This window comes from Hoplias malabaricus, chromosome 10 (assembly GCF_029633855.1).
Source record: "Hoplias malabaricus isolate fHopMal1 chromosome 10, fHopMal1.hap1, whole genome shotgun sequence".
Taxonomy (NCBI): domain Eukaryota; kingdom Metazoa; phylum Chordata; class Actinopteri; order Characiformes; family Erythrinidae; genus Hoplias; species Hoplias malabaricus.
This window is the reverse complement of record NC_089809.1, coordinates 25504156-25576054: the sequence shown is the minus strand read 5'-3', so window position 1 is coordinate 25576054 and position 71899 is coordinate 25504156. Positions and strand designations below refer to the sequence as shown.

Here is a 71899-nt window from a genome sequence, read left to right as displayed (position 1 = left end):
TCAGAACAAATGAATGCCTCATTTTTTGTGATTTTTATTTATTCATTTATTTATTTATTATTATTATTATAAATGTGTTTGTATTTGTAATAAACAGTAATTTTCTGTAACAGGTGCTGAAGGAATACCTGGATAACGTGCAATTGGGACATATTCTGGATAGGGAGGGTTCTTGGGATGCTGTACAGGACTGGATGGATGTTCTTAGTGGTGGAGAAAAGCAGAGGATGGCGGTAAGGGTACAAAGAATAGGCAGAAGTATTTGACTAATCAAACACATGTGACTTAACTAAAACTACAGTTACAATTGGACCGTATCATGGTTAGTATCTAAAAATATAGTAAATAAGTAGGTTCCCTGTTGCATGAGTGTCAGGTAGATTTCATCACTCAGTGTGAACAAGAAAAACATAGTTTGAAAGGAAAATGGACTGTGTTGCAAAATGGCCTACAACTGTAGTTTTTGCATGCCCTTTACGGGCAAGCCGTTGTGAAACTGGTACAATAACAAAAACCTACCCAGGTTGTCTGACTTGATGCATTTTATGTTCTCAATGAATATATATTTGTTTTTGTGGCAGATGGCTCGTTTGTTTTACCACAAGCCTCAGTTTGCCATTCTGGATGAGTGCACCAGTGCTGTGAGTGTGGATGTAGAGGATTACATCTACAGTCACTGCAGGAAGGTAACAAAGGCTTTTTAAGAAATTGTGAACTGCTCTTGATCAAAGGATTCAAATGTATTGATTCATACATTTATTTAGTGGCAACGTATTCTGTCTTATCTAATCTAATCTAATTTAATCTACTCTTGGCAGGTGGGCATCACTCTCTTCACAGTATCCCACAGAAAGTCCCTTTGGAAACACCATGAGGTGAGATTAATTTTCCTGTTAGGATCTTTGGGGAGGGAAAAAAGCCACTTTATTATTTATTCTTCAGAGTTGTCATTGTGAAAATATTTGATTGTTTTATGTTTTCTACAGTATTATCTACACATGGATGGAAGAGGGAACTATGAGTTCAAACCTATCACAGCTGAAACAGTGGAGTTTGGGTCATAGAAATGCATTTACCCACAATGCATTTACCACACATGCACACCCCTCTAGCTGGGAGGCATAGTAATACTGCACTTCAAGAGTCAGTCGGCAGTTGAAAATAGAATTGTTTTTAATCACTTGTAACCTTTCCGTTTGTTTAAAAAGATGCTATGTTTAAATAACTGTTAACACTACAATTTTGTCTTCCATGATTGTATAATTGTATAATTTGTACTTTAAAGTGTGGTCCAATTTACTGGACAGCCACTAATAAGAATAGTGAATGGGCTAATCCCAGTGAAATATGTTCACATCTTATAGTGAACTAAATCGTGTTAATAGGTGAAATCACAGAACAGGAATTAGGCTTTAGGGTTCTATACATGAAATCAACGCCAGTGGACTGAACTGTGGTGTTTAGTCCTGAATTCTGGGGATATTTAGTGGTAGAGTACTAACAATGCCTTTGACCCCAGGTACACTATTCTTTGTGATAATGTTAAGCTACTAAGTGGCCTTAGTACTTACTGTAGTGGTTGATGGCGGGTCAATTGTATGGCCCTGTGCTTTGATGCAGTTTTTGTAGTAGTATATTTGTCTTTGGTGGTACAATTAGGGGTGAGGACCTTTATGGGGGTTGGAGTCCATAATGGTTTTCTGGTTTAAAAGCTCACACGCACCATATAGGAGTGTCTGAGCAGAAATATCACAGAACTGAATGGATATTTGATTCCCTAGTTTCCCAGTTTTGATTGTAAATAGATGTGGAGCGGATTGCACTGATTTGCAAACCAGAAAGCCTTGTTAAACATACTGTAATGATACATGCTGAAATGATGTTTCTGTAATGATCTAATGCCTGCCTAAATGCATTTTTGTTTTGTTCTGAGCAAAATGTAACATTTCTCTATGCTACTGTGCAACAAGTTAAGAAAAAAAAAGCAGATCTATATACTTATCTGGTTTTGTACACAGATGACTGTGGTAACACAGCACTAAATGTAAGAGTCCATGGACCTGCAATAAACTCACCCATGCTTTTTCATTAAAAGAAAATCTAAATTCTGGAATTGTGTTATGCTTTGATTTTTAACTTTTTACTCAAGGTTCAGATGAAAAGTTACCATGACCCTTGATTAGGTCAGTCAGCATGATAATGATAAAATTGGGATGATAAGATACCTGTGTTAAATATGTTTGGTGGGGGTGTTCAGATTAAACATTCCTTTGATTCCCTGCACCCACCCCCTTCCCCGTCTTAACTAAATGATTGATTTTTGTTTAACATTTTACTTGTCTGCTGAGAGCCATTATTCTGTTACTGCTTCCATGATAGAAATGGTATCATGGGTCAGTAGCATATCTTTTGGCACAATATTACCTCACTGAAGATACCGGCCTCTTGTCAAGGGCCCGCCTTTCCTTGTTCTTACTGGGTTAAAGGCTGCTGCCTGAGACTATCATCATTTTTACACACATTTGCACTTCGGTGACCATGGACTGCTTTTCCAGGTTTATCAATCATTAAAAAGGGAACCAGTGAAGAGCCTCTACCCTTGTCCTTCAGTAAGACCTTTGCTTTATTTTTTTGTGAAGAATGTTGCTGCCAGTATTATAGACTGTCACTGTAGTAATTGAATCTGTTGGATTTTTAAAATATGCAAATCATTGTATTCTGTTACATGACGTCATAAAGGTAATAACAGTTCAAAAGTTGTAATAGGTTTTCCAGGTTTTGTTAACAGTGATAATTTCATAATGTGACACTAGTCACGTGAAATGCATGACGTAGTGTTTTTGGTTTTACTTTCTTATCTTTTGTTGCTTCAAGACCAATGCAGGAAGCTGCTTCAAACAACTTCCTCAACCGAGTTGACAATAGTAATTGTCGTATCATGACATGATAGTTCAACAGCTCTGTTTTATTTTCATGTTTTTTACCATTACTCAGCATTAATATTTTCATCTGGAAGCACATCATGGCTTGGGACCTGGCTCTTCGGCTTCTGCTTGTCGTGAAGATGCTCTACACTCCATGTCAAGCTCAGGAAAAAAGTATAGAACTCTTTCCTTTTTAAGCAGTGGCGTGCAGTGATATCTGTCGTCTGTTTTCACTTCTGCAAATATTAGGCTGTTTATTACCTTGTGGTTTTCCATATGATTCCATGACTGATTTAATCTTAAATGATTTGTAGAGCATGACTGTCTTTTGTACATATGTACACTGTATATTCCAGAGTTTCAACACTTTTGGTCATTTAGTGTTTGTCTGAAAGAATAAGAAGTTTGGCCCTAGGGAGAGACAGTTTTTTTTTTTTTGGATTTTAAACTAATTATACAGGATAAATGTAATAAGGGGAATTTTAGTAGAAGCAATGTTGTCAAAGTTGTCAGATATATGCTTTAAAAAGAATATAATCCTTAACAAAATAGAAAAGAAAACAGAGTGCCTAAACAATCCTGTTATGATTTAATTGCTCTTACAAAGTCAAAAAAAAAATCATGTTTGTTCAGACAAAAATAATTTAGTCTGACCTACACATAGTTAAATTACAAATGTCTTTTGAGACAGGCAAAGTTCAGGGCACCAAATGAAGAATTATTTGTGTCTATCAATGTTAAAGTTACTGTCATAGAAACAGACTGTTTAATTATGAAGCTTAAAACATTTATATATAATAACTGAAAACATATTCCCAAGTTGACCTCAAACAAAATTTAAAAATGTATGTCCCAAACCACTTAAAGTAGCAGAATTCACTGATTAATAAATGTATCTAGATACACTGGTGTATATAGTGTACCTGCATTTAAATAGTTATGTAGCAGTTCCTCCTATGTTTTTTCTTCTTCTCTTATGTCTCTCAAGGCTCTTTGCACTTTGTTGGCATTGGAGATTGGGGTGGCATTCCCACTGCTCCCTTCTACACACAGCGGGAGAAGATGATAGCTAATGAAATGGGAAGAGTGGCAGAAAGCTTGGGCCTAGATTTTGTCCTCAGCTTGGGAGATCATTTTTACTACAGGGGCGTCAAGGATGTAGACGACCCTCGCTTCAAGGTGTGCCTTCCTTCAGTTTACAATAGCTAGAAATTTCAAAGATGTTTTTGGAAATTTGTGTAGTTATATTCCTCTGAAACTGACATTGTTTGTGAGCAAACATAGACTCATTGCAGGTTTATTTAGTAAAAAGTGTGCCTCAAACTTTTAAAGGTTCAAATACACAGACAAAATATATTTTATAATAGATTTTGAAAGAATATGATTTATACTGTTACTAAGCAATTTATATGGAGCAGCTATGGAGCCTTGCTGGTAACATTTATTCATATGGTATTAAGGCATGTGAATGACATACCACAGTGGAGGAATGGCATAATAATGTGTGGCAATAGTTCAGTAATATGTGGGAACCATTTAGTAATACATGGGGACTAGATATATTAATCTAATTATTACGTCATTCCTGTGCATTCAATGTATCATCCCCATGACTTACTAAGTAATTACTGACAACAAAGACATTGCTCAACAGGCAGTTAGATCAGACCTACAGCTGGACTTACAGCTATGTCAAATTTTAGTGAGGAAGTGGACATCTTTGATTAATTGAGATTATTTGAAAACCCCTGATTCAATCTTGTGCCTATGATCAGAAGAATTGATTGGTGCTTCCTCAGCCATACAAAGTCCAAGAGAGCACTGGCTTTGCTGTCTGAGTGGGTTAGATGGCCCTTCTTCTCCACCATCACTTGTAGCACATTATAAACCAATATGGGCACATGTTAGCTAACTTAACAGAACTGGGTAGTTAGTGTTTTCCTTCAAGCATATTTAGCTGTCCAGTGGTTTTTGTATTTAGAAAAAAAAACAATGGCTGGCTGGTTTCTTAGAGGAAGCAAGGTATTATCATCATGTGATGGGGGAATGCCAGCTATATTGTGATTCAAATTGACTGAATGCAAGAGTAAGTGTGTGTGTGTGTGTGTGTGTGTGTGTGTTGGAGTGGGAAGGTGGGTGGGTTCATTTATGCAGGAGAGTTGAACAGCACTGAAGAGATAGTAAAGGCGTTCCATTTAATAAACATATAAAAATATGCCCTCTAGTGGATGTAGTAGCACATGACATTAAATATCATCCTGCTGAGGCCAAAATGCAAAAAGCACATGTTAACTCCTTGGTTGATCTTTGCTTTCAGACTACATTTGAGAGTGTCTTCTCTCATCCAGCTCTGATTTCTGTGCCTTGGTATCTGGTGGCAGGAAATCATGATCACTTAAGAAATGTGTCGGCTCAGATTGCTTATTCAAACAGATCAGACAGATGGTGAGTTTGCCCAAAATATTTAAATGTATATGTTGAGTTAACATTAACTGTGAGCTAGTGTTTTTCAGTCCATTTTACCTGTACTCATTGTTATTTCAGACACACAAACTGTACTGGCAACTATTGCAGGTATACAGTGACCACAGGTTTGTGGTGTTACAGAGTACAGTTTTTGGCAACAAATTGTATCTGTATCTAGCCCTTGTTACTGAGCCATAAAGCTCATTCTCTGTAAAGCCTGAGTAGACTGATAAATCCAAGCGATAAAGCAGTTATTTATCTAAGAAATACTGAGCTATTTTAAGAGATGAGGAAACAGAACACTCTCCTCAGTGGAAATCATAGGCTTAGTTCTGGTGATGTACTGGATTTGTATGAGTTTCAAAGCAGGATTTTCTGGGACCATATATATAAAAATAAATCACAAATGGTGCCTGTGTTCTGGGGTTCTTTAATGTGTAATAATATCTATAACGAATACAGTATGAGTACATTTATTTAATTTTATGTAGGAGATTTTATTGTGTAGCTTTTATGATAAATCCCTGGTTTGTTTCAATACAATTTTTTGATTAGTTATTTTAACAGAAAGGAGTACATGAAGAAAATCTTCAGTCAGAAACTAGCTATGCCTCAAGGCTTAGAGTGTGACTGACTCAATCTACACATGAAAACTAAAATCAGTGTTTTTATAATTTTATACAAACAACGTGTGGCATCAAAATAGCTGTGTGTAATAATCTTGTTTATAAATGTTATCTATATAGGGGTAAGGCCCTTAATTTTTAATATACATAGTTTATAGAAATTGTATTTCTATAGGTTCATTCATCATGTAATTTTAACACATTGTAAAGGGCAGTTCAAAAATTCAGAAAAGTCAAGGTGCATGTAGAAATGTTTTTTCACCAACAAAGATGACATACGTGGTGTTATTTGTTGCTGATCCACAGGCATTTTCCTGAGCTCTACTATGAGCTGCAGTTCAAGGTTCCTAACACCAACGTCTCGTTGACAATCCTGATGATTGACACTGTGGTCTTGTGTGGGAACACTTACGATGGAGTCCATCCTCACAAGCCAGAAGACTACACTGCTTCTGAAAAGCAGCTCAAGTGGATTGAGAGGACACTGCAAAAAAACAAGTAAATTTTAATAGTTGCACAATTCAACAAGTACAAACTAAACCCAACTCAGGGAATATTGAGTCAGGTTAAGGACTTGCAGGTAAATCTACAAAGGACAACCTTAATGACTTTTTTTTCTGAAGAAGTATGAGTCCTTAATTAGGAATGTGAGGATTTTAGGACTTGTATTTAGATGCCCTGACATGTTACACTCCTCTCCATGGCCAGATACACCCTTACATTCCTGAAGGCAATATGAGGCCGGACAAACACACACCCTAAGTTCATAACAATACTCTAATATCTTTGTTGCAAACAAGCTGTTATCTCCTATGATTAATCCATGAATGTTCCTGAAAATATATGACCAAGAAAAACACACACCCTAAGTCTATAACAACACACTAATATGTTTGTTGCAAACAAGTTATCTACTATGATTAATCCTTGAATTGGTTTGGAAATATATGGACAGTTAGAAAATGAAAATAATGTCAATTTACACTCCCTCCTACTTTATATCGATGGGTTAATTCATTATCACCAATTAATTCATTTGTTTATCACTGCCAAAACAAGATCATGTGAAAGAGAAAAATGACCATACTCAGAAACTCAAAAGAACAGTTTCTGATGCCTTAATAAATTTGTTCAAAGTAACATAAATCTATACTCAAATTATATTATTGAAAAATTAATCATTTCTATAATTCCACAGATTACAATAAAACAACTCAATCAAACAAACAAATAAACAAAAAAATCCATGATTGTATGGAAGTTTTTTAGTACTGATTAATATAAAATAGTCCATCCAATACAGGACCTATATGAACACAACCTTTTTTAAGCACATTACATATGTCATTAACTCATCTGAATGTTGCAGCAGCAGGTTTCTTCTCTCTTGCTCTCGTTGGAGCCGGTCGCATTTTCTTCCTCTCCGCTCCTTATCTGTTCTGCTTGGCTTCTCAAGGCACAGTCTGTGACCTTCTTTTTTTACCACCACTTTCCTGATGTAATCCAGCTGTTTCTTCTAACTGTAAGATGGCGCTGGCACCTGCTGCCGTCGTGTCTGTTGCACACACCTAACCCGTTTATATGAGTGGACAGACGGAATATCATTTTGCTGCAATGTTGTACTTGTATTACTTCGTATGTGACAAATAAATTGAATCTGAATCTGAATATGCTTTGCCCCTAGCATTGATAGATCACGAGTTTGATCCCTGATGATGCCTCAGCCATTTTAGGCTTGAGTCCAAGAGAGCATAAACTGATCTTGCTACTTGAAGGAAAGTAAGGTGGATCTTGTCCCCTCATTAAAAGCTCAATGCTAGACAGGCAACTACAAATGACAAAACAGATCAGATTCAGAAACGTATGATTTGCCAAATAGCTGTGTACAAAGTTTTCCTGGTGCAGAGTTCTGCATAAAATAAAATCGAAATTAAAGCAAAGATATATATACTTCCAAAGTATAGGATACACAGTGAAACAAACAAGTATCAGTAAAGATGTGCAAATGTGGATAAGTATAGAACAACCAAGTACAGGAGTACTGAGTTTGATATAGTAGTAGGTCTATATGTGTGTGTGTATATATATCATTTTTTTCTCAAATATTGTTCACAAATTTGTCTAAAACTGTTGTTAGTGAGCACTTCTTCTTTGCCCAGATAAAGCGAGAGGCAGCCAGAATTTCTTGAGTTATCACAGGAATTACAAGCACAGTTTGGCCTTCTCCTTAAGAGCAGTGCTGTGTCTGTCCCATCTGTGGTCGTGGTGAATGGCAGTGTCCAGGAATTTGTAGGACTCTACTCTGCTGGTTGTGGAGCCTTGGATTTCCAGTAAAAGCAATGTGGTTTTCTTTGTAAAGTCAATGATCATCTATCTATAGAGCTTTTGTGTTTTTAGCTCCAGGTGTGTTAGCTTCACACAACAACACCAACACCAACCATGTTATTTCCTTCCAGTACAAGGACTCATTGTTGTTTGAGCTGGGACTGACCAGGGTTAAGTCATCTGCAAACTTGATGAGTTTAACAGTGTAACTGAAAGCAGTGCAGTCATTGGTGTGGAGTGAGCACAGCATAGGAGAAGCACACATCCCTATGGAGCACCAGTGCTGAGGTAGATACTGTCCAGAATGAGGTCACCCACCTTGATGCACTTTTTATGTCACAGTCTAATGCTGAAATCCCACAGTTTATCCAGTAGAAAGTCAGACTTAATGGTACTGATAGCAGAGCTAAAGTCTACAAACACATGGGCTTAAGTGTTGGTGCCATCAGGGTATTGCCAGGAGTAGTGCAGGGCCAAATTAATGGCATCATCTACAGACCTGTTCTGTAGGGTCTTGGGTCCTGAAGGGCATTATGCCCTTAATTAACCTTAAAGTTCTGAAATAGAAGTCTCTCAAAACATGTAATGACTAAAGATGTTAAGACAATTGGTCTGTTGTCATTCAGGTACAAGATCTTCTGCTTTTTCTGAACCTGTAGGATCACGTAAGTGGTAAAGCATGTAGGTACAACAGACTGGCTCAGGGACTGACTGGAGATATCAGCAGGGACAGTAGAAAGCTTGTAAAACAATGCTTGAATGTGGCAGGTGAGACTAGGCCTGTAACAATAATTACATTATTGACTTATCGAACAATATATGAACATTTCCTCAATAATATTTTGTGGACTTCAGTATCACACTGTGTTTACTGCCATATTTTTTTTCAACATATGAATGAATGTCACCAATATTTTAGCCGTATGCTCTGTTCTGTTCACTGGCCTTCTCTGGTCTCTCTGTTTTGAGGCTGTTATGTTAATCTGTTTAATAAAGGTGGTTGTATTTTATTTATATTTTTTTATATAGGATATTTATAATTTAATATATTCCAATGTCCAGTTTTCACTGCTATTTATAGCAGTGTAATTGCATTATTATTCTATTATCATAGTATCAGTGACATAAAATTGTGTTAAAATATAATTTATAGTATTTATTTCTGAGACAATATATCAATCACAAAATTGGCTATGGTGTCAGGCCTAGGTAAGACACCATCAACGCCAGCTGCTTCCTTATCTTCTGTTGTCTGAGTACAGGCCAGTCCCGCTAAAGAGGTATGGAGAGTGTAGCTGGTGTTGTGGAGGTGAGAGCAGGTTGAGGTGACATGTGAAGAGGCTAAAGACAGTGTGTAGCAGACAGACTGAATCTAGAAAGCCAGTGCTTGCCACACTGAACACTGAATTTAAGAGAAAACTGGGTTAAAAAAAATGCAATAAACAAAAAATAGGTAAATCCTGAAGCAGGTTAACAAAACAGCAAAAAGGATTAGTACTTAATGTTTCTTGCATCTGTATTACATTTATTGCATAAATATCTTTCACACCTAAACGTAATTAGAATATATGATATATAATATGATATATTGTGGGGAAAAAATCAGTATATTAGCATTGATTTGGGTGCATACTAAATGCATAACAAAACAGCTGTGTCAGTTTTTTGTGATCTGCCTATGTCTAAGAACATAGAGTTAAAAATGAGAAGTTCTGATTTTATGCTGATTCTTATGTAAAAGTGCAGAAACTTAAAGTTGCCTTGGCTAATTATCTGATTGTTTCCAATCACAGCACTGGAAATGTGTTTATTTAAGAGCAAGTACAACTACTGGGCAAAACACAGATATGTGTACTGAATGAAAATGATTTTAAAAAGCCCTTGATAATCCTGGCTGTCTTATAAAAAGGTTAAAAAACTGATATTTACAGGAGGGTGAATTACATGTATTACAGTTTTTTATTTAAAAACAGCATTAAATGACTAATGCCCAACTCTGTCTGCTATTCTCCTTCAGGTCCGAGTTTGTGGTTGTAGCTGGCCACTACCCGGTTTGGTCGATTGGTCACCATGGTCCAACTCGCTGTCTGCTAAAGAGGTTGAGGCCACTGCTAAAGAAATACAATGTCAGTTTATACCTAAGTGGACATGACCACAGTTTACAGGTGAATGCATTAATGAAACAAATAACGGTGGGAGGGAGAGAGAGAGTGAGAGAGATAAGAGGAGGAGCACTTTTTTTTGGGATAATAATCATAATAATAATTTTAAAAAGCATTAATAATTGATAGCAGGGGATTACTAATAAGAAATAAAATATTTACACTATTAAAAAGATTAGTTTTCCCAACTTAGTCAGATTTATTCAGTCTTATCCTGTCCTCATACATTAAAATTGTGTGTTTTTTTTTATTTGCACTCAGTTTATACAGGAGGAGGACGGCAGTCCCTATGTTATCAGCGGCAGTGGGAATTTCCTGGATGCTTCCACAGACCACGCACACAGCTTCCCATCGTCATGGCAGTTGTTTTCCAATGCTGTGAATCAAACTTTAGCAGGTTTTGTGTACTTTGAGGTTACAGAGAGTAAGATGTTCATTAGTTATATTCAGCTAGATGGGAAGTGTTTGTATCAGAACACTCTGCCTAAACGGATTGTATGATGTACAGAAGGAAACGGTTATGAAGTGGCCTTGGGACAAACTGAACGAACAGATATTTTTTCATTGAATGTCCTTAATATCAAGATGTTTAATTATTTTTCTGCGGTGTGCAATGTAATCAGTTAAGTATTTTCCTCAACTAATTTTATCCATGATTGGTTCCAATTTGTCTGTTTTTTGTGTCCTAATGAAATTTAGGGGATAATATTATGTGCTGAAAAGATTGCTTATGATATTTGTGCACCAGTCAGCAAACCATTTTAAGTATTTTTCCATTCTTTTAGGAATATGAACGCTTTATAGAGAATGGTACACCTTTGTAAGACCTCCAATTGAATTTCTATTTTCTTGCACAGAATTGCTGAAGCTCTCCGCAAACTGTGTGTATACTTACCCTTGAACATAATAGTATATTTTGCACAAATATTTTAGGAAAGTTATTTAACACAATTTTATTTTTCCTAAATAAATTTCATTTCAAAGGGTGGCATGACTGGTGTTCTGTCCACGTCTGCATGAGTTTTCTCCTGGTGCTCCAATTTCCTCCCACAAGCCAATCACACAAGCTGGGAGGTATACTGGCTCTGTGAAGCTCTCCATAGGTGTGTGTGTGTGTGTGTGTGTGTGTGAATGTGTTATGCCCTGTGATGGACTGTGCTGATGTGTGCCCAGTAATTCTGGGGTGGCTCCAGACCCACCAAATCAATGAACATAATAATGTGGTTACTGAGTATCATAAATAATGTAGATGCTTTGCCTTTCAATATTGTTGTTAAAATGCTGTAAATCTATTTGCAACATGGATGTTAGAAATGAATAAAAGCATGTGCACAAAATTAAATGCATTGTTTAATTCTTAATAACTATGGTGTTATTCATGATAAACCTTTGCTGTCTCATCTCTGGGTGAAGTCCATTCAGATATGAATGTTGAAATGTGGATATGAAAAGGGGTTTTTGGATTTAAAAAATATATAATTATACATTCATTACTAAATTATATATCTATTAATTTTATTATCATTAATAAATACTATGTAGTGTATGCATTAAAGAGTTTGAAAGGCAATAGTTGGATCAATATATTTTTTTAATCTGTAATTTGATAATGTGCACACCCTGTTTAAATTTTGTCAATAAGGTTTGTATTTAAATATTACAGAAAATACACTTGAGTGTGTAATTTCATTGTAGACATAATTTTTTGTTAAGTGAGTTGTTGGAGATACCAAGACAATGTTTTCCCAGTAAAGTATGTATTTTTCATTGTTTAGCCATTTAAATAAATCCATTACGTAATCTAACATATTTTCCTAGTAATAATTAATTCATGCAGACACGTGGTGGCTTTTTTATCGTTTCTAACTTGGCTTAAAGTTTAATACATAAGATATTATTTGAAAACAAAACAACAAACACAAACTCAAGTGAACATAAGAATTTATTTCAATTATTTCAACAAGTAATAAGAACATTTTCGTACCATTTTCCACAGTATTCATTTCTATGAATTAACAAATTAGTCTCATTAGTTTATTCTGTCCAGTTGTTTACATTTCTCACCGTAGCTCTCAGGTAAAAGTCTGTAAAGTCTGTTGTTTTAAAAATAAGTGTAAATTGTATCTGTTATAACAAAGTGCAAAATATATATATATAAATATACAATTTTTAAAAACTAATATACAGATATTGTTCTACAAAAACTACTGAATAAATTAGTCTATATAAAACATAATATTAATAGTGTTCTTGTCCCAACAGTAAAGTTCCCAAAAGAATATAGAAATCCCTATTGATCACTAGCATCATTAATTAAAAAATAAACTCCAGCATTCCCAAAGAATAGGCAGTGTTTATAAAATACAGTAAATAATGGCAGTGATGAAAAGTACCGTTCACAAATAAGAGCATCTGCAGCATTAGATAATTATTCAGACTATGTATAACAAATCTATCTTGTTAAGTTTCATAGAAACCAAGTGAAAAACAGCTTTCCACTGAAATAAGGATGCTAAAGAAGCAGGATCCAGTTCATTTTTACTGTGACACCCCAGGAGTGTGAGGCTTTTTCTGCTCGAGAGATAAAAACACACTCCTCATACAGATTTTAAAGAAACTCCCTCTGGTCCTTTGCGCTTTGCATTCTGTCCATGTTTGCAGCACAGTACGATCAGAGTGATCAGCACTGATATTATCACAATGATGCACAGGACAGTGCAAATAATCACCACCAGGCTGTACTCTAAATGAAAAGAAAGCAGAGAAGTTCAGTGTGCTTTGCCATGAACTGCCATTAACATGTACTATACTTTCGAACAGCTTGGACAAATGATTTCAGGTAACAAATAAACAAACAAATATGAATATATAAGTACATATACAAATACACAACATAACACGCCATAACTATTTTAATTTCACTGCATTTAAACTTCGAATATGTGTTCTCTGTAAAGGGTGTGTGCTCTAAATGAAATCTAGGAAGATCATAGAACATTAGTGAGATTTACTAGCAGTCAAATTTCACACACACACTGATTAATGTATCTTATAAGAGAAACAGGAATTTAGTTTAAATCAGAAATTGCTTCTCTGGATTCATATGTATTTCATTAGTCATCAGCCTTCCAAGACCTGCTGACCTCATATACATCCCAATATTACCTCACCATGCAGAGAGTCCAGCATTAGCACTATAGAGTATATCACACATGTGATAACGTTATGCCACAAAGTCATTACTTATCAGTCTTGTGTTCATTTCAACTTAGGCTGATATATCTTTAAAAATCATCAATTTGCTTTAATTTTATATTGTCTACATTTTGTCATAGTTTTTATATCAAGTTTTATAATGTTTTAGTGTTGGCTAAAGTCACCTTGTCAGTCAGCTCTTTTGGAATGCACTGCTGTTCTTTGGCGTTATGCCACAGAACAACAACTTCTTTTATTAACCATGTGTGAAAAACAGGTTGTGATGGTAATGAACCTTTTAAAAGTTTAAAGAAATCCTTATAATATATAGATTCTATTCTAATTTAAGTGTTCTACCTCTACCTTCAAAAATGTTCTTCTAAATAAGCCAAAATATTAAAATAATGTTTCTTTACACACATTTTCAAAAATAGGTTCTATAAAATTCAATATATTACAGGGTTCTACACATAAAGGCAAAGGAACCAGTGGTCCTTTTAAAACATCTTACAAAGGACAATCTTTGGCACCAATATATTTAAGAGTGTATTAAAACAAATAATTATAAACTAGCTGTTATGCATAGAACACCTGTTAATATTTAGTAGAATAATATATTTTTTCTCCATCACTCCCATAAAGGATGTAGGCAGTCTTAAAGAAAAGCTACAAAATAACTTGTAATAAAATTTTACACAAATATACCTAAAATATAGGAGGTCTGTCTTCTAATCTCATTTGGAAATATGAAAATTTGTTCAAAATCCAGCATTCTATATATCAAATTCACAGTGTAAATACTGCAGTAAGCATTTGAAGAGCAAAGAAATACAAGGGTTTTTCTGTCTCTGCTCATATCTTACCTTCAAAGATAGTGCTGTTCTTTGGAGAGCATTTCACAAGACTGAGCTCGCCCAGCTGTTTGTCAGTTTTACGAAAAGGAAGGTAAGCCTGGACGTTGAAGCAATAACTCTCACCCCTGTCCAGATCCGTCAGCTCAATCTCACTGAGCGCACTGACCTTCTCTTTCTATGGAGGAATGAAATTCTGTTAATTCTGCTACAAGCCAGCACCTACGTTATTGCCCAAAGTAACTATAGCTGAAAATCAACTACATTTCCCTTGTAAAAGATGTAGTCTAGGGACACCTTTTACATCGAGGTGCATGAAGTTCATGCTTCCCTTTTGAGATGAAGTAAACTTGAATTATTTGCTTTGATAACCTTCCACTGACTGGGGCATAAGAGGTTACAGATAAAGTAAATATACTCTGAAAACATTTGTAGGCATAGCAGCTGACCCCGTATTAAATATTGTCTCTTCCATATAAAACACCATTACCAGCTGGTCTTATGTTGTGTAAATATTATATGCATGGACCAAAAAATATTGCATAATGAAGCTAATATTGCATACTATATTTTAAAGAAACAGGATATATTTACAAACATCACATACCTTTCCAGAGCTTGATGCTTTCCTGTAAAAGACTTTATATTTCAGATCATCTTTAAAGATATCTCGAATTGTCATCCTTTTATTCTGCCCATGAAGTAGAGCAGTTGGGACATCTGTTATGTAGAGGGTTATTTTCCGCTTATCCTCACTGACTTTAATTTCGAATTCAGGTTTGCCTATTAGAGCTGAAATAGAAAACAACAAAGATTAAGAATGATTTTTTGATAGTAGGGTTCCAAGTGGGTTTTTCAAATTTAGATTTGTGTTCTGGAATTTCAAGGTAATTAAAACTTTAGAATGTACATTTTTATCTGACTGAAAATCACATGTACATGTACATTTTATTATATAGAAAATATAAGAGGTCAAATGTGTTGAAAGAAACCTACTGTCATTATATGGAACGAACCAGTCTGATGTTGTGTGTGGAAACTCTGCACCGTCCGAGCTCACTTTCTGTATAGGTTGTGACAGCACATCTGCAGAGTAGCGACCTTTCAGGTCTTTGAGTTCAGTAGTAAGATCACATTCAGTTTCATTGGTCTGAATACAGAGGGGACTCCTTTCCCGGTTCTCGCCTTTTCTAGAAGTTACAAAGTTATTTAAGAATGAAAACTTGAACTTCATTACAGAAGGCGTAAAAGTAAACTAAACAAGCTGAAACAAGCAAAGGGTGTGGATTCATGCAATAATTTGGAACACCTTTCAATGCTAACCAAGTGAATCACATAGACTAATTATCAACATCTGATTGTTTTGTAGTAATTAAATGCAATCATACTCATACACAAAATTAACACTATTATCAATATTTCACTATATTTTTACTGGCCAATGACAATTATCCTCTGGGAGTTTGGACTTAAAATAAGACTTAGAATGTAATTTGCCTGACAATTAATATGTTTAAGACCTATATGCAGAAAAATCCCTTTGAACAATCAAATATTATGCCACGTACTAATTTAAACAATTTGATGCCTTAAGAAGGGACAGATGCTTCCATCAGTTTCCTGTTGAATAACTTTCTTAAAGTTACTTGCAGTAATAGGCAGGACCAAGATTTTACAAATGACTTTAGGTTCAAAGACCATATACTATTTTGTGAACATCACACGAGCAAAACACCTTAATAACTACCTACATAAATGAATAAATAAATGAATGAAGGGCAAAATCCCACTCACTTGGCGTACTCTACAGTGTACAAGTAATTCACTGGTTTAGGGCCCCATTGTAATATCGTCTTGAAGTTCAGAGAAAGCCAGGTGACGTCTGTGGCTTTAGGAAAACTGCCTGCACGGGAAGGCAAACAAAAACTTAAATTTCTATCCAGACTAAAAACAACAGAGAACAAAATGGAAATAAAAACTGTACATTTTTTAAGTAAAAAATGGATACTGGGGAATAGAATATAACTCAGCCAAGATGTAAAGCTCACCTGAAACGAAGTCGTTGCTTATCAGAAAAGCCCATACACACAGAAGAGTGGAGAATTTAGTCCGCATCGTGTCCTCGCTGTACTCTGTATTCACAGAATTAAAATTAAGTACAGTGGCCTTTGTCTTGGCTCCTGAACCTGAAGAGGAGCTTCTGAGAGCCGGTGAAAATGCGCTACTGTAAACTCTCCCGTGAGATTTATACTGTGATGAAGAACTCGTGGAACTACAGTAAAAGCAGAAGTCCAGACTCGGAGCTAGCGAGGATTTGCAAAGTGAGCGAATCACAGCATATAACTGATTCAGAGTAGTCCCTCCTCTTCACAGCCCTAATCCAACCACAATGCAAAGTAAGCGCCACATTCATGACCATATAAGGCCATCCGTTCCGCCTCTGACTGCCGTAATGTTAAATTCAGGGATTTTCTTTTCTTCCTAAAATTTCATCATTAGGAGCGAAACCAGTCAAATACTCTTCAATCATTCCATTACCTTATTCTTTAAACCCATTAGCAGCGTTTCCAAGAAAGGGGGAAATAATGACGTAATGTGAAAAATCGTATTTCTTTTCACCAAACTGGCTAATAAAAAATGCTTTGATTGGCATTTTAACATTTTGCATTGGATATCTTCAGGCATTCGTTTTTCCAGGTATAATTCTTAAGTCTTCATATTTCATGCTGTGTATCAGAGTGTTTGCAAACAATGTTTAAATGCATTTCTTGGTCTTCCTTTCAAAGATTATAATGCTATTAATCTCTTCTTCTTTCCTGCTTAATTCATTTCAGGGTTGTGGTGGAAATAGGGCGAGCAAAGGATCCCTGTGTATCTGTCCCCCTCAACTTCCTCTAGCTCCTTCTGGTAAATGCCCCCCGAGGGGTTCCTGTACATTGTCAGACTAAAAAAACAAAAATATTTTTGTCCACTAAATACATGGATTGATGCTGTGCAGCACCGTTGTGAGACAAGAATTTATTTTTATTTATTTTATTATTATTATTATTTATTTGTTTGTTTTTAAATTTAATTCTTGGTTCAAAATAAGTGCCCTTGTTAAAAAGTGTGTTTACTGGAGCGTGACCAATCACGGTGCATGGATCTGTTGCATAGCAACGTATGAAAGAACATGGCACAATATGCAAGAAAAACAAATGATAGTTTGTTAGTGTGTCATTAATGAAGTTCATTTGACAAATCCTACAGAAAACTCAATCAAGTCGTTCATTTATTTTCATGTCCATGACAAAACAGTCCATGACATTGCATTCTGTATCAATGACAGACTTCTTACATAAAATGACAAACTACAATGGCCTTGCTACTGGAGAGAGATTCATGAGAACGTACAATTCTTAGAGTTATCTTAGTAAATAAATTACCTTTTGAACAAAAAAAAGCCTTTAATACTTAAATAATTATTAACCGCTTTAGAAAACAGCTATATGTATTTAAAGATAGCCACACCTCACTCGTCTGCATTATATGACTTTACCACTAAAGAAATTAAATAGAATTAAATCCATATCAGAATAGTTCATGAAATTAGATAAATGTAGGAATAAATTAAGAAGGTTTTTGATCAGAAATGATGTTTGCTTATTACTTCACCAGATGTAAGCATAATCTCTGTCAACCCTCTATAAACATATCCAGTGTTACAAATGATAACTCTTGTCTTTAGAGTGTTTACAGTAAACATGTAAAACCAATATCTGCAACAGATTACACCTACACTGCTTATATTTCACGCATGATTGTGCCATGTGTTCATCAATTACATTCTTGTCTGACATACATTTTGCTTATTAGATGTTTATTTTTACCCATCCTTTCATGCTTTTAAAGTGGCTGACTCATTGGCACAGTACAAAACACTGTATGCCAGAAAAGTCCTTTCCCCCATTGAGAAGCGTATGCTAATCAGTCACTGGTGTTTTACTCTGGCCTGTGGCTTTGCATGCTAAAGAACTTACCGCAAAAGAGCTCAGATCTTCTGAGTAAGTGTGCTCAACCAATGACTGGAAGTAGAGGATTTCAGCAAATTCCCATAATACTATAATATATTAGCCAGTCTTTATGGTGCTACAGGTCCCTTGTTGTTTTTTCAAGAGCTTGTGTTGTTGAATAATGTCTGTTTGTACAGGAACCAATCATACGGTTATATTTAACATATCCACAGTATGTTCTGCAATAATAATATTACAAATATGTTTTTTGTTGCCTCAGATCCGAATTAACTGTTGAATTTAGTGCCTGATTTATCATTCATTGTCATCAAACCATTCCTTGGTGTGAAACATACTTTAGTCATGAGAGTCTATGCTGTTAACCCATACTGTCCATGGATCACAAGAGACGTTGCAAATGGTACTATGACTCAGCTTCTCAGCTAAGTCACCACAGTTCACCCACAGTTCATGCTGATCCCACTAAGTATTCTAACAATTATTATCTACTATTGATTTGATATGGTGTTCAGCCATAAACCAAAATATATCATTACATCTGAAGGGCCAGCATTTCTCTGCTGTGATGTAGTCACAGAGTTTCTGTGATTTTACACAGAGCTTTTTATACATTTGACTAACATCACAGATATTAGGACTGTCTAAATTAAGGCCATGGTTGGTGTAACTCAGCCCAATCCCTGATGTATTAGTCCATCACTATGTAAGGCATTCCTACGGGCCATCATACTTTGTGCTATAATTGATAAACTAAATAGAAGACTTTAATTTTTTAGAAATCCATTATATTATGTATATTGTCTATTGTTTTGTACCATATAAACACACACACATAAAAAGATCATTCATTCATTGTCTGTAACTGATTCATTTTCATTATTCTTTATTAAATATTCAGTGTAATAAGCCTCTAATGTTGGATATTTAAAAACGGAAAAATATGGCAGCTGATATATAATGCAAAAATATTTTATTTCTCCTATTAAGGTGGAATTAATTGGGTTATTAAAAATCATTCACATTCATATACATAGTTAGGCAACATTTATCTGCCCTCTAATACATTTCACAGTATTTAGATCAGGGGTGATTCATTAAAATTCATTAGTCCAGTCCAGTTAGAAAAAATGTTCTCAGGTCAGGTTTCTCATTTCAACTAAAATGTACAAATAAGGCAATGATTTATATATATATATATATAATGCCCCTAATGACTTTTGTAGTTGACTTTACTGCTTTTCCTTAACCAGCAATCTAATTGGCTCTTATTGCTGAAGGGCAGGACTTTATCCATAAACAGAATCCATGTTATGAGAATTTCAACCGATTATTTTAATTTTAATATATTTAATGTTTCTGTTTTTAACTCACACTACATTGGCATCCCAAAAGAGCTTTTTTCATGACCCTTGGGTTATTTTTACTGGACCCAGGACAGTGGTGTATGGAGCCCTGCCCCGTGTGTGTCACTCATTCTAGTCACAATGCTCATCATAATGCACAGATCTGATTGACTGAGTAGCCTCACGTGTCATATGCAGAAATGCACGCAATTAGCCTTGTAGTTTCCTGGGCCTTTAAACCTGAACCATAATGTTTAGTAATGACTACAAGTGTCACACCACTTAAAACTAACAATGTTTAAAATCAAACAGTTCTTAATAGTTTATTACAGGTCCAGGTCCAAATAGGACCGCATCTGGGTCCGGACCCGGACTCTGGGCCACCTATTTGTAACCCCTGACATAAAGCATACCCTTATACTCTTCATAATACATAATATATTTTTCCAATTCAAAATTACAATTTCCAATTACAACTGGCCATGATTAAAAAAATGATATGATCTATTTGATCCTGCCTATTTGATAAGTAGCAGGGAAATCCCTTGTACAGAGCAGATCTATTATTATTCTTTTACTGTCCCCAAGGTTATAGTTATTTAGTAGAAAATATGTGGCAAATGCAACATATTAAATAAAACAATTGTCTGGGGACATGTTTCGTTTACACCGCGACCCTGAAATGGAAAAGCGGAAAAGAAGATGTATGTATGTATGTATGTATGTATGTTTTGTTTATAGATATTACAGCTTATTATACAAATTCAAATACTCTGCATTCAACTCTAGTTAAAATGGTATTTTGGCACTGGATTAGAGAATAATATGTATTTTGTTGTGTTGTAGTGTGTTATATCTTTATATATATCAGCCTCAGGGATTTAACAGAAAATTTTAGATCTTAGATTTTATTCTGGTTTCATGCTTTGTCTTATCAGTATTATTGCTGGACAATACCAAGCATGCATTATGTAAATATAAAATCCATGCTACCTTAGTGGCTTAGATGCTAAACTTTAAGCTATTGCATACAATCAAACTCACCTCGATTGACACACAAAATCCTACATTAAACAGTGCCTCTATTCAACAAGACAATGTTGTAATCTTTTCGGGCAGTTAAAAAAAAAGCTGGAATAAGAGATCTTGCGTTTCAGGCTGCAACCTTCCTATTATTAATGTTCTGTTGTCCTCCAAATCAGATGTGTCGTTTGAGATCACTTTCTCTAACATTACGCTGAGTTAAAGAAAGCAGCTGAAATGAGTTAGAAAATGTCCAAGAGGTAGAGTTATTACTTTCCTGCTCTTCCCTATCACTAACTGTGATGCTAGTCAGTGCATGCATTGGTTATATGACGGAAAGGAACAGGGCCGTTATTGTTCTCCTCCAAGTTTCGGATGAAATTTGTGCCTTTGTTTGTCCTCAGAACTTGGTAGCATCATACAGTTTGGGAGAGGTAATACTGACGAAAACCTTTTATGCAAGCTGACAACTGAACAATATCTTTTGAAAGCTTCTGTGATCTTGATGAGAAATGTGGAGGCATGGGGGAGTGGAAGGCATGCAGGGATGGCAGCGGCAAGAAAAAAGGAATTCTGAAGCTCTAAGAATAGCTATTTCCACGCAAAACATTTCTAGGCCAAACATTGTCCTTGAGCCTAATTGAATCCTAAGCAACTGAAAGCTCCTAAACTCCTCAGAATATGTCACAGGATCTGCTGTTAAGTATGTGAGCGGAAGAGACACATATCCTGTTATGATGAGCGGTCAAGTGTTGTGGCTGAGACTGAGGTAGTATGTGGGCTTGTGATCACTTGCCTATCAGAGCTGAGCATGTCTGAATCTACCCGCATTATTTCTTATGTCTGTGAAACACAGTGATGCAGGACTGTAATATGTTATTGCTTTAGACAGGATTTCACTTGCCAGCAGTGCAAGTGGGGACCTGTTAGAGCATTGGAAATTTCGCTCACATTAAATGTCTTTATGAAGTTACTAAAACTGGAAGCAATTCAGGGTCATGTGCTCATTTGTTTTTGTGAACCAAGAATTGACATTCTTGGGGACAATTATAAAAATGACTTGCTGTGCTTATCTGTACTCCTCTCAAATTACTGATGTGCAGTTGGCAAAGTCAGTCCTTTCTCTCTGAAGCCATGCAATCAAACAGTGGGCAGTGAACTGAGGCTCTTTTATCACTGAGCACAGCACAGGTGCCTGATAAGCAGTGAACACAGAGTATGCATTCCTTTCTTCCTTCCACTTTGAGGTGAAAGTGTTTCCCAGTCACACAGCTCCTAGGGAGTTGTTCTTCTCAGGGCTGTGGTAGGAACCGGGCCATTCTGTTGTAAGAAGGTACATTTTCAAAATGCCAGCTTACTGAATCACTGCCTACTTTCAGAACACACCAACAGCAGCCATAGCTGTCAGGCAGGGACCTGACAAAAGACAGCAACACTGTAAATGTGTGCTGTGGTGGCATTAGTAAGAAAAATATGACAATTTGTGATTATTTGGAGACAATTTGTGATTACAAACAAGCATTTGTTTATTTAAAACTGGATTCCAAATAAAATCCAAAATGTTCATAACTATACAACATTACAAACACAAATAAAGCAGATATAAATATCTTAAATTGTATACATTGCAAATGTTAAACTTCAAAATCACTGAGTGTGTTTGGGATACATTTATTGTGAGAAGCAAATAATGCAACCAAAATTTAAGATTCACATAAAAAATACATATCCATGTATTCTGAATACAATTTTAAATAAATGAAGAATTTATATAGACTCAAAAATTCTTTAATTCCAAATTTAATTCCTTAGCCTTTGGTATAATATCTGTATAATGAAAAATTAGTTAATGTGTATACATGAACTTTAACACAGTTCAGTTTCTCTGAGAGTCGGGTAGAGACTGGTACCAAGAGGGGTCACATTCTTCATGACAGAATGTACAAAAGATAAAAACAATAGGCTATGCAAGTCTATGCTAGGCTAGGTAGTGCTGTGCAGACGTAGCATGTGAACAGAGTGGAGTTTGAGTGTATTTATGTGTTGCATGTTCCCAGGACTGAATGCTCGGTGTATTTTCTTAGGAGGAAGTTTAACTTTTCTCAGTTCAGTTGGTGGCAGATCAAAACCACAGTGCTGAGTCTGCTTTGTGGTGTTGTTCAACAGATATTCTGTAACTCAGTGGGGAAGAAACATCTGTGCCCAGCTGTGTCCATCCACATGTGGTTCCATTTTGGAATTCGTAATCTCAGGGGACTTTATTCTGTCACTCCATTAGTAACAAGATCTACAAGTTCAAATAATAGGAGAATGGGTATTTGAGGGAAAGAATGTTCCCATGCAAGTGTAAATACTAAGGAAAAAATAGAAGAAAAAGAAATGCATGATAAGACAAATCTAAAAACAAAAGAAAAGTCTGCTAGGAAGTGAAACTCTCTGATGAATATTATCAAAACTGTCAAATGAAGATTATGGTTGCTTGTTTACTTCAAATACTTCCTTCCCTCCAATGGCATCCACCCTTCAGCAATGTTCAATGCACAGGAATTTAGTCCTTCGTCTTCTCTTGCTGGGACAAGAACCAAAACAAAGATGTTTACTGGAATATAACAGGATTAATTTGTGTTTTACTCCCTAAATCAGTACAGGATTGTGCCAACAAGGTGACAAATAAAACAAATATTACTGTTAGAACATCTCCCTTCTGAAAGGAATACTTCAATCATTGGTCAACAGACAGTCTGCAGGTATCAGTTGGCATTCCCGTTAAAAACAGTCACTGGAGTCAAAATAAAAGAGTCAGCATTGCTAATCTGATATATGTCAGGAACACTCGACAACACAGCAAAGTGAAGAGATATATGGAAAACAATGGGAAATTTTGCACGGACACTGCATGGTTTACCGTATGTGTGACAGATTTGGCTCCACTCCATATTGAGATATTGAGTCATGAGAAAACTAGAAAAACAAATAGTCTGGATATTACTGCCCAGTCCATGTGAGTACTGAAATATAACATGCACTGCAAACAGTACAGTTAAAACTTAACACGAAAAAGCAGCTCCTTGTGTTTTATCAGTACCCTATTGAAAGCAACAATACAATTTGAGACCCACTATGTTTTTTTTGGACTTCAATGGAGGAATGTATAAGCCATATCTGATTAAGGTTTTTCAAAAATCCCCCAGAAACCCAGACATCTTAGCTGTTGACATCCAGGTTCAGAGCAAGGTATTCAGACTGGCTTTGAAATTTTAAAGTAAACTCTCTGTGTATTCTAAATAAAAGTTATCACCATTTATTTATGGATGAAACATGACCCCTACAATAATGTGAGTTTCTTATAAACAGGATCCACACAATTCACATTTAACCCATAACACACATTACATGTATTAATGGCCTATGACTAAATCAGGTAACATCACAAGAGGTAGTGCTATTATACTGAACATCAGCATGGATGTGATTCTTTTAAAAGACTACAGGCTGAGAAAAATATTCAGCATGTGTCCTAATTAATAGCAATATCTAGGGTTGGGGGGAACTGCAGGTCTCTCCGGTTTGTTCATGTTCAGAAGCTCTGCGTCTTTTAAGATGGAATGGTTTGAGGAGAAAACCAACTGTTGTCTGTAAGTTTTTATTCGTTTGAATTACCACAGAAACACATTTGTAATTATAATTGGTTAGTATCGCAGCACTTTCGCTCTGTGTTTACATGCCTGCAGTTAGCAGTCTCCTGAATTTAGAGTGGGTTCCTACCTATATTATCTAAAAGGGCAAGAACAAGTCAATAACCTACCTATGGAGCAGAAATAAAGTAATATTCTCATTTCCTTTCTTAATTTTCAAAAATAAAGTGTCCTATGTCGTTTTCTTGCTATGAGTGAAGAGAGTGGAAACCTAGCCAAACCACTTTTACTGACACTTGGGTTTTGTAAACACGTTAGGGCAAACAGACTGAAGAGCAAAGAAATGATGAGAAAATATCTTCCGAAGTTTATAATATGTGTTTTTATTACAATTTTGAAATGTATGTGTTTATTCATAATAACAATAACATTTACCTGCAAAAAAGAGTTTGCTGACATACACATTGGTTGCATGTGTAATTCTTGTGAGTTGCTCCATAATTTTCTGCACTTTATGGATGGCTCTAGTATTTTTACTGACCTAACCAGTTTGTAATTATATCTTTAATATTCTATGACACATTATAAATCACAATTCACCAGGCCATTTCTGTATGTTTATATGAAGCATGTGACCTATTGTTTTTCATTTTACTGCTTACTTACACATAATAGAACAAATATGTAATGCAAAGTGATACATGTATGGTTAAAATGCCCAGTACTTTAATACTCTCTATATAGACTCCTATCCAATCAAACTAAATGATGTGTAATGTCTCATAATAAGAGTGTTTATTATAACATTAAAAATGTTTTATTATTTTTCAATGTCAAAGAATACAGTCCAGTCTTCTTTCTGTGCAGGCTCTACCCAAGTCCTGTCTCTATTCCGCCTTTTCTCTTCCTGAATCCAAAAGGTTTTGTTTGTTTCCTGCCCTGTTGTTTGTCTCATTTTCATTTGTTCATTGTTTCACTTTAGGAGCTTTGTGTATCTTTCACCTCCATATGCCCCTTTGTCTTGGTGTGATATTCCTTGTAGTCTGCATGTGTTAAGACTCTGTTTGTATTTTTTTTTTCTTTGCTTTTGTTCCAGTCTGTCTGTATCACTCCTGTTTTGTGCCAACATTTATTTTAATCTTAACTGGTATCTTGTTCTTTGTTTAATCATCATTATTATAACCATATAACCATTATATATATATATAGTTATTTATTTTTGTATTTTATCAATAAGGTGTAACTAGGGATTAGTCAGATGAGGGATTAAACTGCTCTATAGGTGTGTCTATCCCTGTTGATCAGTGCTCCATTGACTGAGGATGTTTAAATGTAGAGCAGAAAGTTGACTATTAGAGGACAAATCTGTGGAAGGAATCATTTGCTTCCTTATGGCAGTTTACTTCACTGTGGTAAAATGTTAGACCAGATCTTGTCCTTCTTTTCCAGTCATAGCTCATTTCTGCTTTGCTTTGTGGCCTCTACATTTTTATTGTCCTCCAGCCAGCCTTTCCTAGCTCTTTGAAGAACATGTTTTATGGAACTGGTCAAATACCCTCCCCACTTTAAATGTTGACAATCCAGTCTCAATTATCTACTTGGTATATCACAGTCTCTTCTGCTCATGTACTTTTCGATAACATCTTCCCAAGGGACTGGTAACATTGCTGAAATTCAGACCAGAGATCTAGATCAGGCCTCAAGTTGATTTAAAATTTAGTCCAGAATCTTTTCTATATAACAGTATAATGGTTGTTCAATAACATGGAGAAGGATCATTTGAAAAAAAAAAAAATACAGATTTCTCTCCTGTGTTTATATTCTGTCTCACTTCTTCTCCCATATCTCAGTTTTAGCTTTCTCAGTGCATCCATTTCCACAGGGACTTTATGTCCTGGTATTCATTTTCCCCACTGCTCTCCTGAGGCGTTACATTCTCACCATCTGCCATTATTACAAACTGAGACATTTTTGTAAATGTAGTTTCTGGGTGGTCAAATTTGCAACATTGTCATGAAAAATGATTTACTAAAATAAATACAACACTAAAACAAAAGTTTCTCAGAGTAATTAACGAAATTCCAAACATGTTGTGTAACATTATCTTTTTTTGCAAAAGTCTGATTGTGTCACTCATGAAAGCAATGATTTGAGCAGAGAATTTCTCAGGAAGTTTGAAACTAGTAACTCGTATACCTCTCACAAATCAGCCACTAAATCTGGTAACACTCTCAGCACTAGCCCCAAGTTCTGAGTGGCCTTTTGATTGTTGTTTTTTCCTCTAAGTGGTGGCAGATGCTTACCATACATCTGTCCTGTAGCCTGTTGCCCAGATGTTATATAACACAGTCAGAGCTGGTGCTTTTCAGCTCTTTAATGTCCATACTCACTTGCCAGACCTCTACAGTGATGCATGAAGCAACAAACACTTTTAAATTGAAAACACATTCCTTTAATCTTACTTGTCTATATATGGAAATGGAACAGAAGCCACTTATACATATATCAATCCTGAATCACTGGTGACAATATATATCAACCAACCAAAATATTATGAACACCTACTTGGTGACCTACACTTACTAAGTCATAAGTATATAAGTCATAGTGCAGAGTTTTGATTTTTCAGTTTCGGCAAAAATTACAGCATTTATGAGATTTATGAGCTCATATGTACTACTACATATTACATTGTATCTTTAACACTACTGCTAGTGAGACATAAGCCATTTTAAGACAGTGAGTAATAAATCAAGCCAACTGCTCATGACTGATTAAATGGACGTATCCCAAGTACATAACTCAAGTAAAGGAACCTGGGACTTCTCCAATACTAACATTTCTACATGTTGTTTGTCTGGTTAAGTGCTTGCTCTAAGCTCTTAACGTCTGGAACCCTTGAATGTTTTATAGGAATGGACCAGTAAATGTCTAGTGAAAAGGTCAGTTCCACAGTTACAGAGACCATTTTACAAATCGTTTTGTACTTTTTACAATTTTCTTGTCTGCAATTTAGTGGCATTTGCCAATAAGACTGCAAAAGAACACAATCATTTGGAGTTTAGACATTTTATCTTGTTTAAATATGAAAATTAGTCAATCCAAATGGACTTTGTATCTGGTTATATTAGGCACAAATCACAGTTCATGTGTTTCTGTAATCATCTGTCAAAATATATAAATGTTTGCCTGCCACTAAACAGATTTGTGTTGTTTTACCATGCACTGGATAGTGCAGAAAATAACATTAGTTAAATATGTAATGTTTTATTCCTTATCTCACCCTGCCTGTCCTGAAGTAAAAATGTTAAGCTAGTTCAAATCATTCCATAATATTGATTTAATCTGACATACATCAAACACAATGTGGATTGACAATGGGTTATTAACTCCTTTTCGTTTACTTTAAAATATACCAAGTACACATTAGTATACATACAAGTGCATGGCATTGAGGTTGCAAAAGAACACATTTCAAAATACAGATAAGGAGATTTTTTTTAATATATATAAGTAGAAAAAATACACTCATTCATTTACAATAAAGGGATGTTGCCAGTAACCATTTCACGTCAGTGCAGATACGTCAAGACTTGGTTTGGCTAGTTTCGATGATGCCACAAACTTGTGGTATATAGCAAAATAGAGAAGGTCTAGCTGTACTGACACTGAATTTAGCATGTAACCAGCTCTTAACCTCTCCTGATAAAGCTTTCAATATATCTCCCAATGTTCACTAATCAGAGGAATTATCTTAGACGTTTGTATTGTCTGGTTTCCAAGAAAAAGAAGTCAACTTTAATTTTTTCAGACAATGTCTTGGACAGATTTCAAGAGTCATTATAAAATATGTCAGTCACAGAATAACATTTTAATAAGATGTACAAAAATATTTCTGATCAACTGATACATACATTTGAAAAAACAATTTACCAAAAGAAAAAAAAATATTTAAGTAAAGATGGACAATTTGTGTTGGTCCATGGGTCATTAAATTGTGACAGTGTCTATAGGACAACCAGCAAGTTTCAAAACTTTCAGTAGTGGAGATATAAGGTTTTAATCCTACTGCTATGCTATATGGTCAAATGATCAAAGACAACACTAGCACAGGAAGAAAGAAAATATAGAAAATTAAAAGAAAGAAAGAGAAAGAAGCAATAGATTTTTTTTATTATTTCCTTTAAGAGGGCGCCTGCTAAGAAAGAGCACATCCTGTGGTCCTCATCATCTGGGAAAACAAATATGCTGTGAGTGATCTGCAGCTTTAGAGGTTAGTGTCCAGTGCTTTCCTGGGGAGAGCTGTCTTTCCAAGTCCTATAGACAGCTGTGGTGGTCCAACTTTCCAACCATTTCCTCTGTGTCTTTATCAACATTTTATAACTGCACTGGAAACTAGGCTAGAGGTGAGATTTATGTGTACTCTCCCTTTACCTCAATTGTGACTACTGACAGTAAAAATATTGTAGGACAACACACCTCAAGAGACAGCACCTCTGTCTGAGCTCCACGTGGGATACCCTTTCACTCTCCCTTCATTTTAATGATTGAAAACTAGTAAAATTTGTTCTTTCATTAATTTTTTGTTACCACATCTTTCTGTTTAAGGTCACTGTGGGTATGGTACATACCCATAATCATTGGGTGCAAGGCAGGAAAACGCCCTGTACAGTCCAGTGCCAGTGCATCACAATGCACCACACACTCACAAGTGTAAACAATATTGCAGCCAGACCATCTCACATATGCTAGAAGACATAAACTAAATAAGCAGTTAATGAGCATTTTCATCTATGAAATAGCATTGATTCTTCTAAAAGAATGAAATATATACAGATAAATTACTGCCTTTAGTTCAGATACAAATAAATGTAAGTGTTTTACAGAAATCTCCAATAATCTCCAATAAACATTAGGAGAAAACAAATGAGATTCCTGGGCTCTTTTTTGTCTGGCTGGTTTTTCTCAATTCTAAAGACATCAGCTTAAGTCTCATTCCGATTCCTAACCATCTGTTCTCATTGTTGTCTAGGAGAAACTACAGAGATATATGGGAGATTTTGTTATCACAAACCCAACATGGGATATTTCAATGGAGGTTTTTTGTAATTACAGTGGAATTATATTAAATGCTTGGTTAAACGAAGATGCTTATATAATGATTTACATTTATTGCTGTGAAACAACTCCTAAGAATGCACAATCACAATTCCAATGAAGTTGGACCATTGTGTAAAAAGCATAAATTGAAACAGAATACAATGAATTGCAAATCCTTTTGAACTTTCATTCAATTGAATACACTACAAAGACAAAATATTTAATGTTCAAATAGATAAACTTTGCTTTTTTTTTTTTGCAAATATTCACTCACTTTGAATTTGAGGCCTTCAACATCTTTAAAAAAAGTTACATAACCTTTCCTTTTAACAATGCTCAGTAAACGTTTGGGAACTGAGGACACTAATTGTTGAAGCTTTGCAGGTGGAATTCTTTCCCATTCTTGCTTGATGTACAACTTCAGTTGCTCAAAAGTCTGGGGTCACTATTGTTGTATTTTGCACTTCATAATGCGCCACACATTTTCAATGGGAGACAGGTCAGGACTGTAGGCAGACCAGTCTAGTACCTGCACTCTTTTACTATGAAGCCACGCTGTTATAACACATGCAGAATATGGAATGACACTGTCTTGCTGAAATAATCAGGGATGTCCCTGAAAAAGACGTTGCTTGGATGGAAGCATATGTTGCTCCAAAACCTGTATGTACCTTTCAGCATTAATGGTGCCTTCACAGATGTGCAATTTACCCATGCCATGGGCACTAACACACCCCCATACCATCAGAGATGCAGGCTTTTGAACTTTGTGCTAATAACAATCCAGATAGTCCTTTTCCTATTTGGACCAGAGGACACGATGTCCTTGATTTCCAAAAAACAATTTGAAATGTGGACTCATCAGACCACAGGACACTTTTCCACTTTGCGTCAGTCCATCTCAGATGAGTTTGGGCCCAGAGAAGTCAGCAGCATTTCAGGGTGTTGTTGATATATGGCTTTCGCTTTGCTTGGTATTTTACTTTCAACTTGCACTTTTAGATTGAGTGACTCACTGACTTATACATCGAACTGTATTCACTGACAATGGTTTTCTGAAGTGTTCCTGAGCCCATGTGGTAATATCTGTTACAGAATTATGTCGATTTTTAATGCAGTGCCGCCTGAGTGATCGAAGGTCACGGGCATTCAATGTTGGTTTTTGCCCTTGCCGCTTACTTGCAGAGATTTCTCCAGATTCTCTGAATCTTTTGATGGTATTATGAACTGTAGATGACATCCCTAAATTCCTTGCAATTGTATGTTGAGAAACATTGTTCTTAAACTGTTGGACGATTTGCTCATGCGTTTTTTCACAAATTGGTGAACTTCACCCCCACCCTTGCTTGTGAACAACTGAGCCCTTCAGAGAACCTGTTTCCAGTTAACCTCTTCACCTGTGGAATGTTCCAAACAGGTGTTTTTTGAGCATTCCTCAACTTTCCCAGTCTTTAGTTGCCCTGTGCCATCTCTTTTGGAACATGTTGCCGGCCTCAAATTCAAAATGACGGAATATTTGCAAAATAAGAAAAATAAAGTTTATCTGTTTGAACATCTTGTGTTTGTAGTGCATTCAACTGAATTTAAGTTGAGAAGAATTTGCAAATGATCATATTCTGTTTTTATTTATGTTTTACACAGTGTCCCAACTTCACTGGAATTGCAGTGGTGTCAAAGTGACAAACAAACTGTTATAAATGAAAAATTCTAAAGGAAATATCTGTCATTTTATTGGTTCAACAGTGCCAGCATTTGTTAATTTCATATCACTGTTGCCCAATTAAAAACATTCACCTCTTAAAATAATAACTTTACAGGAGGAGGAAAGCCCCTTCTTAACTTTCAATAGAAGTGAATGTAAAAAGGTTCTATAAAATTATTTTGGAGACTTTCTATTGGTCCATTCATTATGACATTTTCACACGATGTGAAGAGGAGCTGCTGTGCTCAAATGATGTAGTAAACTAAAAAGCCACAAAATGGAGATATGTGGCTTTAATTGAACAGTGACCATATGTGAGAAGGTACTTGGTAAGTGCATTTCAGGAAGACAATGTCAGACCTCATTCTGCACATGCTACAACAGTGTGGTTTCACATTTATAAAGTACTAGTGCTTGACAAGCCAATGAGCTCATGCTTGCTTGATGTACAACTTCAGTTGCTCAAAAGTCCGGGGTCACTATTGTTGTATTTTGCACTTCATAATGCGCCACACATTTTCAATGGGAGACAGGTCAGGACTGTAGGCAGACCAGTCTAGTACCTGCACTCTTTTACTATGAAGCCACGCTGTTATAACACATGCAGAATATGGAATGACACTGTCTTGCTGAAATAATCAGGGATGTCCCTGAAAAAGACGTTGCTTGGATGGAAGCATATGTTGCTCCAAAACCTGTATGTACCTTTCAGCATTAATGGTGCCTTCACAGATGTGCAATTTACCCATGCCATGGGCACTAACACACCCCCATACCATCAGAGATGCAGGCTTTTGAACTTTGTGCTAATAACAATCCAGATAGTCCTTTTCCTATTTGGACTGGAGGACACGATGTCCTTGATTTCCAAAAAACAATTTGAAATGTGGACTCATCAGACCACAGGACACTTTTCCACTTTGCGTCAGTCCATCTCAGATGAGTTTGGGCCCAGAGAAGTCAGCAGCATTTCAGGGTGTTGTTGATATATGGCTTTCGCTTTGCTTGGTATTTTACTTTCAACTTGCACTTTTAGATTGAGTGACTCACTGACTTATACATCGAACTGTATTCACTGACAATGGTTTTCTGAAGTGTTCCTGAGCCCATGTGGTAATATCGGTTACAGAATTATGTCGATTTTTAATGCAGTGCCGCCTGAGTGATCGAAGGTCATGGGCATTCAATGTTGGTTTTTGCCCTTGCCGCTTACTTGCAGAGATTTCTCCAGATTCTCTGAATCTTTTGATGATATTATGAACTGTAGATGACATCCCTAAATTCCTTGCAATTGTATGTTGAGAAACATTGTTCTTAAACTGTTGGACGATTTGCTCATGCGTTTTTTCACAAATTGGTGAACTTCACCCCCACCCTTGCTTGTGAACGACTGAGCCCTTCAGAGAACCTGTTTCCAGTTAACCTCTTCATCTGTGGAATGTTCCAAACAGGTGTTTTTTGAGCATTCCTCAACTTTCCCAGTCTTTAGTTGCCCTGTGCCATCTCTTTTGGAACATGTTGCCGGCCTCAAATTCAAAATGAGTGAATATTTGCAAAATAAGAAAAATAAAGTTTATCTGTTTGAACATCTTGTGTTTGTAGTGCATTCAACTGAATTTAAGTTGAGAAGAATTTGCAAATGATCATATTCTGTTTTTATTTATGTTTTACACAGTGTCCCAACTTCACTGGAATTGCAGTGGTGTCAAAGTGACAAACAAACTGTTATAAATGAAAAATTCTAAAGGAAATATCTGTCATTTTATTGGTTCAACAGTGCCAGCATTTGTTAATTTCATATCACTGTTGCCCAATTAAAAACATTCACCTCTTAAAATAATAACTTTACAGGAGGAGGAAAGCCCCTTCTTAACTTTCAATAGAAGTGAATGTAAAAAGGTTCTATAAAATTATTTTGGAGACTTTCTATTGGTCCATTCATTATGACATTTTCACACGATGTGAAGAGGAGCTGCTGTGCTCAAATGATGTAGTAAACCAAAAAGCCACAAAAATGGAGATATGTGGCTTTAATTGAACAGTGACCATATGTGAGAAGGTACTTGGTAAGTGCATTTCAGGAAGACAATGTCAGACCTCATTCTGCACATGCTACAACAGTGTGGTTTCACATTTATAAAGTACTAGTGCTTGACAAGCCTGACTGCATTCTAGACAAATGTGGCCCAAATGATTGCTCAGCAGCTTAAGTCTTGTATCAGGCAAGAACTGGCAAAAATTGCACTTTCTAAAATTCTAATTTCAAACAGTATTGAAACAGTATTTTCAAACAGAGTGAGTATTTTCAGCTCCCAATGGATTACAAACAAAAATTAAAAGAAAATGAGATGTAACACTGCAGTAAACATGCCTCTATCCAAAGTTTTTTGGAGTGTTTTAAAGGAATCAATTTTTAAACGCGTTTAAATGTACAAAATACATTCTAGTTTTTCAGTGAAATCATTTTAAATTATATTTTTTAATTGTCATTTCATAAAGGCTACATTCACACAGGAGGTAAAAGTGACCCAAATCTGATTTTGTGAGTAGATTTTTTTTTCTGCTGTTCACAGTCTGTATAATGTGACCTGTATCTGAAATCAGACTGAACCAGTGGCGGATGCTGGTCTTTCAAGGAGGGGAAGCTCAATTTCGGCCTACATCATAAAATGTGTCGGTTTATTTAAACGTAAATTCTACCCTCTGTTCCTTTTCAAGAAAATGATCTGTGCCCCTGTCGTACCAACAAGGCGTCTTTTCCAGGGACTTGACTAGTGTCCTCTCAATGGCCAGCAGAGCTAGGCTGCTTAAACGGCCTTGGCCCATGTGAAGTGTGTCCGCCTGTGAGTGCTTTGTGACGGTGGAGGGGCTCAGCAGCACCCGCTGGACAGAAACTGCGATAGAAGTCAGAAAGAGTGATAGAAGTCAGTCTCCAAACACAAGCAGCTACAAAAAAACCCACCAGAAACAGAAGCTCGATTTGTTGCTAGTCGTTTTTAACAAAGAAAATGCCGTTAAGAGATTTAAGAAAGTCTCCGGTTCAACGCAGAACAGAATGAAAATGTAATGCTCCCACGGATCTTTACACCAGAGGATCGCTGATTCGCTCATTTCGCTGTCAATCAAAAAGGGATTCAGCCTCAGACAGATCATCCAATCATCATGCAGAAGCTGAGCGTCCGGGCCAGCCGAGTCCAGCCCACTGCCCCATAGACCCCCAGAGACGCTGAGCGTCCGATGGGCGGGACAAAGCCCAGCATTTATCCAATCACTCGTCTCGTTTCGCTGCACTTCGCTGCTTCTCCATTGAACTCTGTGGACGCTCAGCGTCCTCACTGTTAAAATCACTGTGAATCTGCGCGAATGATTGAGAGGAAAGCCGCGTCTTTACCAGTGATAAGAAGCTGATTCTGAACAAAAGTTGAGCGCGTTGTAGTGCATATTTATTCAATGACATGTACACACAACAGTATATATTTGATCACTTATTTTTTGACATTTTAGGGGAAGCTGAGCTTCCCTTGCAGTCTTAGAGCAATCGCCACGTGCGCAAATGAAATGTCCGTCTGTTTCATATAAAGCGCTTCCATTTTTTAAAATGAAGGAATGGGACCAGACTGTGCAGCGCTGAATCACAAAAACCCCATTTCTTGGTTAAAGACAGAGTATTAAAGACTGTTAAAGACTGTAAAAAAACATTAAAACGTGAACGGATGGTTATTTCACACAGATTTCCCGGGTCTCACGAACACCTCATCTCCAAAGAGAACTAGAGGAGCGCCGACATGAGTTTAATATCTCCATGATCCATATCCATTTTATACAGCTTCATACAGACATTCATTAATTCATTATCTGTAACCACTTATCCAGTTCAGAGTCGCGGTGGGTCAAGAGCCTACCTGGAATCGCACAAGGCAGGAACTCACCCTGGAGGGGGCGCAAGTTTTAATACAAACATGAACAATATAAAACTGATATAGAACGACTAAAGAAGCTTTTCTCTTGTTTGTTTTATAAAAAACCTTTATACAAATGTCCACGTGTTTTATTTTGTGAGACAGGAACCGGGATTAAAGAGATTCACACGTTTTTCATTTCCCAATATTTTTTACAAAACGAAAATGCAGTGACCAGTCCGTTTCCATGTCCTAAACACCTCAAATTAAGACGAAAGTGCTTTGGACCGTAGTCCAGAGATAATTTTTGACGGCCGGAGTGATGTAAAAGTCACATGAAATCCGATCTAGTCGTTCGACAATGTCATATTGCCACAGATCCGATATGGAATGGATCTCAATACCACGTATGAAAGTGGCCTAAATCTAATTTTTAAATAGTCAGATTCAATGCGATTTGTGCTGTTCACACAAAAAGGACACATCTGTGTTACGTATGACGAAACACATTAGATTTGGGCCACATTTACCTGCTGTGTGAATGTAGCCTAAATGTTTAACAGAATAAACAAATAATAGATTTATGTTTTATTGCATTAAAAAAAATCAGAAATGAGATTGTATTTATCAAACCTTAAAGGCGAAACTTTAACCAGAGCAGAATTTATTTTGTCCATGCTGGTGGACACACAGCGCTGTTCTTTACTCTCAAGAGATTAGTTTGTTATTCTGAACTGGCCACTGGCTCAACCCCTGAAAATCTTCTCAGCTGGATAACTTCAAGCAAAAAACACAGACACAGAGCTAAGACAGACAATTATTAGTTACTTGGGCCCCAAAATGAAGGAGCTCTATTTTACACTTCCATCCTAATTACATGACCTTCCGTCTTTCTAAAAGGGTCTTCTGATCTGGGAGGAGGTCATTATTTATTTGTAATGATCAAAGAATTAGTATTAATTATAAACCAACTTCTAAAAACTTAACATACCCAAGATTCCATGTCCATTATTCTAATCCATACTAAAGGAGAAGTCAAATATGTTTTCACATAGTCCAGTTCTTGCACTTAAATCATATTCTTTGTTTAGATCTTTCTCACATCACTTCAAAAAAGACCCTTACACCCACTCAAGCCTGTCCTGGGACTTTGAGCTTCTCAATGTCACACACAGACCAAACATTCATCTTTCACAAATCCCTGGAGCAGGAAGCTGACTCAGACAGAGGAAAAAAAAAAAAAAAAAGAATTTCAGTAATGTCGTCCCTGAATTATTCCTCTTTAACACTGTGGTAGCGCCTGTGTGTCACTGCTGACATCTGACAGTGTCCAGTGTCCGGTATGTCAAGAGTGATGCCTTTATCAACAAATGTGAGGAGAAAACTGAGGGCACACTGGCATGGTCAGTGAAAAACTTCACAGACCTGTAACACAGACCTCTCTCCTGAAAGAACCTAATTAAACTGCTTTCAAATATGCTGACAAAGCACATTGTTGTGGTTGCAAAAAAAAAAAAAAAGCCCAAACAAATAGCACTTCTCACTTAAACAGGCCTAATGACTAGCCTTAGCACCTGTTCCAGGGAGCCCCAGAGTGAGCATGAGGAGCAGAATGACTGGGTATAATCATTTTTCTTGCGTTTGTTTTGCTGATTTTAACCTTATCTTTTTTCTCTCACATTAAAAAAAAGCAGATATTGGTGACTCCCAGATGGGATTTTACTGTTTGTGAGTTGGTAGGATACCTATATGCCTAAATTAAAACAACTACTTTGATATATTGAAATTTATTTAGAGTATTTTCTGCTATCATTACAAATCCAGTGACTTTTTTGTCACTCCATAGATAACCAAAGCAAATCATTCATATTAAAATTACATACAAAAGAATGATTTACGTAATTGCTACATTACATTGTCTGTTTAATTTTGTCAGCTATCTACCCAGAGTGCTGAGGAGGCTTTGACACATCTGTCAGGATATTTTTATACATATACTCCTTTGTGTGTATGTCTGTCCTGTCTGAACATGTGTCATTAGCCATATCACACTTATTCCTGGCACTGCAAACACCCACGCAGGTTGTTAATTGGCCAACTTCCTGTCAAGAAAGTGTGAAAATATAAAGGAGAAGCAGATTTGCATTTGGACACACCTCACCCCCTTGCTCTGGTGGAATGGGCTTGGTGTATATTTCTGTTACTCGTCTATTTCAGCTTATTGCCCCATTGTACTCATTAGACCCCAGTGTATGTGCTGAAATCTCCTGTAGCAATGGAAAACGACACTGCAAAAAATTACTTACTGGTAATAATTGAATGAAACTCGGACTACCATTGCAAACAGAAACTTGAAAACCAAGACATGAAGCTACACTGAAATGTCTCTTTACTCAGCTGTTACTCTGGGTGTGGTTAACGTTTACACAAATTTTGTCATCATACTGTGCATATTGAACCCAATTGTTTGGTAAATATTAGCCTTTCAACCTGCACCAGGGTTAAGTAAAAGTTTACTTATACAACCCTTTGGAGCTTTGCCAGGCTTCAGAAACAATACAGGCTTTGTGTTCAAAATTCTGGAGCAATAAGGGCACTCTTGGCACTCACAGTTGCAGAACAGGTTGTGAACCTTAGCGATGCTCTGCAGGTATATTAGAAACATAAACCACGATCTGGATACGATTACACATTTTACCTTTAAAGGCATCATCTAAGATTATTACTTAAAAACACATTACAAATATATTTTATTCTTTGGATAATTGCATGATTTAAGAACCAACAAAAACTATAATTCCTTTTAATCTGAATGTTCCTCCTTCCTCTCTTTATTAGAAAAAGACTCACAACTTTGCCTTACAACATTCTTTTTCTTCTGTTGCTGTGCTAGATTTTTGTTACTGTATTACTGCAGATGAAATATTCGGAAGACTCTTAGGTAAAGTAAAGTACAGCAAAAACAGAGAAATTTTAATGTGAAATATTGTTGAAGCAGCTGACATGAACTTGATGAACTACTCTGAGCAGCCTGTGCGCAAATATTTAAAGATAAGACTGTGAAGATAGAGGACTGTAAAAATAAAGAATATTCCTGGAATTTTAGGCTAAGAATGTGAAAAGGTTTTACAGCAAAGGGAAAGTTCACAGGGCACTTGCAAATTCCTGCAAGCTCAATGTCCCAAATAATAACAAACCTCAGAACTCTTTAAATGGACTTAAGAGTCTATAGCATATGAGTGTGTTTTGGGTAAGTGCAGACATTTGGGAAAAATGCTTTGGCAATGCAGATATGACCTCTTAAAATTCCTAGTAAAAAAATCTGTGCGTTTCAGCATGCCTGAAAGACAGGAAGTAAGAAGGGAAGGATACATGTACAACCAGTACAAATAGATGATAAGAGCAATAAGTGCCATATCTGACCTACTTGCATTTAAGATTACCTTCCTTTACTCGTGTGTTCAGAGACTGGATTGTAATTTCCTCCTTTTCTCTCAGACTACCTCACTGTGTTGTAGCTTGTGAGGAGCTCCCTACATCCAGACGTCCCCTGTCCTGTACATAACCTTGGCAAACAAGTGGGACAACTACAGGGCCAAGAAACTGTGTTCATGGCCTTGATAAGGTCTTAATGAAGTGGAGCTCTGGCTGATGACCAAACAGATTGCTGTCATCCAGCTTCATGTTAAATCAGAAGACAACCCAGCTACTTCATCACAGTTCCTTTCTGAAGATCAATCATTTACACTGCTGTGTTCTTTGGAATTAAAGCTGTCAGAGGAGGTCAGTGGAGGGAAATGTGATAAGAGCCCTGTGTTCACACCAGACAATTTTTTACTGAATGGTGCTCAGTTACTCCAGAGAATGCAGTTTCATGCTTCAACAAAGTGAATTGGATAAGGTGAACTTATTCTCATGTTTCTTCCATTTTTGGGCAGTTTTCTAAAAACATTGCATAAGCCGTGTTCATGTAATTTAATGTGTATCTGCAATGGACGTACCAAAGTTAAATGCTGAATTCACTGATTAAAGTGGTGTCCAGAACTTATAATGTAAGTACCATTTTTACCAAATTAAGGTGGAAATGCTCAGACACAAGGGGAATTCTTTGGAGGCCATTTCAAAATACAGATGCAGGAATAAACGTTTAAAGTATATGATGTGACGATGTCTAATAGTTTAGGATTGTGTAATGTGACCAGACTTGGGTCATTTACAGAGCACCACAGTGAAATACATATGATGGTCATTTGACACAGACAGAAACAGGAAATCTCTCACAAACACATAAAAACTTCCCATGACACAAATATACATAAATAAATACCAACGCTGGACCAGACCAGACTATGTTAAACACCACAGTATTTTTCCTTTGGTACACACAGGAAATTCCACATAGCCTTAAAATGTAAATATCCCACACTTGACTGATCTCAATGCTGAACTCTTCATACAAAAAAAAAAAAAAAAGTAAAATAAACCATATCAGTTTTGTCTACATAAGACATTAAACAAATAAGAAAAAAACTCTAAAGAACAATAATTACTTTTTACAAAAACAACAAAAGTAATAAACAATATTTATGAACGTGAGTCTTTGTTATTTTTTTACATCTCTACTATAAAAAGCAGCTATATTAAATAGTATCAAAATGCTTTGCAACCCCTGAATGAAGCAAATCAAAGTATTCTCCATAGAGTGAATCCTGGAGCTCTGTGGCAGGGACACTACCGGCAGGACCACTGTGCCATCAATAGAGACCAATTAAATACTCATTCATTGTCTGTAACCGCTTGTCCAATTCTGGGTTATGGTTGGTCCAGAGCCTTCCCAGAATGATTAGGCGCAAGGCAGGAACACACCCTAGAGGGGGCGCCAGTCCTTCACAGGGTGACACACACACGCCTACATACACCTTTGAGTAGTCAATCCACCTACCAACCTGTACCAACCCACACAGACACAGGGAGAACACACCTAACTCCTCACAGACAGTCCCTCGTTGTGGGGTTTGAACCCACAACCTCCAGGTCTGTAGAACTGTGTGACTGTGACACTACCTGCTGCACCATTGCACTGCCCACAATTTCCGTTATACAACTCACATATCAGTCCCACCTGTTGAAGAAATGGATATTAAAAATCTGATTTTACACTACTCAAAGATGGACAGGTATTGAGCAGAGAGCATTTGTAAAGATATGGAATCTATATTGTAGAAATGATTAATTTTGATTAATAATGATTAATAATTTTAAAATGATTTATAATAATTAATGATTAATTAATTATACAGATTATGTGAAGGTAAAAAATGTGTTTATAATAATAACGTCATTCCTATTTATCAGGCTAATTAAAGTGTGGTTTAAATGTATGGTTAATTTGTGTTCATTTTAGGCTTTGTTTACTTTAAAACAGGCATCAAAAATCAAAAAATGCATTAATTTTGACAAGATTTAGAAGGTGGTATCCTTGCTGCCTTGCTGCCCTTGCTGTTTCACATGTCAGTCGCTTAAAGGGAAGCATTTTGTTATCTGTTTTCCTGTAAGCAAATCATATTTGGAACACGCTTCAAAGGCAGCAGTGCAAAAGAACACTGCCAAGATACCAATACACAAACAAACTAGAGAGAATAATTACAAATTTTGCAGATAATGTCTGTAGGTGTGAAAATCTGTGATTTCTCTGGCTATATTTACTTGGAAATAAAGAAAAAAAAAAAAGATAAATGTAACTCACAGAGTATTAGCTGGTTCCACCAATTCATTGTTTCTCCTTCCATTTATTTGATGAGTGTTGCTGAGTATGCAGACACAGGATTATTTATTATTATTATTATTTATTATTTAAATGTAAAGCAACAAAGGATACATCTAACATTAAGCTGTCTTTAAATATCACCTAATCCGGGTATACTCAGCAGGCAATGATTTATAGAAACACTAGATTCACACAGCATTTATAACTTTCCAAACACCACATTTTTCTTTCCCTGCTCTATAATCAAGCCCAGGGGGAATTCGTTAATTTGATAATGATTTGAATCAGGTTTACTATATGAGAATAAAACGCTGAGGCAAAAAGACCAAAACGAGCTTGAATATGTAGTTCTTCTGTTCCTCTGAATTACAGGAGCATGTGTGCAAAAGAATTAATCAAAATGGCTGTCAAATCTCTTGCATTTGCTACAGTGATAAGAACTTTAATATGTGCTGCATTCTGCAGGAAACAAAATCAACAAGTGACCACCTCCTATTTCTATACTAGCTATCCATTTGCTCAGCTCCACTTACCCTACAGGAGCACTAGGTAGTTCTACAATTACACAGTTACAGACTGTAGTCCATCTATTGCTTTGCATACATTGTTTGCTCCATTTGTTTCTGCTATTCAATATTCAGGACCACCACATGACCACCATAGAAAGTGATAGATCATTCACACAATGTGTATTGGTCATCCTCTATTGGATGTTATTGTATGTTACCCTTATCTGCTGTTGGTTGGATTTCTTTTTCTAAACTCCAGCAGCACTGCTGTGTCTGATCCACTCATACTAGCACAACATGCTAAAACACTGCCACCTTGTTAGTGTCACTGCAGTGCTGAGAATGATTAACTCTATTTACAATGAATCTACAAAAAATAAATAAATAATAAAAACTGTAGAAGTACAAAGTGCTCCTGTATGGTCAGTGGAGATGAGAGAAAGGACAATGGGTGTAAACAAGCTGGTAATAATGGATAATCGGTGTAACGCTCTGTGATCTGTTTAAAGAGATCTGAATGGCAATGTTACTCCATTGTGATAGGCGCCACCTGGAGTATTTCATGCCAACTGTTCAAGTAATTACTAATCAATCAGTACAAGCCAGTTCCATGAGAATACTGAAATCAAATGACCCATAGAGACAGTATCAATTATAGTTTGAGCTGGCTGTATGCATATTCTGATTTGAAATGTTTAACTGATTTTTTATGCACCAAAATAATGCATTTACATACATTTGCCTTTCAACATTCATCACTAGATCTGTGTATAAATATTTTGAATTAGACTGCATACACCGTCAATTATAAGGACGGTCATTGTCATGTACTGTTCAGTAAAGAAGCACTGGCCCTCCTAACACGTAGCCATTCTACTACATGCCCTTTAGATCCGATTCCTACAAACCTTCTACAAGCCATTGCACCCACAATTATCCCAGCCATCACGCATGTGATTAATACTTCCCTATCCACCGGTGAATTTCCACTTACCTTCAAACAGGCCCAGGTGACACCTTTACTTAAAAAAACCTTCTCTCAATCCTGCCCTGGTTGACAACTACCGACCGGTCTCACTATTGCCTTTTATTTCTAAACTCATAGAAAGGGCAGTGTATAATCAGATTTCTGACTTTCTTCTCCAGAATAATCATCTAGATCATAACCAATCTGGTTTTAAAGAGGGACATTCCACAGAGATGGCTCTGTTGTCTGTGACTGAAGCCTTAAAAACCGCCAGAGCTGCTGGACAGTCCTCAGTGCTCATTCTGCTGGACTTGTCAGCAGCCTTTGATACAGTCAATCATGACCTACTCCTATCTACACATTCAAACATGGGTATCTCAGGCGCACCACTATCATGGTTCAGATCCTACCTTGCTGATCGTTTTTTTAAAGTGTCATGGCTAGGACAGCTGTCTTCATCGTGTCCACTGTCCACCGTTGTGCCCCAAGGCTCAGTACTGGGACCCCTCCTTTTTTCCATCTATACCACCTCTTTGGGCCCAGTTATTCATTCTCATGGTTTCTCCTACCATTGCTTTGCCGATGATACTCAGCTCTACCTGTCATTCCCGCCGGATGATTCTTCGATCTCAGCACGGATATCTCATTGCCTCTCAGATATATCCTCATGGATGAAGGCACACCATCTTCAACTTAATCTTTCTAAGACTGAATTACTGGTGGTTCCCGCTAAAGAGTCGGTCCAACATAACCTCACCTTAACAATCGACTCACTCTCACTGTTTCCGGCGAAGGTTGCTAGGAACCTGGGAGTTATGTTCGACGACCAGCTATCATTTTTACATCAAGTGGCCTCTGTTGCCCGCTCCTGTCACTTTGCACTTTACAACATCAGACAAATTAGACCGTTTCTATCCCAACATGCCACTCAACACCTAGTGCAGACTGTGGTCATCTCGCGTCTTGATTACTGCAATGCAGTGCTAACGGGCCTTCCAGCCTGTGCTATAAATTACAGATGATCCAGAGCAGCAGCACGTCTGATCTTCAACAATCCAAAAAGGGCACGTCACCCCACTGCTCACTGAGCTCCACTGGCTTCCGGTTGCTGCTCGCATCAAATATAAAGCCTGCACGATTGCTTACAAGGTGATGACAAAGCAGGCGCCCTACTACCTGCACTTGCTCCTAAAGGCCTATGTCCTGCCTCGGCCACAGTGCTCTTCCACTGAACGTCACCTTGCTTTACCCAACATCCGCACTAAGCAATCCAGACTGTTTTCTTCCATAGTTCCCAGATGGTGGAACAAGCTGCCTACCTCCACCAGAGCAGTGGAGTCCCTCGCCACTTTTAAGAAACTCCTAAAATCTGAGCACTTTAGAGAACACCTGCATTAGCCAGTATAACTATCTGATGCGTATAGACATACTCTTTTAATGTTGCATTGTTCAATGTTTTAATTTTTTTTATTTTTTGTACTATCATTGTAAGTCGCTTTGGATAAAAGCATCTGCTAAATGTAATAAAGTAAAGTAAAGTAATATTAAAGCCGTTTAACTCTACAGGAATTCAGGACAAGTTTAAAAAAATTGGCTGTGAAAATAATAAATGCGGCTGTTTTGTTCATCAAACCACCCATGTATTATAACTAGATGCAGATGATAAAATAAATTCCGTGAAAATCGGTATTACACATGTAAGTATGTAATTGCAAACCCAACCAATAGAGCACGCAATTTCCCAACGCCATCCCGTTCACAGCATAAAGATTGTCCTCTGTCGATTTCCGTAGCTGCAATTCTGTCAACACTCACTAAAATGGGGCGCGTTGCAAATGACCCTATTATGCTTATATAGTGCACCAAGTGAGATAGAAATTTTTTTCTTTCGTAACCATATAGTGAAATATGTTTCTAGAATAGAATTTTGCACAGACGGGATGACTTAAACTGACCGTTGTTAGATATATTATAAACTGTTTCGGTATAGGAGGTAGATTTTTAAAACCCTCCAATGGCACTATGAAGGGAGCAAGGAGCAATTTGAGTCTCCTCAGTGGTAGCTACAAGAAGCTAAAGGCATGGGAAAATCAAAATCCCAATTTAAGTTTTGTATCAGGCTATGGAAGTGTTATGTCTAGCGTTAAAGACACTGCAGCTGCCACTGAGTTTAAACAAAGAAAACGAGAGAACCCAGGGTATGTTCAAAAGTTGAGGTTTACCGGAAAGCCTTCAGATAACGATTTATTTACCGTCCACACTTTAGTCGTTTAGCTGGCACCAACGCTCAGTTATGGCTGTTTTCATACGTTCAGTTCTAATTTCTGTTTTTCACTGTAGCTAATATTTCTCCCTGCTAATGTTCGCCGTCGTTATAGTTAGGCGTTATAAATTAAATAAATAAACGCTGACGTCTGACAGTACGAGTCGGTTGTCGTACCATGTCTATGTCAGTGTTATACGGAGTTTTATTCGGCGTATTTCTGGCGCTAATAGCTTTCATTTGTCGTTTATTGTCGGTTCTCCGGAGAGTCACAGACTGCAAACCGGGGAAAAAGGGTTCAGTGTGTGTTCTTGTAGTGGCCGGATCAGGTAAGAGTCTCTCAGGGTAATTTTAACTTAAAACCTGAACTATGATTGACGCAATAATAAATAAATAAATAAACTTTCAGTAGGTGTTTTGCAACTATGTTAATCATTCACAGGTGGACACACGACAGAGATCATACGGTTAATGGAAAGTTTATCCCTGGCGTACATCCCTCGACATTACGTGATAGCAGACACTGACGTCATGAGTGAAGACAAGATTCGCAAGTTTGAAGCCTCCAGAGTGACAGAAGTGACAGGTGACCTTCCAGGACAGGTGAGGCTTCTGTTTGTGTACATATAGGTTCTCAACCTGTAAATGGGAGCTTCCAAAACGTGCTGCAGACCCGATCTTTCACCAGCAGATGGCACACTCTCCCTTTGTTAAATTAAGAATATTTTTCCTCAGTAAGAGACGTACATAAACCGATCAACCTAAACATTTTATCAGCTCCACTGACCATGTAACTACAACTGTAGACTGTAGCGTTTAAGTTGCTTCAGCATGCATTGTTAGTCCCCCTGTCATCCTTTAAAGGTCACACTGGACCACCTCAGAGAAGGTATTAATTTGGCTGGTGCAAGGCCACTTACAAGATAGTGGTGTGTTTGTGGATGTTTCGCTGTTATGAGTGGATCAGACACAGCAGCGGAGTTTTAAAACCCTTAAGTTACACTCTTTTCAGTCCGCTAACAATAGTATTCAAATAACAGTGTCGTTCGGGCAGCACATTTCACCACAATTTATATAGACTCCATCCACCTGTATTACGTAGAAACAATTTGAATGTGTGTGCAAACCCATGGCTGTTTATTAAGAGTGGTTAGAGGCAAATACAATAACATAAAATACTGTAATTTCTGTAGAATATTTGTAGTTGCTATAGTTGTTTTTCCTTTTTGTTTAATAATAACTCAAACATAAATTCTTACATTTCAATTCTAAATCCGGACTAAATTAAAATATTAAATTAATATTGTAAGACCTAAATCTGCATAATGTGCAGGCAGTCTTTGTTAGTGGCAAGAAATGTTTGTGATATGGTTTTATCATAATTATGTTAACCACTTGTTCTCTTTTCGTAGTTCACCATTCATCGAATCCCTCGCAGTCGGGAGGTTCGTCAGTCATGGAGCTCATCTATACTCAGTACTGTCTATGCTCTGCTCTACTCAGTTCCTCTAGTCTTCAGACTCAGGCCTGATGTGGTAGGTCTGCACCCTCCTCAGCACTGCATATATAGCTCGTAGCCTCATTAAAATTTCATTTGACTCTATTCCTCAGCCCATCTAGCTCCCATTTTGGCCTGTCTGTAATAGGCTCCCAGATGGGAAAGTTCATAATATATTTATGATTTTTGCATCTATGTGACTTTGAATCTATTTTAAGGATGAAAGTGCTTCTATTATGAATTTCTCTGACTTTCTAAATATAGTGTGTAATAATAGTAACAGAGGCTAAAATTATGTATCCTTATCAATCCTCTGATGACATGGTTGTGCTCTTAACCAAATGTGTGCCTCATGTGAAGCCTAGTATATACTTCCTTATACAGCTGCACTTGGACTTAAGAGAAGTGTGTTAAATGTATCTTGCATTCCTCACATATTTGAGTCCTCAAAGAACCCTGTGTTCTATTTATTATAAACATTAGATCCTATATCATGTCCTGTTTGTCCAGCCTCCAGGCTATTGCTTGTTTAGCTCCCAGCCATTAAATAACACATTATTTAAATATCTAAATAATACCTTTGGTCAAATTCACATCGACATTAACTCTTTAAGTTAAAGAATAAGATTTCAATTAAAAAAAATTTGATTATCTCAATTCTATACACCACACAGTCTTTAGAACAGTGTTTAGCCTAAGGGATATCACTGCGATGACAAAAATGACATTAAAACAAACTATATTATAGTTTGACTATTATTACTAGAATTTCATAAGACTTTTTATATCATCATAAAATGGGGAAATTATAAGTTTCCATTCATGCACATTATACAGCATCTATAATATACAGTATTCTACTTTTATCTGTTTCTGCGGAGGAAGACGTTCATAAAGATGCCGCTCTGCAGACTGTTAGCTTTTCTGCTCATTATAAAGGACATTGTAGCTTTATGAGGGAACTGTTAAACTTTCCAGAGGCTTCTGACCTATTAATTAACATCATTCTCTATTCTTCCATCAGTAATAGCAGCACACCGCCCTGAGGTTTGGCATTCCATTCACTAAGCCTGTGAATGGTGAAGCAGTTGATAGTGTTGTTTTACTCCCCAAGAAGATAAGGCTATCATATTAGAGGATTATCGGTGGCATGGCCTATCAAAACATCTGGCATTTTTCATCCTGTCTCCAGTTGAGTGAAAGTAGAGAGATAAAAGACGCGAGTGTAGAGACAAGGAGATAAATAGAAGGGGAAACTTCTGGAGGGGTTGAGTAGGAGTGACACTGGGAGCCTTCATTTCCCCCTCCTCCTAAAGTTGTATAATATGGAGAGTGGGAGCTGTTCTTGTTCTCAGGATGTGGCACGGCCTTACTGGCTCCTCAGCCCAGCTGTGAGGATGGCCTGAGTGTCCTCAGAGAGGAGGGGCCAAATTGCATCGGGTTTCTCAGTTGCCATGCCAACTGGCTGGGACGGGGTGGAGCATGATTAAGCAGGTAGTGCTGGAGAGGCCGGGTGGGAGGGAGTATGGTTGTGACGGCTAAAGGGAGAGAGAGAGAGCATTATACACATTGAAGGAATAGCTTGATACATCAGAAGGAACAGGCCAGATATTCCCATAGTCTCTAATTAGCACTTCTTCAATCATTATCATCAGCTTCCACTCTTCTTCTCTTCAAAATATGTTTGGAAGGAGTGGCAGTTGGCTGGAAACACAGTCAAAATGTCTTTCTTGGAAATAAAACCATAGCTTTGCTTTCTATTGTTTTCTTTGTTGTAATTCTTATTTTATGGGATATATTGTCTGTTACTGCAACAAATATACCTATTCAAATATACTCTAAATATATTTATTATATTTTTAATCTGAAGGATAATACATAATGCGTTGTTTTTAGCCACTGTTGATTTAGAAGGTCTTCAGCTTAGGCATATACGGTCATATTTCATGAGTTTTTGGGGCTTCTTTATGGGGTCTGGCAACCTGGCTGTGACGTCTGATGCCCAGGTCGAGGCTGTGTGGCTGCATTCTTCAGCGTGACTTAAAGCTCCCCCTTGTTTGTTTTTACCAAACTTGAGCATGTCTGTGAGAGGCAGGCATCAGCAGGGGCTGCATTCCGAGGAGGAATCAGAGGGAAATGGGGGGTCAGGCCTGGGAGCTGGGGATCGAATAGGGGGTGGTCTCAAAACTTTGTTTGCCATAAAAGGACATGTGTGAATCACAGTACCTCTCAGTACAGCCCACCACCTCCAGATGTGTCAGCACAATCCAAGAGCCTGACGGTGTCTCATTAAACCCAGACTAATGCAATAGCCTTATCTGAAGCCAGTGGAGTAACAACTCAAGCTGAGTACTACTGTTGGTTTAGAGCCATTAGAAAACTGGGTTATATAAGAGCCAGACTAAAAGCCACCTTAGTGCTGTGACAGTTATTCTTTATTAGGAATGTGTTTAAATGTCATTAGTCATTTTTGAATGGTTGGACCTTTATCTGTTAATTCATGGATTTTTGGTCATTTATAAATTATTTGAAAATGCATATGATTTGAAATGTTTACTTTAAATTGAAAGATAAATAGTTATAGTTTAGAGTTAAAATCAGGCCATTTTATGAGTAATGTTTAATTATGTCAAATATTAATTTAGTGGGAATCTCAATTTCAAATATTGAAATTTTAGATTCATATAGAGCATCTTGGGATGGAGTTGTTCTCCATTCTATCCATTACAGCGCCAAAGGGTCTCAACTTTTCCTTGTGAGGAAACGTGGGGAGCAAGCAGAGGGGGTTAAAGGGGTCATATGATTTACAAAAACAAATGATGGTGGCTTGAGCCCTGCACCATGGGTAGGCCAGTCTTGTGGCCAATCTCACTGACGTTCCAGTGTGGCTCCTTACTGTTAAGCCTCACTCAGCTTTGCTTTTTTCGCTCTTCTCTCTTTTTTTTTTTTCTTTGAACATCCAGCCCAGAGCATCAGTCCCATATGTTTTATCTTAACCTTATTAGGAAATTGTTAGAGAATGGAATGGAATGGCCTGTTGATTGTTTTAAGGAAGAATCTGATATGGAATATGATATTTAGTTCACTTTTTTCCACTTGAGGCTTGGAGTAATTCCCTAGAAAGAGGCTTAATTAAACATGTCAAGCTTTGCGTTTAATATTATATTTAAATGTATTTTATTTCCCTGCGTAGTTTGTATAAGGTTGGGGGTAAATTGCTTCTATTTAATATTTTTACTGTCAGCAATGGCAGTTATGTGCATGAAGTTTTAATTTTGGCTTTGCATAGTTTTATGTAGGAAACCTTCTGTTTAAACAGAGCCACAGTGACATTTCTCTGGTAATATGACCCAGAAAGTATCCAGCTGTCAGAAATAACAATAGCAAAATATGTCTACATAAAACAGCTGTAAATGGATCAAGATCCTCAAGTGCAGAGTGGTAAAGTCAAGATTATTCTCAGTCATACTTCATTGTAGGACCCTGCCCAACCACCTTTTATTCACATTTTCCGTCACCATCGGAGTTCAAAGCAGCCCATGGTGTTGAAACAAGTAGTTGTTGGTGCATCTCATTCTTTGTGTTTTCATACCACTCTGTACACACCCCATATATGTATCATTGTAACTACTGTACCCTTTCCACTACAAGAAGATTGATAGTGGGTTAATAAGTAGCTGTCTGACAGCCTGTGGGTATTCCAGACATTTACCGTGTAACTGCAGGTCAGATAAGCCTTTTATGGGCCTCACACCTGCTGTCTAGTCAGGCAAGAGTTGACTCATTCTGTCTGTAAATGTGAGTGTGGAAATGACACAGGCTGAGAGACTTGAGCTCACCTGGTGTAGTTCTCTCTGTGACATGGTGTTTTACCTACTTTAAGGGTGAGGTGACCTCATCAGACTGTCCTCAGATATTTTGTATCTTCAGCTGTGTATCACAGCTGGTTATTACAAGCTATGGTTTTGGCTATTTCATTATCAAGTGAAAAGCGCATTAAAGAAGTGGGCATGTACGCACGTGCACACATTACAGGATGTCATAACATTTAGGTGTCAAACATTTCAACTCTTAAATATGTGATATATGTGTGTGTTATATGATTTAACAAACAAATCACTTTTGCATTGCTTCAGTACATTCATTTTGTGATCTGGCGCTCCTATCAACCCACAATGTTGTGTAGGTTTGATGTATGTCTGTGCTGAAACATCAGCTGTGAATTGTTAGGTTATGGAGGTTATGTTGAGAATGTTCAGTGCAGTTTAATGAATACAGTGTGTAACAACGGGGATTTAGATTCTCTTGGAGAGCTACTTATTAACAGCTCAAACAATAAAGCTTCAAAAACCTGCTGAAAGTTATCTTCAACCACAGCAAGCACCACATTTTCCAAAAAGATGTCATATGAAGGATGAAAGAGAATTGTGTTGTAGTGCAGGATTTTAGGCTTTGTCTGTCTGTTACTGTTAAGAAATTGGCAAGACAAAAATCTCTGTAGGAACTTTTGAGGATTGTTATTCATTTTGTTTACTATATTTATGTAATTTATTTGTATATATACAAGCAAGTGCAAGAGTAAACATAAGCATAAAAGCCACAAAAACTGCTTCAGTGCACATTGGCATGTATTCTTCAAGTATCTGGAATAGTACTGAAAGGATAGAATAATTTTTCCAAAAGAAATTAGGGTTTGAAAATCTTCCATAGGTGTTAAATAGAGTTGGGATATGGTGATTGCAAAAGTAATAACATATGATTTAAATTATTTTCATACTCCTTATCCCATACACAGAGGTCCCTTTGAATAAGGCCTTTGTTGTCCTGATACAGATCACTCCCATGACGGTAGAAGTGTTTCCTCCAAGCATAAAATTGAGATTTTACTAGAATGAGAAAAAACTTCTTAAGGATATGGAGATGCTCTTCCTTCTAATGGTTCTTCTAAAAGTGGACAAAGATCATTCAGTAAAATTCTATTAAAAAGAAGCCATCGGTTCCTTTTTTTGTATTGGCCAACCTCAGGCCTGAACTATTCTATGCTAAATGCTACAAATGCACTTGTATATTTGTTGAGAATATTTTCACGTTTCTGTTGAGTAGTACATATTTATTCTGCATCATTGAACTCTAAAGTAATTATGTTAAGGCACTGCATCAATCATGTCCAAACCATTTTGTGTTCCACAGGTGCACTTCTTTGAGAAGTATCTAAAGGCTGTGATTTATTTCACCCACATTATGTTAAAAAATGTATCATGTATATGTATACGGCAAACAACAAAAACAGCCTTTTCACCTCTTGGCCAGCACCCATAGCAAATGCTCTTTAGCTCGCAGCACGCATTTTTAGAGCTGAAGTCACCTTCTCACTGTTTGGTGACAAGACCACATACCAAAAAGGAAAATGTGAAATACACCTTTTATACAGAGCACTCACCAAGGTTTTATCCCATCTTCTTGCATGTTCCTGTATGTCCTGATAAACATTTATCTATATGTACATTTATTTCAGAGACTGAATTTTAATAATATTTGCTTAACACATTTAACCCAAATGTAGAATTCAAACAATAGAATTCTCCACCACCCTATGCAATGTATTCCAAACATTTTTACTCTCCTTTGTAATTTTTATTGGCCCTATTGTTACTGTGTGATGTCTCTCTTTCCTATCAGTCGTAGCTGGCTGCCTAAAGAATTCTGGATTTTTCCAGTATTAATGTGCACCCAGATCATGGCTCTGCACTCAGTATAGTGATGGATTCTGCAGAAGCCATGGCCTCTTTCCACAGCAGTCTGACCGCCTTCCTGTGCCTCTCCTTTTCTCCAAACCATAATCTCTCATATTGGTCCTCATTCTTAGGAGGCTTTACGCAGTGGCATTTTTGGTTTCAAACTAGTTCATCCTACATTTAGTTGTTTTTGTTATACTCATAATATCACATTAACATTTATAAGCTTGCAAAATTGAGTCTTATGTTGTGTGTTATCTTTATGTTTCAGGTTCTGTGCAATGGACCCGGTACATGCGTACCTCTGTGCGCTGCTGCATTGCTCTTAGGGATCCTGGGACTGAAGAGGGTTTTACTTGTTTATGTGGAAAGTATCTGCCGTGTGGAAAGTCTTTCTTTGTCTGGGAAAATCCTTTACCACTTTGCTGACTATTTTTTTGTACAATGGCCACCTCTTCAATCTAAATATCCTAAATCTATCTATATGGGTAGAATAGTATAGAATAAAACCTTTCTGGAGTGTTGTTATTGGACTATGCTCATGGTGCACTTATATTCTTTAGAATATGTGCATGATGCATGGATCATTTGTATACTAATTCTTTTTTACATGTCCTGTTACATTTATAACTGCACACAATTTGTCAGGTAGGGTTTACACCAAAGTCTTTAGATTTTCAGTCTATTTTAATCCACACTCTGGATACACATTTTCTGGATACACAAACTTCACCTGTGGTATGAACTGGACATTTGGGGATTAAGGTCTGGTTCTACTGCTGGTTAGTCAAACTGAGCATCAACACAGCGCTTTGCCTTGTCTGTTAAGCCAGACACATACAGACAGTCTGCTGTGGCCAAACAGTTTGTAATGAAGTAAAAGGCAGAAATATTTAAAGAAACTGATGTAAACCTTATATGATTAAGTCCAAGGGGAATTTGTTCTAAAACAAAGTTTTAGAAATTACGTATGCCAACACTTTTGGGGGGGTCCGGTGTGTTTATACCAGTGTTTCTTAGTCCCGGTCGTAGTGAGCTACTGATTCTCCTCGCTCCATCATACCCACTTCAATTAGGTGTTGGTAATTAGCTCATTAGTTACATCAGGTGATTTGGGAGCAGAGGAATTTCTAAAATGTGCAGGGCTGTGGCCCACCAGAACCAGGATTGAGAAGCACTTTTTTTTCTTCTTCTTCTTCTTCTCCTCCTCCTTCTCCTTTTTCCTCCTCCTCTCATGTATGCCCGGTATGTCTGAACTTTTCATTCACACACACACACACATATATATACACATATACACACACACAAAAGTGCTGTTGAATAAATAGCTGTGTTTTAACCTGGTTTTGTGGTTTCAAGTGAATCCGAGAGAAGTGATGTCAAGGAGATTCAGTGCTGAATATTCTTGTCAAGATGCTTTTGGAAAGGCAAGCAGGAACAGGTCGTCTGCACAAGCTTCTGCCGCCAAATCAAACTCATGGAAATTAAAAAAATGAATTAGCTGGACTGATTTAAAACATCAGTAAATGTACATAGGATAGGAAATTTGTGCTGGACATAACAGCTGGGAGTGGACAATATGGCATGAATTCATGATACTTCAATATTTTTAAAATATGTAGTATGTACATCTAAAATTCACTAGTGCTACACTTTACAACTGACACCAAATGTCTGATTATTTAAATGTAGGCAGACAGAACAGCAGATAAAACAAGATGATCTTTAACCTTAATGTATTGGTATGAAAAAGAGAATGTTTGATTGACATTGTCAGTGTAACTACATGTTGCTTTTGAGTGTTGCTGCCTTTTCCTCTGCCTTTGTGTTCTAGCACTAGCAACTGTTGAAAAGCTGTAGTGGAATTGTGGAGCATTTCCTGTCTCTGCTGTTGCTGTACAGACGCTGCTGAGAATCAGAGGAAGTGGCGTGAATAATTGAAATGTTTTGTTTTCCTGTACCATAAGAAAAATGGGGGAAGGGATAAACATAAATTCATAGTTCTGAAATTGTTTCTTTTTATAGCCATCTGAGCACCAAATGTGCTTGGGCTGTTTCCGCTCACATTTATAGTTTAATGAAAAATGAGAGGATGCTAAAGCCAGTGTAAATGAATGCACTTATGTATGACATTGTAAGGTTGCTTTACAATTTCCTCTGAGTCACTAAATGTAAGTATGACACATGCAGGCCATGCCTTTGTTACATGCTTAAGGCAGCTCAGGTGGAAGTAGTGCTTTCAAAGAATGTATTGTACCATATACAATATATACACCAGTGTGTTGGGACATGATAATCATGCAAATATCCCGAGCAAAAGAAATGCAGCAGTAAACATACATTACTACCTCATCTCAGTGATGTTCTTTTTGTAGACTCATCATATTCTCACACAAATGTTTCCAACATTTAGTATAAAGCCTTCCCAGAATACAATATATATATATATATATATATATATATACACACACACACACACAGAGCAACCATAACATTATGACCATATTTATTCTCACAGATCCACTCTCCACAAGAGAACTTTGTAGTTCTGCAATTAGAACTAGTCCATCTGTTGCTCTACATAATTTGTTAGCCTCCTACCACCCTTTTCTTCAGTGGTCAGGACCACCACAGAGCAGGTTTGATTTGGTTAGTGGCTCATTCTCAGCACAGCTGCAATGACGCTGATGTGATGGTTTTGTGTTAGTGTGTGTTGCAGTGATACACGAGTGGATCAGACACAGCAGGGCTGCTTCAGTTTTTAAACCCCTCAGTATCTGTGCTGGACTGAGAATAGTCCACCAACCAAAAAATATCAACAGCATCCTGTGTCCACTGATGAAGGACTAGAGGATGAACAACACTAACTGTGCAGCAACAGATGAGATACTGTCTCTGACTTTACATCTACAAGGTAGACTAACAAGGTGTGTCTAACATTATGGACAGTGAGTGGACACAGGGTCTGCTGTTTCTGATCCACTCATACCAGAGCAATATCAGTGTCAATGCAGCACTGAGAATGAAACAACACACAAATCATACCTGCTCTGTGGGGGTCTTGACCATTAAAAACATGTTGAAAGGGAGCAAACAATGTGCGCAGAGCAAGAGATGGGCTACAGTCTAATTATAAAACTACAAAGTGCTCCTCAGTGGTCAGTGAAAAATAGCTGCTTAAATAAATTTGTGGCTGAACTTATGTTTATTTATATATTTTTGCTAATCTTGGTTCTGATGATATGCTTTAAAAGAAAAGCACTATATATCCTATTATAGATTGCATAATCAAAGGTAAATGCTACTAAATGAAACGTGTCAACCATAATTTACAGTTAATATTTTTTCAATTTATTTTGTTAAAAATAATTCCATATCTTCAAAACTGAAGATTGAGTGATTGAGATGAGCATAATGCTCATTTATCTAACAGTGTCCCTCTATTTAGAAAGCTTAGTGAAAACAGATGTGCATTTCAGGAAACAGAGGCACTTTGTATTTTTTTCCTCATGTTGTGCCTTTTTAATAAAACTTTTGAAGATAAAATATTTGTACACAGCCAAAAGAGAATAATCTGAGACCGGTTATTTTAGCAGATACAGTATGTTTATTATTTAGATCATTTTACGGTGTTATTTGATGATATAACTTTTCAAATAACATGTGAGGAAACTCGAGTTCTAATTTTTTTTCAGTAGTTATTGACCCGCCACGTTTGTATTTCTAGAAAAGTTAAAAGCTGAATTAAAATTTGTCTTAATTCAGTTTAATATTGTTTTGTTGACAGCAGTTAGAAATAAAACCTAAAAATCTTTAAAAGTCGTTGACTAACATTAAATGTTGAAAATTCTTTATCTCGGATATTTTAAATAAGTAAAAGGCTTTAATATCAGAATTGTGTCTGAGTGAATGATTAAATTAGATTTCATGAAACTCCGCAACAATAGACAGCTGCGTATGTAAATCCGAAGGCTGTGATTGGCTGAAAGAATGCCGTCAGTCCGCTGTGACTCCACTATTTTTCCCTCTACAAAAAAAAAAAAAATCAGCAACTGAAGCGAGAAGTTTTGATCGAGCAGGCGGCGCGGAGCAGGAGCAGGCCACAGGGATTTAATGAGCTCGGACTGAACAGCAGTGGACCTCTCGTTTAACTCCGCAGTGGTTTAAAAATCTGATACATTGACTTTATTTGTAGGCCTGCTTTGTTTCCAGATCAACGGACGCGAACTATAAACGAGAGCATCATGACTCAGTTCAACAAGGGGCCAGCCTACGGGTTATCAGCCGAAGTTAAAAATAAGGTAAGCGCACCACTGAAGTTTTAAAAAAGTCACCTGACATGGAAACAGCTAATTTCTTTCTAACTTAAATATTGTTCTTTGCCTGTAAAGTCTGGGCAGCCCCAGTAGGCAACTAACTGTCGCTTTTAGTTGGTGTAATTAGATGTTTTATAGCATCGAATCACTCTGTTTATAAACGTTTACATCCTAAGCACTTTGTTATGGTTTAACCTCACGACAGACGATTGTAAAGTGACAGAGAACGGCTACTCTTTAATCGCACTGAGAGACTGAGAGGGAGTAAACGAGCATTTAATTATTCAGTTTAAAGTAACTGAATTTGACAGAGCCGTAAGTGAATTAATATCTCAACTGAAGTGTAAGGTTTTGGAGGTTTGGACTCCGAACTCAGAGAGAGACGCTGTCGATCCATTTGTCGATATTCATTCAGAATACTAACCGACTTTTACACGTCGAAACCTCAGTCGTTATGTTTTATTTCGTGGTAGTAGTGATTATCTTATGTGTAAGACTTGTGTGTGTATATGTCTGTATGTTTGTGCATCTTTTTGTGGATGAACGAAGACCGAAGCCTTGTTAATTTTCGGCTCATTGTTCATGGTCATGGGAGGAGCCGGTGGATCTGCCCCCTCCTCAGTGTCCTCGGGGCAGTGTATAGAAAAGCTGTGTATAATCAGTTTAATTTATATTCACAGCACAAACAAAAGGTATGATAAATGACCAGTGTCCGTTACTTTTATGGAAAAAGGGTGCACAAATGGAGCTTTGGCTTGAAGATAATTTTAACGCACTATTGATAAGGTGCTGTTTAGATTTAACTTGGTTGGTTGCACATACAGCATTGTGGGTAATATGTTGGGAAGAGAGAAACCTCTTTAAAATGTCTGTATAGATATATGGCCTTTGGTCTGTCCAGGGTTAGGGAGATTAAACATTTTTAATACTGAATATTGTGGGAAATTGACTTATTTTCCAAGTTACACTGGACAGTTTGTAGTAGAGTACTCATTCAGCACTTGCAGGCATTGTTCTGGTAGGTTCAGAAAAAAAGCCTGTTATTTTAAGCTCAGGAATTCTTAGCATTCCTGAGATGTGACGTTTCCTGAAGCCCAGAGGTTCATGGTTCCATTGACAAACGGACTTCCATATACGGGAGGCAGGGTGAAAATGCACCATCTGAATATTCTTTGTACAAAAGGCATATCACCAGGTTTGGTTTTTTTTTGTACAGCTTTGTTCACTTTTAGAAGGCACCAGTTGTGCAACTTTCATTATACTTTAAGAGAAATATACAAGGCTGTCGATCTAGAAATTAAACATTTGTCAAAGTTTCACATATTGCATTGCCCCAGATCTTATTGTCTCATTATGACACAGTTTGCTACTGAAGACATCCATTAATTAAATAAATAATATATAGAGAGAGACATAATGTGACATGATATTGTACAATCAAATTGTCTATATGTCATTAACTTATATATACTGCTGAATAGCTTGAGACAATGTGACATGATATTGTATAATCACATGTAATTTACCCTGAGAACGGTAAATATTAAATAGTCAAAGTTTTACTTCTAAGCATTAGACCACACTAGGCCCACATTTATTTAATGTGTACTGGATATATTTTTGTACTGGATGTACAAATATGAATATTTTTTTTTGTACCGTAAAGCCCCTGGTTGCAGAGTTGTGGATGCTGTAGCTCCACTGGTTTGCCTTGCGTGGCCTGGGGTCTCTCTGAAATATTTGATTCAAGTTTGTTGCCAAGCAATGCCTTCTAGGGCACTTTAGTGTTACATAACTAGAAAACATTTTGTTTTTGTGCTTCCTTATTTTATTTTGTTGAGTTAAATAAAAGCAGTATTTGTTATAATATTTTATTATTACATTTAATTTATATAGCACCTTTCTCACACTCAAGGTTGTTTTACATTAGTATAGACATACATCAACTTTTAATTATGGTCTGTATGCCTGGATGAATTATTTAGATCCCAACAAATTACATCACAAATTTTTAAATTGGAAAATTATGAAAATTATTCAATGTCAATTTTTGTAAAACATTTCAGTGTATAGAGTTTGTAGCTGTTTTCCTGATTTTGCTCTGTCCCACAGTTGATAGCATTAATATGAAATTAAAATCCCAAGCCAGGGATAATGTTACCTGTTAAGTGATGATGTCAGCATTGTCACTGACTTTATCGTATTGTAACTTCTGGGACATTTGAGGGAAAGCTTTATGGGAGAATTGTTTCGGACTTTATCGGTCAGGATTTTTCTGAGACTTGTTGTTCTTGTTCTTCTAGTTTCAACACCACTTTGCTTTTGCTGAAAGCAGAGCACTCGTTGGTGCTTGTTCTGTTTTCTGACTCTTTGAACTCTGGGAAATAAGTGAAGTAGCTAAAAGTGTTGGATAGGATTTTTTTTGGTGCTAAATGTAGCCTCTGCCTAAGCATAACCAATTGGGAGTTAATGACTTCAGCTTTTTAATGGAGCTGCACTCATAATGAGATTTCAAGAATGACTTTGATAGGGGAAATAGGAAAGGATGTTTTCAGCGTAACCATGACCTGCTGCCCTCCTCTCTAGTTATGCAATAGCTTACTCAAGGGTCGGTCTTTACAGGCTTGTTGCCAACACATCATTCCCCACTTATCACTTAACACAACTGGCACAGTACTGACATTCTTCTGCCTGGTTTGTTGATATAATGGAGACGTTAAGCTCCCACATTGTCACAAGTTTTCATATCATTCCATGGTCATCAGGTCTCCACACACGGTGGGCTGTGTGGGGGCATGTGCTTCCACCCCCCACCTTTTCTCTTTGGCTTGTGTTAATGTTTGCCTTTGGTGGGTGGATTGTTAGGACAGCCAGTACACAGTCAAGAGAAATCCTCTGCCTTGTCTGAAATGTTAATGTGAACAAAGCTCCTCATGAACCATATTGTAGTAAGTTAGCAGCTACTAAATATGTGAATTGTTGCTGAGGGGGGAAAAAAAGGACCTGCAATATTAATATTCTTTTTGTGCAGGGGTGGGCAGTCTTTTCTTGCAAAGGGCTGGTGTGGCTGCTGGATTTTAGTTCATTCAGGACAGAGCACACCTGATTTCACTATTTTAATTAGTTGGTCTCGGCAATACAACTGATCATGTGACCTCCTGGTTGGTTAGAACAAAAATCACACCAGCCCTTTGCGGATAAGATTGCCCAAACCTTTTTAAGTGAAAGTAATTTTGAATACTTTCTGTTGGTTTACACAATTTAAACAGCAGCTGATGTTTTTTCAGAAAAAAAATTGTAGAGATTTTTTTTTTCTCCCTCTGGACAATGTGCCAATTTTCCAAGAAGCATGATTTGTTTCCACAAGAATTTCAGCAAAAATGCTTTGAGATCAAGATACCTTGTTCTTTTTCTGACTGGGAAAGCGCTCTTTCCCACTGTGGTAAATTCACAATTTTATTCTTGGCACATTCGCTCATCTTGCTTTCTGACTGTCCTCTGTAGACACATTTCTCTTGAAACTGGAGCAGAGTGCCCTGGATGAATGCCACATTAGAGCTGAATAGGCATTTGATAGTTTGCATGGTTTTCACATAACCACACCTGGTCAAGCTGGTTGCTATGGCCCATTTCTCCCTAATGCTAGGGCTTTTGCATAACCCACCTTCACTGACACACTGTTCAGGGAGATGAGGTTTCAGGGCAGGCTGAAGGATTACAGCATTTACAGCAATGTGCTGACAAGCAATATTTCCATGAATTGGTTTAGGCTGTGTATAGGGCTGCAGCTTTTAACACTGTAATGCCATTTTGGGTACGGCAGGAAAGTCGACTTCCTGAGGCCATTGTTGTTCTGTATTTGTCTCTTACTTCCCTTGCACAGCCACCCCTGCCCCCTTTTATTTTATTTTTTTCTCTTCCCTGCTCCCCCCCCTTCTTCTGGGACTTTTGGAAGATCTTGAGTTTTGAAGGCCAGACACACTGAGATCTTGAATATGCTTGTTATTCAAATGCTGCTTTCATCCCACACCTGCCTGTTCAGGAAGACCATTTGTGTTTTATTCCTTAGTGTCATCATTTTTCCACTGGCACTGCTCATCACATTCTGTCTTCACATTTTATTCATGCCTAAAGTATTCCAGCTGACCTTACAAATATGGTACAGTCAATCTCCCACTTTACATGCTCTGCTGGACATAGTGCTTGCTAACTGACTGCTGGTTAAATATTAATACATGCCAATTTAATAAGCCATGGCTTCCATATAATATCTTTAATATATATATATGAATAATGTTCAATAAAACGAGGGAAAGCTATAATGTGAAATATTGGGCTTTATGCTGAAGATCAGTACACCAGTTCCGTTATGTTATGAGCCTTGGGTGTATTTTTGTGATTATACCATAGTTACATTATTGTGGTTATTGTTAACCAGTGAAATCTAGTTCTGTTAAGGATTCTTGACTCTTGCTGCTGTCCAGTGAACCTTTCTGAATTTGTACCAGTTTTGATGAAAACCACTTTGTATAGCTGCTGTTTTAACAAGGACTGAGCCAGAGTTATAGATAAAAAGCCAGGGTAGAATCATGGTATATTCACTGGAAAATAGTGTTATGCATGTGTAAATGATGCAGCGTTTTGTAGGAACTTAAAATGAGTATTTGAGTATGGTTCTAGAGCTGTCTTAGTGAACTTGTGAATGAGAACAAAAGATAAATTAAATGAGAATGCTCCTTGATCATGGCCGCAGAAACGGAAATACCCCCCCCCCCCAGCTCTTTTGTAAGGGCTGCATCGTTGTTTCATTAGGTGAGTATTTGGCAGAGCAATAGTTGAAGAGCTTTGGTCAGAGTGCCATTATAATGCAATATTGGCACTGATGGAATTAACTCTGGGATAATTGCAATAAAAAAATGCTAAGGAAATAAATCATCATCTGCTACGCTAAAAGGGAGTCACATTTTGCTCTGTCATCAGGAAATGCTTTAGATTGTGAAGGAGGAACGTGAGCTGAGATTCAATTCCTACAGGATTAAGCTTGAGGGTGTTTTTTTTAAGAAAAAAACACCACTGGCAATTTTCCCAGAGAACAACCACAGGAATAAGTGAGGAGAGTTCTGCCCTCTAATCCTTCCCTCTGTTGCATAGAAGTGCCTCTGTTGGATTTTTTTATTTTTTATTTTTTTGTCACCAATTAATTTATAAATTAACTGGTGCTACATATGGATTACAATTATGAATAAATATTACCCTTTTGGAAGCTAAATTTTATAACACATTGCGTAGTGATGGTGTCCTACAATGCAGCCCCCCCCCCCCCCTCTCTCCTTCTCACCCCCTTCCCTCCCAGTGACTGGCGTCAGGTTCCAGCTGCCAGATTTTGTAATGGGCCAGTGATTCACTGTGCTCCTGCCAAGACAGGCTGCCTATCTTAAAAGATGTAAAAATTAGTTTTACAAAAGCCTGAGGACTTTTGTTAGTGTGGAAATTTTGAAACACTATATTCGCACATGGTTTTAGCCCACTATTTATTTATTTATTTATGTTTTGCATTACTCTTTCACTTTTAATTTTAGATTATAAAACAGCATAATTAAAATGGTGCCAATAGCCTAATATATTCCCTGACTGGAATAATTTTTGTGCTACCAGAAAGAAGTAAAACAAACAAGAGAATGGAGGCCAGATGTTTCCTCTCATCGCCCCCATTTTCTCTGTCTTATCTTGGGGAGATAATTCAGTAGTAGATGGTGCAATAAGAGGCCATGTTACATTATTAAAGAGCCCATTGATCACGAGAAATGATGACTTGCATCTATATTTGTATTGAAAAGCTTCATTAGGTCATGTGTGCAACTTATTCCTAGCCACACGAGTGTCCCTCTGAAATCTGTCACCGCCAGGAGGAGGTGGGTGGGAATTAAACTTTGACAACAGGCAGGGTGCTGAAGGCCCCCTGGCTGAAGGCCATGTGGAGCACTCCATTTTTATTGTAGGCACCTGCTTATCATGTTTTGGCTGTGGGAACAACTCCAGGGAAGAGGGACCTGGGCTCATCTGCTTAAATCTCAGTGATCTGTCCCTGGTTTTAATGCTGCAACCCCCAGTGGGCCCTGAAGCCTAATAGCCGTCAATGGAGAAGCTGTGTCTGAAAGCTGGCCTTAAAATTGCACAATGGAGAAATGTAGTCCCCTGGGTTTTGTCTCAAGACTTGCTCTATAATAATAAATGGGATTGTAAATGCATTTATTTATTTTATTTTTTTACTTTTGATTGCTAAAAATATAAATTAGCCTGAGCTAAGATTTCCTTCTGCCTCCTATAGTATAATGCTCACAGCTGGAGTTTAATGAAAGCTGTTCCTCCATGTCAAAACAACTCTGGAGTGTTGTTTATTTCAACCTGAATTTGCCACCTTTTCTGCACTTGGTAATAAGAGCCAGTGCCATGCATGTGAATCGTGTGGGTTTTTTTTTTTTTCTGATTATAGCTTCTAGAAACAGAACCTAGCAACCATAATGCTCTGATTCACTGTAGGAATTCTGTTGTTAGTATAATCATGTGTTTGGGATACATCACATGACTTGGAGGGTAGCACAAAAACAAAAGAACAGGCAAAATGATCCCTGAATTTGGAACTTTCAATGGCACTGTCATTGAACTTTTAGAAAGTGTAAAAATAAAAAAGATTTCTATGGAAATCGGTGTATCTTTCTTTGTTGTCTCTCAAAGGCATCTGTCTTCTGTTGAGTAACTTCTACATCTGGTACTGATTGGTAGATGTGATTTCACATGGTTAAACATGGGGCTGCTTTGGATGAATGATAATGTAATTGTGCAATCACTGTCTGCTGTGGGTGAACACTAATGCTTGGCTCATGTCTTGGCTGTATTTCCTCCAAAAAATATTCTGACCATTCTACCAGTTACCAAAAAGTAATTAAAGTCTAAAATGTGCCTGACATGCTTGTTTTGTCTCACTTGCACATTTAGATTGCACAAAAATATGATTCTCAAAAGGAGGAAGAGCTTCGCTTCTGGATTGAAGAGGTGACTGGAATGCCCATTGGCGACAACTTTCAGAAAGGACTGAAGGATGGTGTAATTTTGTGCGAGTAAGTCTGTGCCCATGTTACAATGAAAGGTTTTGAGTCTCTAAGTGTGTGTTTTTTTTAATCTCTGTGCACTTGGTGTCGTATAATGGCCCCAGGGACTGCAGCACAGCTGAAATGTTAACTGCCTTCCGGCTCAGCACTGTGTAATCTGCCCTTAGTGTGTGGCATAGAGAGGGTGCTGACTCAGCTTGCAAGGCTGAATTGGTGAAACAGTCAATCACACTGCAGTGTCCTCTGTGTTAAGAGTTGGACGTTAGCTTAAGCATGTCCTAATATATTTGCATTTCTAGCATAAAGTGACTGTTTTATTAAAACATTTGAAAATGTACTTAATTACTTTTTTTCATTGTGGGTTTTATTTTTAGGTTAATAAACAAGCTACAGCCAGGTGCCATAAAGAAAATCAACCACTCACAGTTGAACTGGCATAAGGTAGAGTAATTGCTGTTGCTGTTTTTCTCACTGGAGAGCATCTGTTCTAAAAGGCATCTAGTGTTCTCAAAAGCAGAGATACCTCCTGAAAGTGATGTAATGATCTTGGAGCCCCAGCCCACATAGCTGTTGCAAGGCTGTGGGAATAAATAGAGCATTCATCAAGTCTTTACAGTCTGTGCTAATACTGTGTCTTTTATCTGGTTATAATATCCTGATGGTGTTACTGAGAAACAGTACTTACTGTTGCTGTCTCTCTCTCTCAGCTGGAGAACCTTGGGAATTTCATCAAAGCCATTTTAGTCTATGGCTTAAAGCCCAATGACATTTTTGAAGCCAATGACCTCTTTGAAAATGGGAACATGACACAAGTCCAGACCACACTTCTTGCCCTAGCCAGCATGGTATGTCTGACCCTCTATCATTTCTCCATTTCCTTGTGCTTGAATAAGAGTGAGCTCATATTTGATTTGTGTCCATACATATTCCTGTCTAAACTCTTATTACCTTACTAAAGGCAAAAACCAAAGGCCTTGACACGAAGGTTGACATTGGAGTGAAATACGCAGATAAACAAGAAAGGCATTTTGATGATGAGAAGATGAAAGCTGGCCAGTGTGTTATTGGACTTCAGGTTTGACATCCACAAACAAAATATTATATATTTTATTTTACTTTAAGAACTTGATGCAAGCATGCGTTCTTGTGTTCACGTGGGCAAATTATTTTTTGTTTCCAGATGGGAACTAACAAATGTGCAAGTCAGGCTGGTATGACGGCTTATGGTACCAGGAGGCACCTTTATGATCCAAAGACACAAACAGACAAGCCTTATGACCAGACGACTATCAGTCTGCAGATGGGCACTAACAAAGGAGCCAGCCAGGTAAGTGTGCAAAAATAATAAACGTAGGGTTATTAGGGAATGTACATACTGTTTTCCAAACTATATCCTAATCAAGTTAAATGTGAAATTATACTTTGTATATCATCTCTGTCCAATGCCAAACCTGTATCTTAAAAATGGCAACTTTACTGGAAAAGGAAAACTTTCAATGGAAGTCATTGTAAAGATTTTATTCCAAGTAATTTTTGGACCATTCATCATTACATTTTTTACACTATGTAAGGATAGCTGTTCAACTGATGTGGTAAAATAAAAATTGACAAATCGAGGTTTTTTTTCTTTGTGGCATGTTGCTTTAATTTATTTTTGGAGGTTTTTTATTTTATTCCCCCCCCCCCCCTCACGATGTCTGGTGTGTCGTGTCAAACTCAGATCTCAAACTCACAGCTTTGTTTGTGTGTGTGTGGGTTTTAAACTGCATCACTACATGGGTATATATTTAAAATAAATGCTTCCTTGGCACATCAGTTAAGATTAACTCCTATTTATACATTATATTTTAAAAATTAGTGGGCTATGGCTTTAAGTCTTGGAAGTCAGTACTCACTGTGAACAGCATCAAATAACTAATTGCTGTATTTCAAATATGTAAACATTCTGGAATGTCTCACCTGTGGTGTGTCTTCTCTCCAGGCTGGCATGCCAGCCCCAGGCACCAGGAGAGACATTTTTGACCAGAAAGTTGCAGTGCAGCCCATGGACAACTCCACCATCTCTCTTCAGATGGGCACCAATAAAGTAGCCTCCCAGAAAGGCATGAGCGTGTATGGTCTGGGCAGACAGGTCTATGACCCCAAGTACTGCGCCAACCCCACAGATCCCATCCTCCATGCCAACGGCAGCCAGGGCACAGGCACGAACGGCTCAGAGATAAGCGACAGTGACTATCAGGCAGAATACCAGGAAGAGGAATACCAGGGTAACTACCATGATGAATACAGCAGCCACTACAATGACCAGGGCATCGACTACTAGGGAGAGCTGCACTGCCAGTCGAAGCAGTATTAATACAACATATATCAACAAAGCAAGTCTTTTGCTATCCTCGCTAGTCTTCCTTTTGTATTGAGGGATAAGTGAAAGTGAAAGAGAGTGTTATTACCTTCTGCTTGTCCCCACAAAATCCTTCCCTACCTTGAGTGGCAGTGTTTGAAATTGATCATAGTTAACTATAGAATGGCAAGATATCAAAAACCTGCTATCTTAAGATTCAGAACATTCCTATTAAATACCTTTTTAAAATTATTTTAATGAAGTATGGAGAACTGTGAAGAAAGATATTACCCATATCTATGCAGCATTTTAACTATGCAGCACTGCTCTTAAACCCCATGAATTGTTAAATTTTTTTTATGATTAACTGATTTTAATTATCATGCATCTCAGAGTGAATTTGTCTTACCAGCTGTAAGGTTCACCAGCCAAACTGTGCTTTACCGCAGCCTGAAAGGACTGATGATGTTAAAGTAGGCAGAAAAATGGACAGAAAGTCTAAGTCATTCCATTTGCTTTAATACATCACTGGAAGCTTGTATTTTTCCTAGCTGTTACTTCGTTAGACTGGATGACCAAAAAGCCCTTTTTAGTTTCCAGCTTTTATCAAATTTTTTGTGCCATAATTTTTGAAATGTTCTTAAGTCCTCTCCCACTGTATTTATTGCCATTTTTCTCATGTAAACTGTTTGACATATGGTTCTTTTTATGAATACAATGTATGTTACATAAATAAAGCATTAATGCCTTGGTTCTCCAAGCATTTCTAGTTGTAGTTTTCTAGTATGTTTGTGATAGTTTCTTACTTTGGTGTCAATGGTTGGCATTTTCAAGACGCAAGTTATTGATAGAAATTTCAGGACCCCCCCCCCCCAGCTCCTTGTAGGACCTCTGATTTCATTAGCTAGCACAGACCTCTTGCTTATTTAATTGAGGCGAATTGTAATGGCACAGGTCCTTAGATGTGCGTTCAATCTGTTTAAAGCTGTACAGTAGTCATAAATCTTTTTTTTTTTTTTTTTTTTTGAGGCTACCCTCAGAGGACATTGGAGGGCTTTTGGAAGCTGGCCCTTGAGCCTGAAGCCCATGGTTTCTGGAAATAGTTATATAACCTCACTGAGTGGAAAACCAGAATCTAAAGTAGAGAGACTAAAGTAGAGGCATAAAAGTCATTGGAGAGAAAATTGTATCTTGTGCTTATACATATATCATACTGACAGTTTGGGGTTTAAAGTGAGTTGCCGAAAAGTTTACCTTTTGTGTGTGTTTATGCATTCTAGAAATGAACATTCTGTGCTGTGGTTTGTTTAACATGATCTTTCAGCGTGCCCAGAATACGGCATCAATAGCTTGACTGATCAGAGCCAATAAACAGCTAAAGGAAAGCCTAGGTTCTGCCATAACATGAAAATCCAACAGATGTTGGCAGGGTTTATTCTCCAGCTGTGGTTTTGATGTGCTGGCAAAGAAGTTAAAGGACAGGTATGACTAGGTTTTAAAGCATGGGTCCTCAAACTATGACACACTGCTTTAATTCAACCAGCCCCTAAGCATGTGGTCTGGCCCCTTTTTTAAAAAAGCAGAAATACATGTAGCCTGGATACTGTACATCCCCAATCTAAAGGTATTAATGTCAAATATACTGAGGAAATAACTGGAAAAACAAAACTGATGGCATTTTAGAGTCTCTTGAATCAAGCTTATTTAGACATTATATATCAACTCCTTTCACCAGTGCTTAAAAATGGTTTACCTTAAAACATAATGTAGACATGTAAGAGGAACTAGGTGACATCAGGTAGTCCACAGTGACTCTCAATATGAACCGACTGATGGACAATCTCTGTTGTTGATGTCAAGTGTGGTATGATTACTTTCATTTTGCAAAGGCGAATTCTAACATTGCTTCAGGAATTAACAAGTTATTTGCTTGCATAGGACCTGATGGTATTTCAAGATGTTACTTCATAACATGTTGCAGGGCGTGTGAAATCGTTTTGCACATTCCTTCAGAGAAATGTTTGGATTTTCCTTTCTTCCACTGAATTCAAAGTAAAATCATATTTGCCAAAATCTAGTGGAGTATACTTAGTTCTCCAAGTGAGGACATGCAAGGAGAGGATCTGACTGATGGGACAGCGACTGAATGACCGCCGAGCTTCATGAAAAAAGGTTGGCATTCATTCAAAAGCTGTCTCCCTCTGTTTTTTCCCCCTTCACTCCACTGCTGAGGAATAATCAGTGCTTTGTGCAAGTTGTGGAATCCGGGACAAAAACGCAAGACTCAATTATAGGGAAGGCCCAAAAAAAAAAAGTCTGTTACCGCAGCAACCACTGTGGGCCTTTTAAGGGAGTCAGAAACCTAACCAATTCAGCAGCAAAGGATATAGCAGAAAACATTCAATCCTAGTCCTCTGTCTCTACTGAGAGAGCTCAGGGACAAAACCATGTTTGGCTTCCACTGCACCAAAGCCTGCTGATATACAGCTCATGTACTGAGCTGTATTCCAGAAGAATCTTCCCCCAACTCTGTATTTGATATGTTGTCCTTGTGTCTGGTCATTTTTGTGGTTTCTTCGTGAATAATGAAGTAATGTCTGTTGCTGCTGAAAACCTTAGATGTAATTGTGCTAAGCCATTCCACAGCCCAGAAGTTCTCTGGAGCCTCAATAGACAATTTTTTATTATTATTTTTTTTTTTTAACAAAAGACAAAGTATCTCCTATTTGCTGCTAGTCAGTTGTTTTCACATTTATTCCAGCACTCTCCTCTCTCTGTGAAATGTGATAGAGGCCTTCAGCAGCCTAGCAGCACAACATGGATCCAAAGACAATAGTCAGTGGGACTGAAGTGTATCTGTGAAAACAGTTTCAGGGCTGCAGTCTGGACTTTATTAGCAGAACGCTCCTACTCACTGTTCCTCAGGCTGTAACTCACCGCACCTCAACCTAAGCCGAGAAGAAGGGATTTGAATTGGGCAGTGGGAACGAGGATATACGTTTGGCTTCAGGCAGCCATACATAGATGGGGTGTGTGTGTGTAGTGGGGGGGTATGAGAGGGAAGCACGGGGGGGAGTGGATTTCCTGGAGCTGACGGGCTGCTGATCACAGTAAGATAGAGGCCCCTTGCTGGGTGTGATTCAAAACTTCTGTAAATCCCTGTATGCCTCAAGGAAACCTCTTTGTCTCTGAATAACTTTAGCCCCAATAGACACTGGTGAAGACCACAAAATTAAAAAAAAAAAAAAAAAAGACTGAATGTGTTTTGTGGAGATCTTGTTTTTGTTGAGCTCCTGATCCATTCATGAGCCTGCAACAAATTCCTCTCATACCTTTGTAAGTTGAACCCTTAAACACGGGTTTTATTTGCCTTCATGAGTACAACCGTGTGCTCGTCAACATATTCAATGAGCTTTTCTGCTCATGGCATTGCTGGTTTCTCCTTTACAGGTGACATTTCACTGACGTGAGCTTTTTCTTAATGTTCAAAATATATAAGAAGCAACATTCTGTAGCTTTGGTTGCACAACAGCTGAGGATCCGTGGCATCCAAGACCTCGCTACATGCCTGTGGACATTTTCCATCAGGATACTTAAATTCCCTAGTCTCTGAAACTCTACAAATATCTTCATAAATAAGGCTCAAATCTAAATTTCCCTCAAATCTAAATTCAAACCAGAGGCCTCTGGCTATCCTCCCTTAAGGGCCAGATAGCAAATGAGGGAAATCGCACTCAAAGGAGGAGTAAGCTGTTCACAGACCCCACAGTAGAGTGGAATGTCCGACAGATTTTATTATTAGTTAAGAGGTGTGTCTTCACACTTTATATTAACCTGAGACATCTGGGTGTTGAATGTGAGTCACTGTGTTAGTATCTGTGATTGCTTGTTGTTCTGAGCCCAAATGTGACATAATTATGTTGGAACTTACATCCAGTAAAACAAGGCCACATTCATGGCCTGCCTGGTCTCATAGCAGGGCAGTGAGAGGGAATGTAACTTCCACACTTAGTAAACACCCTACCACCAGTGAGTGACATCAGCCTGCGTACAATGGAATGTTTCTTCAGAGTGATGAGGAACTGCAGGTATTTTATCCCAGCTACTAAAAATAAGAGAGGTAAACTTCCTCAGTTTTACAGCCAATTAGTCAAAAACCACTTTCTTTTAAAAGGCATAAAACCCACCAGCAGACCTGAGACATAAACACTTCTGAAGGTTACATCACAATCTTGTGGAAGCACAGAGCAAATCACAAGGCAAAATTTTTCCTATGATTAATAAATTAAGTACTGGTTTAGCAGAGGGTTTGGTAAACTATGTGGTTATAATATGTCAGTGGGTGCAGTCTGATTGTGGCGCTAGCTCATTTGCAGGAGACCCAGGGGATTATCCCAAGCACTCCATTCCTATAAATGATGTTAAGGGGGAACCACTAAATGCTGAGGAATTTTCAAGAGAGTGCACACAGAAAATTCATGGCTTCTATCCAGCAAGAAAACCAAAGATGTATAAAAGTCTCAGCTAGTGATGGTTAAAAAAGCCATCAATCTTAGGTCTGGCCAAAATCATCCACAGTAAACAGCAGACCCACCACTTGTGTTTTCTTTCAACACCTTTCAACAGTGAGCAATGTATTCCTTCACACAAGAACCTTCTCGAATAGCTTTTGTTTAAGAAAAATCTTCTGCTGCAGTGGCCAGACTTTGGGAACTGAATGGTCTGAGTAACATTCTTGAAACATTATGTAACTTTCCTCAGTGTGTATTCTTTCTTGCTCTCTGTGCTTTTCTCTTTTAGACTTACACAAACACACACATGCCTTCTTAGATAACAGGGTTCTATGTAGCAAAAAGATTCTATGAAATATATAACACTCCCACCAAATGTCAATATACACATTAAAACAGAAATTTCGATTGGAGTGCCACTTGTGTTGTCTTAGCAATACACTCTTAGAAATAAAAGAGCCAGAAAGAATTCTTTGTGTAATGCCAACCAGGCCTGGGTGAAAAGGAAGGGCATCCAACATAAAGCTTGTGCCAAGTCCACTGTGCGGATCCTCACACACACAAGAGATATATAACAAAAAAACAACACCTTAGCAACCACTTGGAACACCTTACCCATCACCTGAAATAGCATAGCAAAAGCCCTAATGACCATATAGCCACAGCTTAGGAAATGCCAGGAATGCACTAGCAACCCCTGAGAACATTTAAGCTGCACAACTATTCTTTTTCTTCAAGAAATGCACTTTACTAGTTGATTAATGAATGTGGTACTTTAGGTTGTCTTGGCCCATTATATAGCCACTGACTGTAAACCCTTTCCTAGTAGTGGTAAAATGCAGTCTGCAGCAGTTTACGATGAGGTCCTTCAGTTTAACTTTGCATTTATTCCTTCAGAAAGCTTGATGTAATTGAATATTTCAATTAATATGTATGTGATTTACAAAACCAGAAGCAGACGTGTTTTACAAAATGTGGCTGATGCCTTCTAATTGTTTTGCATAGCTGTGTTTGTGTAGCCCTACGAAAGAGGTCTGAAAGGGTGTACATTCAAACACATTCACTAACATCCTCTTGCACCTTGAAAAAAGGTGAAACAGTGTGTTAGACTAAACAGTCAGCTGTCTGTTAATCTGGGCCTGTTTCCATTTTATAGTGAAGCATTCCACTGACCTAAGAATGACACTTTAGAGGAGTTGTTCCTTTACTAGACTGTTTAGTCACCTACTCTTGCATGCCACTGAAATAATTTACTAGTAAAATATGTGTACATTGCAAGGCAATGAGTCACCAATAAATTTAGCCTAAACATTTAAAGATGTACATCTAAAGATCAGTGGGTTATTAGTGGGTTATCAAATGAAAAACCAGAATGCCACAACCAACCGATTTAGAAACTAAACCTTGCTTATAAATCTGCAATTATGTTGGTGGACTTTATCTCAGTTTTCTCTACTGTCATCCAATCAGTATTGTACATTATTAAACTTTACCCTTTGGTCTAAAACCTTCCAACCATAATTCAGTAATGTGCTCAGATGTAAATATAACTTTTGTATTTCTCAGTGCAGCTTTTCACTGTACCCTCACACCAGCATTGGTCGTACACAGTTTTTACT

General features: G+C 37.4%; 5 protein-coding genes across 6 annotated transcripts in view; 4 read left to right on the top strand and 1 right to left on the bottom strand.

The window, feature by feature from the left end:
* Positions 1–2104, top strand: part of abcd3a (ATP-binding cassette, sub-family D (ALD), member 3a) — a 9157-nt gene extending 7053 nt beyond the window's left edge. For both annotated transcript variants that reach the window (XM_066683383.1, XM_066683382.1), the window contains exons 20-23: positions 114–233; positions 582–686; positions 819–875; positions 987–2104. In XM_066683383.1, coding sequence (XP_066539480.1) covers positions 114–233; positions 582–686; positions 819–875; positions 987–1064 — 360 coding nt within the window. In that variant the 3' untranslated portion in view covers positions 1065–2104. The remainder of the gene's footprint in view (positions 1–113; positions 234–581; positions 687–818; positions 876–986) is intronic.
* An 818-nt stretch (positions 2105–2922) lies between these two features.
* Positions 2923–11797, top strand: acp5b (acid phosphatase 5b, tartrate resistant). Its single transcript, XM_066683385.1, has 6 exons — positions 2923–3098; positions 3913–4103; positions 5242–5369; positions 6323–6514; positions 10359–10506; positions 10765–11797. The coding sequence occupies exons 1-6, from the start codon at positions 3023–3025 to the stop codon at positions 11002–11004; spliced, it is 975 nt and encodes a 324-aa protein (XP_066539482.1). The 5' UTR covers positions 2923–3022; the 3' UTR covers positions 11005–11797.
* A 640-nt stretch (positions 11798–12437) lies between these two features.
* f3a (coagulation factor IIIa) lies at positions 12438–16872 on the bottom strand. Its single transcript, XM_066683152.1, has 6 exons — positions 16598–16872; positions 16344–16452; positions 15546–15739; positions 15157–15341; positions 14562–14727; positions 12438–13246 (listed from the first exon to the last, which is right to left on the bottom strand). Exons 1-6 carry the CDS (start codon positions 16662–16664, stop codon positions 13101–13103), a joined length of 867 nt encoding a protein of 288 aa, XP_066539249.1. The 5' UTR covers positions 16665–16872; the 3' UTR covers positions 12438–13100.
* A 27429-nt stretch (positions 16873–44301) lies between these two features.
* Positions 44302–53342, top strand: alg14 (ALG14 UDP-N-acetylglucosaminyltransferase subunit). The gene is made up of 4 exons (XM_066683156.1): positions 44302–45099; positions 45213–45373; positions 46183–46305; positions 52275–53342. The coding sequence occupies exons 1-4, from the start codon at positions 44949–44951 to the stop codon at positions 52503–52505; spliced, it is 666 nt and encodes a 221-aa protein (XP_066539253.1). The 5' UTR covers positions 44302–44948; the 3' UTR covers positions 52506–53342.
* Positions 53343–56037: 2695 nt separating this feature from the next.
* Positions 56038–66522, top strand: cnn3a (calponin 3, acidic a). Its single transcript, XM_066683942.1, has 7 exons — positions 56038–56304; positions 63316–63437; positions 63803–63869; positions 64136–64273; positions 64387–64503; positions 64609–64755; positions 65410–66522. Exons 1-7 carry the CDS (start codon positions 56248–56250, stop codon positions 65749–65751), a joined length of 990 nt encoding a protein of 329 aa, XP_066540039.1. The 5' UTR covers positions 56038–56247; the 3' UTR covers positions 65752–66522.
* The last annotated feature ends 5377 nt before the right edge of the window (positions 66523–71899 follow it).

What these genes read in the sequence shown, in the direction of transcription:
- acp5b (XM_066683385.1), top strand. Translation starts at nt 3,023, where the DNA reads ATGGCTTGGGACCTGGCTCTTCGGCTTCTGCTTGTCGTGAAGATGCTC. An exon ending in ATGTCAAGCTCAGGAAAAAA is followed by an intron (nt 3,099 to 3,912) that starts GTATAGAACTCT and finishes ATGTCTCTCAAG; the next exon opens with GCTCTTTGCACTTTGTTGGC. An exon ending in AGGACACTGCAAAAAAACAA is followed by an intron (nt 6,515 to 10,358) that starts GTAAATTTTAAT and finishes ATTCTCCTTCAG; the next exon opens with GTCCGAGTTTGTGGTTGTAG.
- f3a (XM_066683152.1), bottom strand. Translation starts at nt 16,664, where the DNA reads ATGCGGACTAAATTCTCCACTCTTCTGTGTGTATGGGCTTTTCTGATA. An exon ending in GTTCGTTCCATATAATGACA is followed by an intron (nt 15,342 to 15,545) that starts GTAGGTTTCTTT and finishes TTTCTATTTCAG; the next exon opens with CTCTAATAGGCAAACCTGAA. An exon ending in GAACAGCACTATCTTTGAAG is followed by an intron (nt 13,247 to 14,561) that starts GTAAGATATGAG and finishes CTTTTCATTTAG; the next exon opens with AGTACAGCCTGGTGGTGATT.
- alg14 (XM_066683156.1), top strand. Translation starts at nt 44,949, where the DNA reads ATGTCTATGTCAGTGTTATACGGAGTTTTATTCGGCGTATTTCTGGCG. An exon ending in TCTTGTAGTGGCCGGATCAG is followed by an intron (nt 45,100 to 45,212) that starts GTAAGAGTCTCT and finishes AATCATTCACAG; the next exon opens with GTGGACACACGACAGAGATC. An exon ending in CAGGTGACCTTCCAGGACAG is followed by an intron (nt 45,374 to 46,182) that starts GTGAGGCTTCTG and finishes CTCTTTTCGTAG; the next exon opens with TTCACCATTCATCGAATCCC.
- cnn3a (XM_066683942.1), top strand. Translation starts at nt 56,248, where the DNA reads ATGACTCAGTTCAACAAGGGGCCAGCCTACGGGTTATCAGCCGAAGTT. An exon ending in CAGCCGAAGTTAAAAATAAG is followed by an intron (nt 56,305 to 63,315) that starts GTAAGCGCACCA and finishes TTGCACATTTAG; the next exon opens with ATTGCACAAAAATATGATTC. An exon ending in CACAGTTGAACTGGCATAAG is followed by an intron (nt 63,870 to 64,135) that starts GTAGAGTAATTG and finishes TCTCTCTCTCAG; the next exon opens with CTGGAGAACCTTGGGAATTT.